The 60,948-nt window shown below is 28.3% G+C and overlaps 2 protein-coding genes across 2 annotated transcripts; one reads left to right on the forward strand and one right to left on the reverse strand.

Annotated features, from left to right (window-relative positions):
- Positions 1-33,386: 33,386 nt before the first annotated feature.
- On the reverse strand, positions 33,387-40,654 carry LOC129965659 (NADH-quinone oxidoreductase subunit I-like). The gene is made up of 6 exons (XM_056079747.1): positions 40,553-40,654; positions 39,807-39,866; positions 38,291-38,380; positions 36,993-37,165; positions 35,102-35,230; positions 33,387-33,610 (listed from the first exon to the last, which is right to left on the reverse strand). The coding sequence occupies exons 1-6, from the start codon at positions 40,593-40,595 to the stop codon at positions 33,479-33,481; spliced, it is 627 nt and encodes a 208-aa protein (XP_055935722.1). The 5' UTR covers positions 40,596-40,654; the 3' UTR covers positions 33,387-33,478.
- A 266-nt stretch (positions 40,655-40,920) lies between these two features.
- On the forward strand, positions 40,921-60,318 carry LOC129965658 (DNA-binding protein SMUBP-2-like). The gene is made up of 9 exons (XM_056079746.1): positions 40,921-41,237; positions 45,233-45,396; positions 46,521-46,716; positions 48,154-48,254; positions 49,088-49,248; positions 49,368-49,568; positions 52,936-54,194; positions 55,081-55,192; positions 59,639-60,318. The coding sequence occupies exons 1-9, from the start codon at positions 41,119-41,121 to the stop codon at positions 60,230-60,232; spliced, it is 2,907 nt and encodes a 968-aa protein (XP_055935721.1). The 5' UTR covers positions 40,921-41,118; the 3' UTR covers positions 60,233-60,318.
- The last annotated feature ends 630 nt before the right edge of the window (positions 60,319-60,948 follow it).

Below are 60,948 nucleotides of genomic sequence, written 5' to 3' on the forward strand. Positions count from 1 at the left end.
ATATGATCTGTTGGTCATCTACAAGAAAAAATTTTCAACTCAAAATAACCAAATTTTACATAAATATATTTGGAGAATGAGAATGTTGACCTCGGAGGGATTTTTAATTTCTAGTATACTTTGTATAGTAATCGTGAAAAAAATTCGAATTCGAGTCTTTGACGAATCTCCACGTTTTAGACCTTCCTGAGATCGAAAAACACATTTTTGGACAATGTTTTTCCGTCTGTCTGTGACAAAGATAACTCAAAAAATGCGTTGAGCTAGAAAGTTGAAATTTGGCATACAGTCTTTAGATCAAATTTGCAGTTTTCGACCAAATTTTGAGTAAAATATGTACAGAAGAAATCCGTCTGACCGGCTGTTCGAACATAAGTTAACACAAAAAGAAAAGAGCTAGATAGATAAGATTCGGTAAACAAGTTTAACATTTGTATCGTAGACACCTATCAAAGTTTGAGCGAAATTCAACAAAGGGTTTTGTCGGTCTGTGCTTTCAGAAACATATAAACACGATAATTCAGTAATATAATGATTTAAGTATATCAAATAACATATAGAAATGAGTGTCAAAAAATGCAGTTGTGTGTCAAATCTTTATTTCGATCGATTGAGAAAAACGTGTCTAACCGCATGACAGGGATTAATCGTCGAAAAATTCGCCGAGAATGACACGATAGATTCAGTTAAAATGCTAAATTCACGTAATTGTAATAAGTAAGTAACAATTGTACATGACAAGGTTATTAGAAAGTATGAGAAAAAGTTTTGGGGCTTCCGCTGCCGCTGGTTTTATTACATATATATGGTTTGCTGACCTAAATTGGTGAAATAAAAATTATTTATTTGTAACGATATTTTTCGGAATGGATGGCGGGTTTTGAAAATTTTATTATAAAGAATTCTTGAATTGAGTTTTATAAACTATGTTAGAGTGACGTGTTTCACTATTTTCTTGGATATATACACTATTTGATTCCGTTTTCAACTACAGTGGTTTATAAAAAATCACATATCTCGGTTTCTATTTATCGTAGAATTAAAAAACACACAGAGAGACAGATTTGAACACCCAAACAAATAGGTTTTAAAATAAAACAATTAAAAAATATGAATTTTGACCTAAAACTACGTTTTAAACATAGACAGATACCTTAATTAAAAAAATATTTTTAGCGTGTTTTATAACTAAAGAAATATTATTTCAAAATAAATTATTTTTACGTTATTCTAAAACTCAAAAAATTAAATTTTCGATGATAATGCTTTCATTTTTTTTTCTGTAATTATGATAAATACTTAAGTTTAATTTGATACGCAAATGTAACAGTGCTTTCATTGAAATTCATATTAATTTCATTTTTCCGTCAAACTATTCAACCATGTTGTTCTTATAATCTTAAAATTAAGGTACGAATTAGCTTCTTTTGGATATTAATTCTAAAATATGATTTCCACTTTCATTTTTATTTTATGGTATAACCAATTTTTAATTTACACATAGAGTAATTTGTAGTAGATTGTTTCCATTAAATTCATATTTATCATTATCGTGAAATAACAAGATGATTTTTTATGATGATGATAAATTATGATTATTAACAATATTGCTTATTTTAAATAAATGCATTCTGTAATAATAATTTAACAATCAGGAAAGTCAGTATTCCGAGAAAGCAAGCTGATCGCCAAATGCGGATAGCACATTATAAAACCCAAGAAAATAACAATTTAAAGAGTAATAAATGATATTATTTTTTCAAACAACCATCTTTAATTTTAACTTTTTAACCAATTATTCAATCGCAGTTGGAATCAATTTTTAATTTGAAAATTGTATCTAGCATTTTATTTCGTACCGTTAGAGAATTCCAACCTAAGCCCTTTTTCTTTTTTTAACTATCAAGAGAGTAAATCACCGAATTACCGTCGAGTTCACTTGAAAATGAAATCGTTGGTAATTCAGTTCGGTTGGTAATGGTTTCCCTTTTAAAGAAAATATTCTTGCTGGAAAGAAACAATTTGGAGAAAAAGAAGAAATCGAATCCCTTTTCGAAAGAACATGTTTTGCAGGTTTGCACCAAATTTCAATTTTTATATTTTTTTTAAGTCAATACACGATAAACATTTTCGAGAGAGAACAAACGTATAAAATTCGAATTGATTTCTTAAGTGTTATTTTTTCTCCAGGCGAACTGCTTTGCTTCATAGCTTTTCACGGTAAATACAATTAGCTTAAATTTGCGTCTTGTGCTCAAAAGAGCCACTCGATTGTAAGCAGACACGGTTCTGCAAACAGGAAATCTTTGAATACTAAGTAGAACTGGGAAAGAAATTGTTTAAATTGCGGAGAAGTACATGAAAATCTACTTCTGGTCGTCTTAAAAGAAATGTCGGAAAGATATGATGGGTAGGTCCGATTTAGTTCACTTTGCTAAGAAATGAATTATATTAATACAATTCAGTGCATTTGGAAATTCCGGAAACATGATTGATTTTAAACAGTTAAAAATAGCTTTTTTTTTCTCCAAATATATTTTCCTGACGAATATAGGCATGGTAAATAGCAAATATTTTAACATGAGAAGTTTTATTAAGAAGTTTCATAAAATTCCTTTTGAAATAAAAAGCATATAGTGTATTCGAAATTATTGTAAGGCATAATGGCATTTTATTTCACTAAAAAAAAAGAAGCGGTGGTAGTAAAACGCAATCAAAATCGTATATTAAGGTAGAATTTGTAGAAATCAACAACACACACAAAGTACAAATAATTATTAAACAATGTAGTGACGCCCATAGTGCAATTAGAGAGCTCATTCCGTGATAAACACTCCAAAGAGAGAATAGATGATTGTGTCAGCGCCTTCTCTTATATAGCCTCCGTGACAGTGTGTAGAATTTTCCAGAAGGATCAGCGTAATAGCGATTCGGAAAGCCTATAGAGCAATAATAGAGATATCGCTATATAGACGTTCCGAAAAGGAATTAAAAAATTTATAAACATCTATGGAACTCGACTTTTAATTAAGATATCGCTATGATTCTTGTATTTTCTAAAGTCTTCATTTTGTCACCAAGTTTTTTAACCGAAGTTGAGGGTCATTGACTCAAGATCCATTAAAAATATCTATAAATTTCTCTTCCTTTCTATACGACTAACTAAACAAGAAAACAATATTACAGATTTGAAACATTTATTAATCGACTGTAATTTACGGTTTAAATGATACGTCACAACAAATTAATTTTAGAATTCACTGTCCACTTTGCAAGACGGAAGCAGATCTGACATTTCGATATAAGATAGTGCGATATAACATGATGCAAATTAGTAGTTAATTATATCATGAGATTTCAACATCAATTATATTGATTCTATTAGACTTCAGAATAAGATGGATATTTATTTGTATTGTATATTTTTAAAAATCAGGAGACACATGAATATGCAGTGACACAAAATAATTTTCGATTTTTAATTCCATCAAAGGGCATAAAGCAACAAAATCCACCTAATTTGTTCTAAAGTGTTTGAAACGCGTCGATACAAGTCGATATAAATAAAAAATATATATAGAAGATATAGTTAAAATTTAATTTTCAACTTAATGTTTAATTAAAATTATTAAGTAATTGAAAAAATGCATTGGTTTAGTTAAAATATATTTATGCTATGTTTAATTATTACACATTTTCAGTTATTTTGTGCTTTGCTACATTTGATTAATCTAACAACTTGAATGTTAAAATATTTCTTCCTGAGAAAGTTGATTCCGACTACTTCGAAACTTCTAAAAGAAAAATGAAAAACCATTATTTAACAAATTAACTCTTATCTAAATAAAAGAAAAAAATCAGATTATGAGCTGCTGGCTGTTTTTAGCAATCAGCTAGCAGCTGATTGCTAAGCTCTGAATTGCTTAGCTCTGAATATATTAATTGCTTAGCTCTGAATATATTAATTTCATTATTTCAATAAAGTCTCTTATGGATAACTCGATAGTCAAGATTCCGTAAGAAAAATGTTTTAAATATCAAAATGTGATATATATATTAAAGTCGATTTATCCTAGTAGTTTTTCACTTGTTCTATTCATTATGTTGATGAACATCTCTACTCAAGTCGCATTACGTTACAATCTCTTGAAAAGTTTTTGCCCGCATCTTTTATATATTTGATCGCATAAAGTCTTTTAACTCCTGTTTTTTTATTTCCTGTTATTTTATTAATAATGCTACGTTGATTCCAACTTTAATAGGATATTGTTACAATTATTAGATATAGACTTTAATTAAGACGGCAGAAATAAAAATTTACTTGCAGTTAGTAATAAAGAAATCCAGCCTCCGATAGATTATTACAGATCAAACTAGTTAACTCACAGATCAAGATTGTCGGCAAAGTTTAGCAGGCTCGCATCGGTCAAAACACAGGCATTATTCTTAATTTCATGAATGAATAACAGCAATCCACACTTCGTTGATTGTAAAGAGGCTTTCGAACACTGTAAAAAGACTCCCGAATTTTCTGTAAAAAAGTAGAAATTTAAGAGATAAAAATATATCGCCATATCTCTCACCAAATCACCAAACTACTCACAAGAATTCAAAATAAGCTCAATATACAAAATTCGTAATAACAGGAACACTTCCGATAGCGTATTAAAAAAAGAATTATAATAAAATTATATAATATACAACATAATTTCTTAGTTACTTATTTTCTTAATATCTCTTTGAGCTTTGCTAGCAGATTCCATAGCAATTTGATGAAGTGAAACAAGATTGTAAATATTCATTACGACATTGCTAATGAATGGCGAAAAAATAAACAGAATCTTTGTTAATGAACCTTAGCTTGCTTGTAGAAACTAAAAAAAATCTTTAGGAGACACATTTACTACACAAAATATGTTCAAAGTATCCATTTTTACTTTCTAGTATACAAATTATAGAGAAAGTGTAGTATTTATCAATTTTTCAATTTGTGTACTAAGCTTTTTAGCCATCTCAGATTAGAACTGCTATCCGTTGATAATTTCAGAAACTACAAAAAATATAATTAATAAACATTTTGATTACATAATGTGATTTTTATAATCAAACTTTATTATCACCTTCATTATAATTATTTTGAAATAACTGTGTGTCGATACTTTACGTTAAAAAGAAAATTGGTCTAAATTCTCGTCAATTTTTTGATGAAATCAAAAATTAATTCTAGGTGTTTTAATTTCTTATCTGAAAAAAATAACGATGCATTTAGTTATTAATTAGTAATTAATTATATTAATTAAAAATAAATCAGATTAATTAGATCTAATTAGGAAAATTAATTACTTTTCTAAAATCAGTCTGAGTCCAAAAAATGTTTTGACATAACATTACTCGATAAAAAAAATTCCTTTAAAGGACTAGAATATTTTCAAATATTTTTTAATTATGCTTTTTTATAAGGTTATTTTAAGTATACTAACAACATTCTTAAGTTATTATTTTGTTAAAAGCATTAAACAGAATATTATAGAATTCATGCATATAGTTATGAAAAAAAAACTTTAATTAAAAAAACGTGTTTATATTAAAATAATTATTTATGATACGATGCTTTAGATAAAAACAACTAACAAATAATTCTTCAAAGATTGCCCGAAAAGGGTTTTAAATAATGCTAAATATTTTCTGAAGAATTTCTAATTTTTTCCTTCTATTTATTAATAACACTTTGATAAATTTTATTTCCAAAAAAATTAATGGAAGAAGATGTCTTTAGAAAATTTAAAGCGACAGTGATTTTTAATTAACAATAGTTGAAGAAAAAAATAACAAAAAATTTATTAATTCCTGAGCTGAAGTAAATGCCATTTATCAAAATAATGTTAGCATATTTTTAAAAACACAGTTTCTCTTTTGATTTTTATGTTTTTATAAGGTCTCTCGATAACTTAAAAATAGATGTTATTTTAACAAAAGGCCATCTTTTCTTTTTTTTCCCCCTCCTTATATTTTTATGTCGTGTCAGAAATAATTTAAGATAATTCATAGGGATGATTAATAAGTTTTTCCCTAAGAAGGCAAATGCCTTAAAGATCGAATATAATACTTTGCAGTGAGTTAAAATATTTCAGGAAAGGAAAAACGAATTATAAAATCCTAGATTTTCTCCCCTTTGCTGCAACAATAATTTTGACCTTGTAATCATTATAATCTCTACCAACAACATAAGCAAATAAATGTATGTTATTATGTATTCAAAAACTACAAAAAATGTAATTAATAAACACTTTGATTGTATAATATGATTTTTATAATCAAATTTGATTATTGTCGTCATCATAATTATTTTGAAATAATAAAGGGCCGATTCTTTACGCTGGATAAAAGGTTGGTCAGATTTTTTGCTGAAATCAAAAATTAATCCAAGGTGTTTTAATTTCTCATCTCAAAACATAACGATGTATCTAGTTACTTCTTTTTAATTTATTTAATTAGTGTGTGTGTGTGTGTGTGTGTGTGTGTGTGTGTGTGTGTGTGTGTGTGTGTGTGTGTGTGTGTGTGTGTGTGTGTGTGTGTGTGTGTGTGTGTGTGTGTGTGTGTGTTGGTAAAATTTTACATAAATATATTTTGGAGTATGAAAATGTGGATCTTGAGCGATCTTTTGTTTGTTAAATTGATTTTTATAATTAAATTTCTTCATCGGAAATTTCATAATAAAAATAAGAGAAATATATTGGCAATTTTTTTCGTATCTTCCTAAAATATTGCAAGACCAAAATTATTTCTAAATTATATTAAGATTAAAAAAATAATTTTTTAATAGTGCAATCCAGTTGTAGCGTAATTTCATTTCCTGAGTGTAGACTTTTTTTCTAAAAACATTCTATGTAATATTTGAAACAATATTTTTCATTGCTATTTTTGTTTATACATTTTAATTAAATTATTTGGACACGTTGCATTCCTAAATTTGTCGTTTCTTTACGTAGTATTAAAAATATTTTAATATTTTTGAAACTTACTAACGTCAAATATAATCATCTTGAACAGAACAGCATCATTTTGATCTGTTTCTTTGTACGACATTTATTTATTTAAGAGGAAAACAATTTCTTGTGTTTCCTACTGTTTATTTAAAATGTGAAATATTTTGGTCCTAACTGGATTTGTTGATTCATTAATGTATATTAATGAATATACAAATAATGTATATTAATAATTAACAAATTAATAATAATGTATATTAATGAATAATAATAATGTATATTAATGAATTAACAAATAAAATTTGAGGCAATCGAATTATAAAATTGTATATGAATTCTCTGATCCATTGAATATTAAAGTTAATATAACATGGCTATGGATTTTACAATTAAATTATCCATCATAGACTTGATTGAAGTTAAACTAAATTGATATATTCAGTAAACTACTGGTTGCTAAAGACATCTAATAACTAATGATCTGATTTTTCTTATTTAGGTAAGAGGTAATTTTTTAAACAACAATTTTTTCATCGTTCTTTTACAAGTTCCGAAGTACTGTTAACTTCCGAGTATCCGGTTCTTGACTTATCAGGCTTCCATATTATCCGGCCTAGTTTTCTTTTATCGTATTTAAATGAGGAAGGCAAGGCATTGCAGAAGCAGTCATCCGTTAAGGACTTCTTCAAAAATTGAAAACTGTAAGTTTTTACTTTTATCTTAGAGTTAAATTTTCATATTTGTGATTTGATTTTATATCTGTGATCATTTCATGTATCATTTATAAGTGAAAAATAAAATCAGTTTGAGTCAATTTTCTTAAGAACTAGTAGGCCTGCGATTTATTTTAATGTTTTGATTATGTTTCTTGCATTTAAGTTAGGCATTACAGAATATATGTTAAAATGCGAACGGTTAATATCCCTTAACTTACTTTTTCTCTAATAAATTCTTGAAACGTGCAGTGCAGTATATAAACTACCAGTACAGAGTTTAGTTTAGTTATATTAACGTCCCGTTGTAAAGCAACACGAGGGCTATTTTGGGACGGACCTCGTCATTTTGAACCACGGTCAGATGACGAGGACGACACCTGAGTTGGCACCCCCTCTCCACACCACGCCACACCAGCGGGAGGACGTTTGGCATGACGGATTTAACGTGCAACAGACCCCGTTACACGACGGTTCTTCGGTGGAATCGGGTCTCGAATCTGAAACCTTATGCTTCACAAGCCGAGACCTTACCACCAGCCCACAGCGGCCCCCACCAATACAGAATCTTCTATTTTAACACGACACGTTACCGGCAACTTTCGAACACGTTACCTTCTATGATTGATTGGACTGTGACCAGTTCACATTCTATATGGCTTGAGATAAATGAAGGGCTTAGTTCTCAATAAGAAGTAAGAAAATATGTATTACGTAATACATATGGTATAAAAACTTTGTCTTCTGGTATTGGCGGGCAAAGAAATCAGTTCATAGATCACCAGCCTATCCGACTTTTTTTGTCATCCTACCAGTCCTTCCGCCACATACTCCAGATACTCCAGAGTGTACTGTAGTCGGAATCAGCTTTCTGAAGCAGAAGTAATTTAACATTCGAACTGTTGGATTAGCCAAATGTAGCAATGCACGGAATTGTTGAAATTAAATAATTGTATAATAATTAAACATGGCATCAGTAAAACGTATTAGTTTTTTACATCTTAATAAACCAGAAAATGCATTTTACCAATTACTTAGTAAGTTTAATCGATTTAATGGATCCTCAGGCAATGACCAACAACCTTGGTGAAGAACTTGATGAGAAAATGAAGGTTTTAGAAAATACCAGACTTATGGTGATATCTGTATTAGAAGTCGAATTTCAGAGATCTTTATAAAATTTTCGATGCCTTTTCGGAAAGGCTATATGACGATATTTTTAAAGAATATATAAGGTAATGAAAGGAATAATAAGCGATATATATAAGGAAACAAAATTCGATGATTCTTCTCGAAAATTCTATGCCCTGTCCCGGAGGCTATATAAGCGGAGGCATTCACACAGTCATCTGTTCCCTCTTTGGAGTGCTCATTTCGGAATGAGCTCTCTAATTGCACTGTGAAAGTCTGTGTTGTTTAATAACTATTTGCAGTTTACATATCTTGTTGATATCTGCAAACTTCATCTCAATGTATCATTTTGATTGTGTCATGCTACCAGTATTTCTTTTTTTTTTTTTTTTTTTTTGTGATGCAATAACAGGCCCTTATTTGCAATGATAATGTTGGTTCCAGATATTTTTACACTCTTTAATAATTTCTCGTTACAATTTGGAATACGCTACATACTATTTATTTCAAAAGGAACTTAATGAAACTTCTTAATTAAACTTCTCAGTTTAAAATATTCGCCACTTATCATATATAAATGGCGAATAAAAGAAAAATATTATACATGTAAAGAAAATATATTTGTAGAAATAAAAGTAATTCTTAACTACTTAAAATCAATCATGTTCCCGGAATTTCCCAATGCAAGGAATAGTATTAATATTATTCATTTCTTAGCAAACTGAACTGAATCGGACCTACCTTTCATATCTTTCCGATATTTCTTTTAAGAATTAGACGACTAGAAGTAGATTTTCATGTACTTCTCCGTAATTTAAACAATTTCTTTCCCAGTGCTACTTAGTGTTCAAAGATTTCCTGTTTGCAGAACCGTGTTTGCTTACAATCGAGTGGCTCTTTTGAGCACAGGACGCAAATTTAAGCTAATTGTATTTACCGTGAAAAGCTCTGAAGCAAAGCAGTTAGCCTGGAAAAAAATAACACTTAAGAAATCAATTCGAATTTTATACGTTTGTTCTCTCTCGAAAATGTTTATCGTGTATTGACTTAAAAAAAGTATAAAAATTGAGATTTGGTGCAAACCTGCAAAACATGTTCTTTCGAAAAGGGATCAGATTTCTTCTTTTTCTCCAAATTGTTTTCTTCCAGCAAAAATCTTTTCTTTAAAAGGAAACCATTACCAACCGAACCGAATTACCAATGATTTCATTTTCAAGTGAACTCGTCGGTAATTCGGTGATTTATTCTCTCGATAGTTGAAAAAGAAAGGACCTAGTTTGGAGTTTTCTAATGGTACGAAATAAAATTCTATGTATAGTTTTTGAATTAAAAATTGGTTCAATTGGTTACGTCTAAATAATTTGTTAAAAAGTTAAAATTAAGATGGTTTACTTTGAAGAAAAATAATATCGTTCATTTCACGTTAAAATGTTATTTTCTTGAGTTTTATAATGTACCATCCGCATTTGGTGACCAGCTTGGTCTTCCGGAATATTGACTTTCTTTCCTGTTAAATTATAAACGTGGAAGGCATTTATTTAAAATAAATAATATTGTTATTAATCATAATTAATCATCCTCATAATAAATCATCTTGGGATTTCATAATACTGAAAGATACGAATTTAATGGAATCAGTCTACTACAAATTGCGTTGATTGCAAATTAAACCATCGGGTGTGGTCTCCCAAAAGCTTTCTCGCATACTCCCTAATAAAGGCGCAATTTCAGAGACTGCCTTGCATAGCATTGGCGTACAATAGTTAAGAAATATTAACCTTTGGCGTGAATTCAACATTTTTAATGAATCTATGGTATCATCCTTGGCGAGTATTTTTGGCGACTTATCCCTGAAATGGGGTTAATAGAATTCGAAAATCGAAATTGTATTTTAGACCCGTTGCACATTTTTCTCAACTGATTACAACAAATGTTTGACATAGAATTACATTTGCAGTTACAAAATCTCATCACCAAATTTTATATATTTAAGTCACTGCGTCTTTAGTTATCACGTTTGCCTGTTTTTAAAAGTACAGACCGGACAGACGGTCAATCCCTTGTTGGATTTGGCTCAAAATTTGAAAAATAATATTATTATAGTTGTTGATTCTGTCTATCGAATATTATTTGTCTATATTTCTTCGTTTTATAATTATCATGTTAACTTATATACGCACAGACGGATAGACAGACTCCCTCTGAGCTGATTTTACTCAACTTTTGATAGAAATCTACAAATTTGTTGTAAAGATCATATACCAAACTTCATCCATCTAGCTCAATGCAAATTTTTTTTTTTTACCTTTGTCACAGACGGACATTTTTCAAAAATGTATTTTTAGCTCTCAGGGAGTTCTAAAACGTGGAGATTCAACAAAAATCTCGATTTTTTTTTTCCGACAATTAATATAACTTTTCTATGCTATGTATACGAGAAAATAAAAATAGATGTTCTATGTTCTATGAAATAAAAGTGAAAATCCTATTTTAGAATTAATATCTAAAGAAAGCAAATATTTACCTTCATTTTAAAATGATAAAAAGAACACGAATAGTTTGATGAAACAATGAAATTAATTTGAATTTCAACAAAAGAACTGCTACATATGTATCAAATTAAACTTAAATATTTATTATAATTAGAGCAGGAAAACTAAGAAAATAAAAGTGATATCCTCGAAAATTTATCGAGTTTTTAAAAAAAAACGTAACAATTATTTTAGTAAGATAATATTTTCTGTAAAACACGAAAAAAAAATTTTTTAATTAAATAATACTTTAATGAATTTTTGTAATTTCGAAAAATGATGTTGATCTTCCTTTTGTTTTCAATTGCAACTGTATGATCTGTCATAAAGATCATACAGTAATTGAATGAAAAACATAGAGACAAACATCCAGCTTTATATATAAACAGTTTGTAATATCTTGATGGATTGCCTGAAGTGTTCTTTTGTTTAAATTTCAAATGCTGTCTTTGGGGAAGAGATTATTAATAGATTAGTAAATTCCAATTCCTATTTGCCCAATTCCTTGAAAAATTTAATTTCATCAATTTGATTGAGGTAGAATTTTTTGAGATTTGAAAAATTTTGGATATAATAAATCGATTTTCATTCACCAGTATTTTTTTATCTGCAAGAATTCTTGTTTATTAAATAAGAAGATAATGAAACACATCATTCTTAGATAGTTAATAAAAGTGCAATTCATGAATTCTTTTATATTAAAACTTCCAAATCCCTCCACCCACCCATTTCCAGAAATATAATGTCAAACAAATATTTTTGTTTTACCAATTGAGATTATATTTGTAATAAAAAATTCTTCAGTAAGCAGCAATTAATAATTTTATTTGGTCCTTTACATGCGAGATATGCAGATATTTTAAAATCAAGATTTGTAAGGAGTGTAAGCATATGACGTTCCACTAGATATAGTAACTTTTCCTTACCGATGTCGTAATTAAGACAATAAATCACAAGAAATAAGTAGTTTATCATTACATTATGGAACATAATTTGCTTTTAGAAATATTTGTTTTTCTAGAAGGAATCATGCATAAATTAACTACATGTCCAATAAATTCAGAAAATATGGTTATTTCATCAAAATGAATGTGAATAAATTTTAATTAAGTTTACAACTTAATAAACCATTTGAGGATTAAATCAGTAGAAATAAAATTTTAAAAATTTAAAGAGATCTGAACTTTTAATACAAAACAACTTAACATCTAAATTTTATTTTTAACTTACATTCTAAATTACAAAAGTCGAGGTTTTTTAAATCTCCAACAGACCGTAAAAGAAGACAAAATAAATTTATTACTAAAAGTCTTGTATAAACATGTTTACTTTTCGATATAATCATTGTGAAGATTCGGGCATTTATCATACCGATGAATAATGTTTTCGATCCCTACTTCAAAAAAATGTTAACACCCATAATATGAGATTGGCCTTAACGATGTTTTGAAGCTCCTCAATAGTCTAGAATTATTATTTTGTCATCCTAGTCAGTTATTCAATTCACGGAAGAGATAACACCCATCGGTTCTAAGTCATGTTCTCAATGAAAGGGAACTGTGTTGCAATAGAATATCTTGTTCAACGAGTTGATCAAGTGGTTCGAAAGAAATAGAGGATGCTAGAATGGAACTGGCCGACCAGTATGTAAAAAATGCGACCATAAAATTTCTTGGTTCATATTTTTTTCAAGATTTTTCCAAACTAATTTGGAGCATCAAAAAAGCCTTGTTAGAGTTTTAATTCCCTCAGGTGAAAAAAAAAGGAAAATCTGTCTTTCTTATACGGATGCAATCCAGACGCCGAAGCGGCGGCACGTACTCTTTTGTCTATGCGTTGTACTTTGTGCTTGTATAGTATTTTTAGAAAATGTCCATGTCCTTATATATGTGAAAATAAAATGCATGAAAAATCAACTCTGCTTCTTCAATTGATGGAATTATCGTGTATTGACCGCACGAACCTTAAAACCCATCTCATATCATTGACGGCAACGCTCTTCGGAAAGGGAATCGGAAACTTGGTCCACCGATATGACAAAACCTTATGTCATATATACTTTAATGATAATGGTTTTGTCGGAATAAAACTATGTTGTTAATAAATTCCTTTTTTACCTACTCTTATCTCGATCCATCTGTGGTTGGAAAAAAAAACCCATCTATTGCATAAGAAGTAACTACGGACCACATTTGTAGCTCTAGGTTCAACGATCTTTTCTGCAGATGAGTAGATACTTTGAACGACTTTTCCATAATTAATGTCACATTTTACAGATGGTGTCTATTCCATTATCCTATAAACATTATCATGCTAAAGAGAAGGATGGCATTAATGGAGAGTGACAAGCAGTTGGAATTCATTGCTCAAATTGGCAAGGTGTGTGTGGGCGTGCGTCGTTTCTTAACTAAGTATAAATCTAAATGATTTTTTTTTAATTCTAACGTATTACCAACATATCCAAAACGCGCTGCATCATACATTTTGCCTTTTTACATGAACTAATCATTATCAATTGTCCATCAACCTTTTCTTCATCTAAAGAAAGTTTGCTTTTTCACATCATGACAAATATGTTTTTTCAGCAATGTAAAGTTTTTATTAAATGAAAATTCCAACTGAGAAAGATTTTCTTCACACGAAGAATGCTTTCTCATAACAAAAATTAAATTCCTTTTGCTCTCTTTTTAAATAAAATCAAAAGCTATATTTAATTCACTTAATTCTTACGTGGTGGCGCAATATTCTCATTGAATCTGCGGTACACCACAACTTCGACTCCGTTGCCCTCTTTATGATACTTTTCAATTCACATTTTTCGGAAAGCAGAAAACAGAGCACTAAAAAATTTGAGCACATATTTGTAGAAAAAGCTTAAATTAAATAGAAAAAGAACTGTTTACACTAAGATAATTATTCATGATACGATGCTTTAGGCAAAATTAAATGAAAAGGATTTTAAAGAATGATAAATATTTTCTTAAGAATTTCGAACAATTTTTCTCTTTCTGTTTACAACATAAAACTGTTACAAATTTTATTTTCTTGAGATTTTAAAGCGAAAAGGAAAAAGTTTCTAAGAAATAATAAAATAGACGCCGATTCTTAATTAATTTTGAAGAATAGCAATAACTAAAAGAATATTAACATTTCAAACATGACTGATTTTACTTGCTGGAAAAAAATGTCGCTTATTAAAATCGTGTTAGAATAATTTTATAAATGCAATTACCCAATCAAATTTTAAGTCGTGAAAGGATCTCGGTCCTTAAAACTAAATTATAGTTTTTTAAAAATGTATTTTGTTTTTTCTCATCCATTCTTTTGCTGCTTGCTATAATAACGTAATTAAAGAATATATCGAAGAAATGGATTACATTGTTATGTTTAAAAAACAAATTTATTTTATTACAAAAGATACACACTTCGGAGCAACTACCGTATTTAGAAATGCTTCTTTTCTTTTCGTCATTCATACAAAGATGTAAATTTGATGTAATGTCTGCTAACTTTCCCTCTAACATCTACACCAGTGCATTCGTCGCTGCACTTCTTTGGAACTTGAGAATCGTTTTCTCCTCAAGCAAATTATTCTTCCGTTACATGTTGCAATATCTAGGAAGTAAGCTAGTTTTTGAGTGAACTACTGAAATGTGATATTTTAACAGTTAATTTGACATCAAGAAGGGTCAATGAATCAGCTCTTTATTATGATGGAGCACCCAGAATTTGGTCTCCTGCGGAAAGTTTTGTATTGTCTATAATCACGAGCTACGAGCATGCGTTGTTCGTATGCGAACTGAATGAAACTGATTCTGATCAGTCGATCATTTGGTATCCTTTGCCTGTTCTGCTGGAGATAGCATAATTCATTTACATTTCGAAAGTTTTCCGGCATCCGGGCATAGAGGTAGCGCGTCTTCTTCGTTTACTGGACGTCTCGGGTTCGAGTCCCGGTTCGGACATGGTTGTTCTTCTGTGTTCTATCTGTGAGATGTGTGAATGTGCCCCCCTGTAAAAAGGGGTTGTGCGAGCGAATGTGATGCGTGAAGTAGTTAAGTCGTACGCTTGGCTCTAGTTGGCGCTATTGATAAAACAATAGACCCTCACTCGGCTTAAATCGCTGACAAATCTGTCGGCGGGTTTGTAAAGTGCCATAAAAAACAACATTTCGCAAGTATTAAAAAATTCGGAACTTTTTAAAGTCAGAAGTACGTATGTATTTTTTTAAAAAAAGTGCATTTAAAATAAAGAAGAAGTGTTAAATTATGTTTTAAAGAATTCCTTCCATCTCGATAGAAGTGTGTGTGTGTGAGTATGGTGCGTTAGCGCTTCAAAAGCAGGCACGTTTGAATTAGAGCTATCAAACTTGGCACATGTATGCTTTGGAGGATGGGAATATGCATTTCAGAACTACATTAAAAAATATTAATTAGAATTTTAATAAAGTAGATATTAGCCGAATAATTGGCCTTTTTACACCGATGATTTCAGAAAGTATAGCATCATTAAAACCGTTTTTAACATCACCTAAATATTCAAAAATAATCGTTTTAATGACACCAATTCTTTTTACTGGGCAAATTTTCTATTTCTAATTAATTTTTATAAAATACTATGTGTATTTTACGACATTACATTTCATTGTTTAGATGGAACTAGAGTCGTTAACACTGTAGCTAGTAATATTTTCTACTAGTTTTCTTTTCTAGTATTGTCGTAATCGAGATATGAAGATTGGCCTTACTTTTCCAAGTTAAGTACATTTCTGTATAAAGCATGCTTTTTAATAAAATCTTAGAAATTTTGTTCTCCTTAAAATGAAAGTTGAATTGCAGAGCATGATAAATAGTGAAAGAATTTGTAAAACACTCTTTTTTAAACATTTCTACACTTTTCTAGAATAAAGTTGAATGTATAAAGATATAAACAGAAAATGGGCGAAATGCACAGATCGGTGTAAGGCTTCTAATATAGTATACATATGAAATAGCTGAAAAATAGTTTACTGAGGAAGCCGTTGAAATCCAACTTTGCAAAATATTTAATTGAAATACATAGCAACCATTGATGCCGGAAAACCAACTGGTTCATCAAAGGCGGCTAATATATTAATGTTTTTTTAATAATTGAAGATGAACTTTCACTATTTAAATGTGTTATTTTTTTAATGAATTTCTATTAATTCAGCCATTTTTAAGAAGTACAGAAAAAATATTGTAATCTTTAAAGAATTCGAACACGAGGTTTAGACAAATCTCCAGATTTTAGATCTCAATAAGTTCTAAAAACATATTTTTGGACATTGTCTATCTATCTATCTGTGACAAAGATAATTTAAAAACATATTTGAGCTAGATGGATGAAAACTGGTATACGATCTTTACATAGAATTCGTAAATTTTTTGTCAAATTTTGAACAAAACTCTTTCACAGGAAATCTGTCTCTATCCGGTTAATCGAATATAAATTAGCACGATAAGTACAAACTGAAGAGAGCTAGATAGATAAGATTCGGTATACACAGATTTAGCATCTATAGCTTTGATGCCTATCAAATTTTGTGCCAAATCCAATAAGGGGTTAACGGTCTGTCGGTCTGTTCTTTCAGAAACATATAAACGCGATAATTTAAAAACGGAGTGATTTAAATATGTTAAATTGGACACGGGATTTTGCGACTGCAAGCGCAGTCTTGTATCAAATTATTGTTTCCATCGGTTGAAAAAAACGTGCCTAATGCATAAATTCGATTTTTAGTTACTGTTAACCATATACCAGGGATTAATCGCCAAGGATGACACGATAGATTCATTAAAAATACTAAATTCACGCCAAAAGCAACTATTGTACCGTGTAAGGCGTTCTCTGGCATAAGTTTATTAGAAAGTGTGGGATAAAGTTTTAGGGAAAGTACTCCCGCTGGTTTTCTTGCATTTCAATAATTCCTTCATTTCAAAATAAATTATTCAATCGCAAATCATTCAATATAAAAATCAAAGAATTTCATTTCGGATTATTAATTAACACTTTTGTAGCCGCAGGAAGAATAAATCGAATTACCGATCGCATCTTCTGGAAGAGAACCATTTTTCCAAGAAGACAGAAAGAAGGGAATTCGGAAAAAAGAAAAAAAATAAATACTAAACAATTTTTTATTTATTTATTTTTTTTTTTTCAGAAAACATGTGTTACAGGTTTTCATCAAATCTGAATTTTTGGGTGTGTTCTGAGTAAATATAAGTAAAATGTTTTCGACATATAACTAACATATAAAATTGGAACTGAATTCTGAAATACCGTTTTTTCCCCCCTTGGCGAACCACTTCGATTTTGAGCTATATAAAAAATAATATATATATATATACAGGGTGTTCATTAATTATTGTCGGGGTTTCCGTACCTCATAACTTTCGAATAAAAAATATTACGCAAAAACCGATTACGTATTCGTAAATTACAACTCAAAGAATTATATATTCGTAAATTACAACTCAAAGAATTATATAGTCGTAAATTACAACTCAAAGAATTATGAATACGTAAATTACAACTCAAAGAATCGCCTTCAGCTGAATACCTACAAAGTGCAAATTGTGCAAGCTTTACACTTTAATATCATTAATAAAATTCTTTGAGTTGTAAACTCAAAGAATCGTCCTGTATATATATATATATATATATATATATATATAATATAAACCCTTTTAATATCTATCACAATTTGATACTAGGAAAAACTTTGTTGAAAGAATCGTAAGCATTTAGTTGTAGGTAAGAAATTTAATTGAAATTAAACGCAACCAATATGTACTACAATATTCCCAGTGGAGTAGCTGGTCACCAAAGTCAGCTTATTAATGTATAAAAAAAACTATATGGTAATATTTGGCAACAGCATCCAAAGTATTCCAAATGCAGTGAAAAGAAATTCCTCGTAGCTGAATTATAACTACAATTGAAAATAAAAAGTATAATCTAAAACAAACAAAAAAAAGTACAAATACAAACGAAACACCATAGTACCACAAAAGTCAAAACTCTAAAATCAGTTCCACCTCATTCGGATGCAAATTTATTTTGAAATCTTACAACAAAGTCTGACGTTGATCAGAGTACATTTATTTTATAAAATATTCATAAACCAATTATTTTTATTACTTGTTAAAAGTTTAGTTAAATAAAAATCGATTGCAAGTTCTAGAATCAAAAATATAGTCAATATCACCATTAATACCACAAACCATCCCGCGATAGAAAAAAATATATAGATGATGCAAGTAAGCTTACAATTCCTGTTATCGAGTCTTAGTATATTATCTGAATAAACCTGCAGATATCCGCGCCTACGCTTAAATATTATGTATTTTTTTTTAATTTCACAATTTCCACCACCAGGTGGCAGCACATTGTTACCTGAATTCATACTAAATGACCTTGTCTCTCAGGTGAGTATGCTCTCTCTTCTTTCTGCACTTAGAATCTTCAAATAACGGTGGAGGATCACGGAATGAGGGGGGGGGGACGGTGGGATAAGAGGAGGCTGCCGCATAACTTTTAACTTTTTTTTCGTCTTCCGCCGCCACAGGGTAATCGTTTTCAAACATCGCATTTAAACTTTATGATTTTGTTTCGCTATTTTGTTACATAAGCGCTTATTTATTTGAAAGTGGAGGAGGAAGTGTACAAGTAAAGGAGAGGGGGAGGATGGGGTTGCTCTTGGATGGAAGAGATTCCATTCGTCGATTAGAGGAGGAAAAATATGGTTCTCTCCTCTTCAGCGAAATAATTATTCGTGTCGTAATGGCGGGAATTTATCGCTTCGTTAGAATTACCGAACAGGGGAGAGAGAAGAAGGGTAGTTAATGCTTGCAGACGATTTTGTTTAATCTGTATTGATATGCTGGAGGGTCTTTAAAATTTTTCTGTATGGTAAAAAAAAGGAAAGAGGGAGAAAAAGAATGTCTGATATGCTATGAAAAGATAATTCCTTAAGTGTAGTTTTTAAAAGTACTTCATATTTCATTATGTAATTTTTACGTCTTTGAAATATAGTTGAAAATTTATTCAGTATTAGAATGGTTTTAAAAAGTGGAATTTAGTTTAAAATATGGCATCTTTATATAACATTTAATTAATTAAATATAACATTAATATCTTTTAATCAATCTCGTGAGCGAAATACACAAGGAGAAACTTTGTAAACATCAAAAGATTCAATTTCGAGATTTTGACGGATCTTTATGTTTCCGACCTTGTCCGAGTCCAAAAAATACATTTTTGGAATTATGATTTTCAATCATTTTGCTTGTTTGTAAACAAGATAACTCATTGATGCGATGAAATTTGGTATTTAGCCTGAATGCCAAATTTCTAAATTTTTATTAAAATTTGGATGAAATGTATCAAAGGTAAGCATGTCTACCCATTTTTACATGAATTCAATAACTGTAAAAATGCACAGAGCCATCTGCATAGAGTATAATATACGAATTTATATACAGAATTGTATATGCGTATGAAATTTTAATGAATCTGTAAAAAGGGCGGTGGAAGAAGTTGATACTTCTGTTCGCGTTTATGGGGACGAAAGAATTCAAAAGCGCAACAATTTATATAGTTAAAATTTGATATGCGGTTTTGTGTTCAAAATTGTGTCAACATCTGGATCCAAGCAGTGGAAAGGAAGGTACCCAATATATTTATACAATCAGTTTTCTTTATTATATTACAATGCATAAAACGTGTCATATTGCTTCACTTCACACAGTAATTGAGAAGAGAGATATTCATGCTTACGGACTGCCGTATCTTAAAGCTTGCCACTTGAGGTGTACCTGCAAAAAATGTCTCTCAAGGCAAACATCAAAATAACGTCCTCTTCCACTCACCTCTTTTTACTTTCTCGTACACGTAGTATAGAGAAAGCATTGTAATGTCAAAAAACTCGAAATTCAGATTTTGACGAATCCGCAAATTTTAGATCTCACTGAGCTCGAACAACGCATTTTTGGGAAATGTCCGTCTGTCTTCCTGTCTGTGACAAAGATAACTCAAAATTGCTTTGAGATATGCAGATGAAATTTGGTATACGGTCTTTTCACTAACTTTAAAGATTTTTGTCAAATTTTGAATAAATTTTATTCAGAGGAAGATTGTCTGTTCGGCTATTCGAATACACGTTAAAACGATAATTATAGAACGAGGAGAGCTAGATCAATCGAATTCGGTAAAAATATTTAACATTTATAGTATAAATACCTGTCAAATTGTGTGCCAAATCCAACAACAGGTTGACTGTCTGTCGGTCTGTACTTTCATAAGTATGAAAATCCGATCATTTAAAAACGCAATGATTTCAATATATCAAATTGGGAATGGGATTTTGTGACTACATTTTGTGATTTGGTTTCAATTAGTTGAGAAAAACGTGTCTAGAACACAAATTCAATTTTCGGATGCTATTAATCGCATGCCTGTGATTAATCGCCAAATAACTCGCCAAGGATGACACGATACATTCAGTAAAATTGCTACATCCACGCCAGAAGTTAAGTCCGTAATTTTTATACGCCAAGTTCATCTGCCCGGCTATTTGAATATAATTTAACACGATAATTACAAAACGAGGAGAGCTAGATATATAAAACATGATACATAAGCATCTATAATGTAAATACCTATACTATACTATATCTATACTATACCTATATTATATAGCATCTATAATGCTGATACCATCTATAATGTATCTATAAATGTTGTACATACTGACTTAATATATTACATACTGACTTAAATATATTAAATTTTGGTATGGGGGGAGGGTATTTTGTGACTACAAGTGCAGTTTTGGGTCAAATCTTAGTTTCAATCGGTTGAGAAAAACGTGATTAAAACATAGATTCGACTTTTGGATACTATTAACGCATGTCAGTTATTTATGACTAAATACCTCGCCAAGGATGACACGATAGATTCATCAAAAATGCTAAATTCACCACTATTGTATGCCATTACCATGTAAGGCGTTCTCTGACAAGACAAGTTTATTAGAGCGCGTGCGAGAACGTTTTGAGGGGATATCTCTCGTACTTGGGGATTGTTGTTGTTTGTTTGTTTGTTTATTAAACTAAAAGTATTAATTGGTACAAACTACAAAAAATTAAACTGGGATATAAGAGGAAATAACATTGAACAAAACAATGTGTTACTGTTTGAATTAAATTTTAATACACAACAAAATGAAAATGCATTCAATTTTCACAGCTAATGAAAACGATTTATATTCATATATTTTGCTGTGAAAAAAAAATGGTTAAGTCGAATAAGATTCTAAAAGGAATGAAATTTACCTAAGTTGATTTATTATTTTGAACATATATGAAATTAATTAAATTATAATAATTACATATGACTTAATTAATTAAATGAATTATGACACTCCACAGAATAAAAAAATAAATGTCACTTATTTTATCTTGAACCTAAATAAAATTATCATCTTATAAAATGCACTTCTAAATGCATCTAGAAAAATGGATATCGTTATAATCATCTAAATCATTCTTCTGTCTGTATTTGTTTTGTAATATGCCATAAGAAACTTCACTTTGTATATAATTCTGAATAACAAATATGATCCTAATAATACTCACAAGAAAAAAATGATAACATATAAGTGAAGATTAAGCTGGCTGGAGTTGGTACATGGTCTTTACGCTATATTTCTAAATTTCTATCAAATTTTGAGTAAAATCTGTTCAGAGGAAATCCGTTTATCCAACTGTTAAATATAAGTTAACACGATAATTACAAAACGAAGAGAGCTAGATGGATAAAATTCGGTACACAGATTTAACATCAATAGTGTAGATACCTGTTAAATTTTGAGCCAAATCTAACTACGGCTTGACTGTCTTATCTGTCGACACTTTCAGAAACATGTAAACGTCATGTCATTCAAAAACGCAATATATCAAATTTAGCGTGAGATTTAATGACTACAAGTGCAATTTTGTGTCAATTTTTTGTTTCAGTGGCTGATAAAATCGTATCTAAAACATAAATTCGATTTTTGAATACTATTAACATATGATAGGGATTAATCGCCAAATATGACAAGATAGATTCAGTGCCGGCTTCCTGGCATAGGGGTAGAGCGTCTTCCTCGTGATCTGGGCGTCCTGGGTTCGAGTCCCGATTTGGGCATGGTTGTTCTTCCGTTGTTCTATCTGTGAGATGTGTGAATGTGTCCTCCTGTAAATAGGGGTTGTGCAAGCGAATGAGTGATGCGTGAGTGGCAAAGTCGTACTCTTGGCCTTGTTGGCGCTACTATAAAAACAAGAGACGCTTCCCCTCCGGCTTAAATCGCTGTCTTTATAACAGCATGTTTGTCCGTGGCAAGTACCATAAGAAACAACAACAGATAGATTCAGTATATGCTAAATTCATGACAAAAGTTAATATTTAGTAACTGTTGTAAGCCAATGCCATGCAAGACGTTCTCTCCATGATAAGCTAATTAGAGAGTATGCGAGAAAGTTCTGGAGAGACCACTCCCATTGGTTATAATTAGTGAAACTAATCTGTTTGAATAATTAATATGTATTAAATTCAATAATTTTGAAAATATAGAGCAATTTGGATATAAAAATATTTTAAGTAAGTTCTATAATATATATGCAATAACATTTATATATTTTACTTATAACAAAAGAACGAGTGCTTACTTATAACAAAAGTGCGAGTATTGTTTTGTAATCTGCCTGGATTCTTTTTTTCATTGTTGTTGTTTTGACCAATTCCGAATACTGGAAAAAATAATTCTGAAATAACGCTTCGTATATGATTTAGAAATGAAAAATCCAAGGCTTATACTTAAACTTTTAATATCAAGGCACATTTTTTTTAAGAATCTTATAAACATAAATGTATGAGTGCAATGTCAGAAATTGAAATTTAAAAAAGTAATATTTCCCATAAATTAAAAAAAATCTAATTTGATTTTAATTTTAAAAATAAAAAAAATCGAAATTGAAGAACAGAACAAATCTATTCCAATAGCATATTTTTTTTTAAACAATCGATATCAATTGCTTTTATCAAAATAAAATCAGCAGTTAGTATAAATTCAACTTTGTTATTGATTTTTGAATTATTTTAACCCTAGAACTATAATCAAGGCAATCACTTATGTAAGATTTTGCAGCAATTGAAACAATTTGTTATTAACAAGAATATATTTCAAGAATTCGGTAAGCTTTTTCTTTATCGTATATAAATCTACGAAAATAATTTAGTAATGGATATCACATCATTGTAAAGATTTTTTTTAAGAATGAAAATAAAGCACTAATAAAAACTTCATGTTAATTAATAAATAAATTAAATAAACTTAAAATATTTTTGAAAGTTCAAAAATAAAATTTTGAAATTAGATTAAAAATGTTTAATTTTCAAAAAACTTTAAAAAAAAACTAACATTAAGCTTCAGTCTTTGAAAATATTTCAAATTTTTAAGAAATATATATGCTTTTAGTGCTTTTCATGAGCTCAATAAATTTATTATTAATTATTTATTATTTACAGTACTTACGTATCTAATAAATAAATTTCATTTTTCTTTATAAAATTTTCTTAGATTTAACCTATTTTTAAAACAGATTTGTACTCAGAAAAGAATTCATCTATAAAGGCAGCTCCGATGTTTAGATAAAAGCAATTTTAAAATTTGACAAAATTTTCTATTGTCGTTGTTCTGTGATTCTAATTTCTAAACAAATAAGTTCATTCTAACCTCAAAAATCGATTAAAATATCAGAATAACAATACATTATTATATCCTCGTCAACTTCCATAGTATCAAAATTTTTATTGCTAAGATGTTTTATAGCTAAATGAACAATTAACAGACATTTTATTTTCTCCCATAAGTAGTATAGAGAAAGTATAATCATCAAATTTAGTACGGGAATTTGTGATTGCAAGTACAGTTTTGTGTCAAATCTTTGTTTCAATCGGTTGAGAAAAACGTGTCTAAAGCATAAATTCGGTTTTTGGATACTTTTGACCGCATGCCAAGGATCAATCGCCAAATAACTTGCCAAGAATAACACGACTGATTCACTAAAAATGCTACATTTACTGTAAAAGTTGATATTTCGTTATTATTATACGCCACCGCCATTAAGGGACTCTCTGGCATGGCAAGTTTATTAGAGACTAGCCGCCTTTGGCGACCAGCCGGTTCGCCAATCTTAATGCTCATTAAAATTTTAATAATAAAATATTTTATGCAATTCCTACTTTAATAGCTTCTTCATCAAAATATTTTGAAACTTCAAATTTTGATTCTCATATAATTCACTCATCTATACTTATAATAAAGCTCAATGTGTGTGTGTGTGTGTGTGTGTGTGTGTGTGTGTGTGTGTGTTGGCGCTCTACAGGCCAGACCGTTTGACATACAGCTACCAAATTTGGTACATGTATACCTTGGAGGTTGGGAATGTGCACCTGGGGTTTCTTTTTTCGAATTTTTAATTAGAATTTAAATTATTAATTAAAAACTAACTTTCCCGCCAAAAAAATCTTCCATTTTCCCCACCGCCAACTTTTCCGCCAAAAAAATCTTCCATTATCCCAAGCGCCAAACCTTCAGTTTTTTTTTCTCCCAACAGTAATGAGGCTAGGGTTAAAATTTTTCGGCGGATTATTTCAATCGGTTCTGTTTATTTTCTTAATGTTTGATGCATTTAAAATTAAACATTGTTAATGAATCGATGTTTCAGATTCATTCTGAAGTACTTTTGAATTAAAATAAAACAGAATAAAGGAAATTAAAAATGTCTAATCCGCATAGCGTTACCCCAACTGGCGTAGAAAAAATCACTTATTTGCTTTACGTAACCGGCGAAAGAAAATTCACGCATGCGCATTCTGTTCTGATTGTTACCATGGCAACGTTATCAATGGATGATTTAAATTATTTTTGGGTTAGTTGCATGCTTTTGTAAGTAAATTGTATTTATGTTAGTTATATATTTTTTTGTATATGCTTATAGTTTTAAGTACATCGTTTTTTAAGTAGTTTTTTTTAAACCTGTTTTCAACCGTTTATTTTAAACGATTCATTTTATTTTCTTAGTGTTTGATGCATTTAAATTTAAACATTGTTAATTAATCGATCTGCTCCCAATGAATCTAAGAAAATTTTGTTGACCAAGTCTTGAGATATTACATAAATTAAAAAAGATATTCTTTAGTGCCCATAAAGTTTAAACGCTGAGTGACTCTATTTTCAGTAATCAGATTATAAAAAAATGCTTTGTTTCAGTAAAAAATATTATTATATTAATTGAAGATAAATTCTTTCCACTTTAATTTAAAGCATAAATTCTACGGGTGCTAACAGAAAATGAGAGAGATACATATTACGTTATGACTGAAGGCCTTTATAATATTATGAATGAATTATATGATAATCAAAATTTGAAGTTTTAAAATATTTTGATGAAGAAGCTATTAAAGTAGAAATTGCATAAAATATTTAATTATTAAAATTTTAACGAACATTAAGATTGGCGAACCGGCTGGTCGCCAAAGGCGGCTAGTAATATTATAAAGGTATTCAGTCATAACGTAATATGTATCTCTCTAATTTTCTGTTAGCTCCCGTAGAATTTATGCTTTAAATTAAAATTTAAAGGATTAATCTGCAATTAAAATAATAATATTTTTTACTGAAACAAAGCATTTTTTTTATTATATGATTACTGATAACAGAGTCACAAAGCGTTTAAACTTTAAGGGCACTAAAGAATATATTTCTTAATTTATGTAATATCTCAAGAATTTGTCAACAAAATTTTCTAAGATTCATCATGAGCAGATCGATTAATAAACAACGTTTAATTTTAAATGCATCAAACACTAAGAATATAAAACGAATCGTTTAAAATAATCGATTGAAAACAGGTTTAAAAAACACTACTTAAAACTATAAGCATATACAAAAAATATATAACTAACATAAATACATTTTAATTACAAAAGCACACAACTAAGCTAAAAATAATTTAAATCAAGTCCGCATCCGTTGATAATAGTTGTCAACAATCAGAATACAATGCGCATGCCAGTTACGGTAACGCAAATGCTAGAATTTTTCTACGCCAGTTAAGGTAACGCTATGCGGATTAGACATTTTTAATTTCCTTTATTCTGTTTTGTTTTAATTCAAAAGTATTTCAGAATGAATCTGAAAGATCTATTAATTAACAATGTTTAATTTTAAATGCATCAAACATTAAGAAAATAAACAGAATCGTTTCAAATAATCGGCCGAAAAATGTTAACCCTAGCCTCATTAGAGTGGGGAAAAAAAACCTGAAGCCTTACTCATTTGGCGGTGGGGAAAATGAAGTAACTAATCTGTAAAAACTAAAAATTGGCTTTTCGATTGATATATCAGGTTCGATGAGCCATTACTTTATTTATTTTCTCCCTTCACACTCTTGATAAAGATATGTTTTCTTTAAGCCTTCTGTAATAAAATGCTGTTTGCATGACTCCTTTATATAAAGACTAAAAAAATTGCCTTTGCTCAATAATATTATCAAGAATATTATCTAGGTTTACGATTCGGTTATCAAATGCCAGAAAAGTAGTTGATATTTCCCATATCTAATTGAAATAGAATCTGTAAAATTATGAGATTACTGATTATTCTGCGATAATAAAATGAGAGAGAAAAAAATCATCTGGGGTCCCTGGAGCTCAATTAGTCTTTAATCCGACCACAATATCATTCATGAGTTGTAGAATATCTTTGAAAAAGTTAATATATATAACTATTAAACATGTAAAATTTTAAAAATTATTAAAACGCACTTATTAGATGATTAAAAATTTCATACTTAGTCTAGTTTTGTTGCCTAAATGAAAAACATAAATTACTAAATACATTATACTTAAAATAAGGACAATTGCCATTTGCTTATGAAATACACAATTACAAATGTCTGTAGCTTTATAATTTACGGAAATCTCCTAAGTAATGCAAGTACTCTTAACTTAATATTATGTGACAAATTTAATTAAAAATGAAATTACTTTATGTTTTAAACTGTAAAAAAAAAAAAAAAAGTAGAAGAGAAAGAAAAATCTAATATTATTAAGCTGTGAAATCAGTTATTATCTTTTCATAGCTAAAGAATATAATATAGTAAAATAAACTTGATTTTCAATAAAATAAAATATTATAATCGTTTATAACAAGAAAAAGACGATTTAAAGATTTCATGAAACGATTAAATAGATTTGATTTCAAATTGAATTATGAAAACTACTTGTACATATCAGTTGTTTTTAAATTAAATAATTTGTTAAAATTATGATAAAACTGTATAAAAACTAGATTTTTATCACTAAAAATATATTTTTTAGAATTTAAAGCTGCTTTAAAATTTATTTTCGTGCGATATTAGTTTCTGAAATTATTCACAAAATACTCCTGAAACATTGCTTACTTTTTAATTAAATTTTCTGTTAAATCACATACAGATACACATTTCCATCCATCAAAGTTTATTTGGGTCAAATCTAGCAGCTCAAAATTAAAAAAATCTGCCCTGTAATACCCAATGGACAGACAGACAACAGACACACACATTTGTTTTTTAGATTTAGTAATAACAATGACTATACTGTGGTGACGCTTTAAAGCCAGATAACAGCTACGAGACATGAGAAATTTCTTTTGTCTAGTGGTCTTGTTACTCGGCTACGAACCCAAAGGTTGCGAGTTCGATCCTCGCCTATCGCCAACAGCAACATTGGTGACCCGATGACGCAAATTACGCAAACCTTTATACAACTGTTGTGGCGCCCTCTACCAGCAATAAATAAAAAAAATGGAGCTGATAAATAGTCAGTCAATAAAAAAAAAAATGCAGCTGATAAATAATCAGCCAATAAATAAATAAAGCTGATAAATAATCAGCCAAAAAAAAATAATGGATAAGACGCTACAGCCAATATATCACCACTAATAACAGCAAAAACAGGACAAAAAATCGTTCGTCTCACCTCCGCCGCACTGAAGGGGGAGTAATGTGGTGACGCTTTAAAGCCAGATAACAGCTACGAGACATGAGAAATTTCTTTTGTCTAGTGGTCTTGTTACTCGGCTACGAACCCAAAGGTTGCGAGTTCGATCCTCGCCTATCGCCAACAGCAACAATACAATACTCATTACAAACGGAGACTCTTTTGTCTAAAAAACACGAGGACATAAAAAGAAATGTTTCAAAATCATTTTTAAATCGTTTTGAAAGCCTTATATGAAATTGTTTTAAAATGTCTCAGAAAATTATGCATTATTACTTTAACAAATCAATAACTACTAAAATAAGAAATTCGTTAAATTATGTAGAAATTCTATTCGTTAGAAAAACATAAAACAAATATGCACTCTTCAATAATTTACTGTGAAAATTAAGACACAATATATTCAAATCCCTGAACTGCTGAAAAACCAGCGAGAGAGTTGTCTCTAAACTTTCTCGTATCTCTCTAATAAAGATTACCCAGAGAATGGTTTGCACGGCATTGACGTTCAATACTTACGAAATGTTAACTTTTGGCATGAATTTAACATTTTTACTGAATCTATCGTGTCATTCTTGGCGAGTTATTAGCATGTGGTTAATAGTATCCAAAAATCGAATTTGCTTTTCGGATGCGTTTTTTTTCTCCAGTCGATTGAAACAAAAATTTGACACAAAATTATAATCACAAAATCACATAAGAAATTTGATGTATTTAAGTTATCACATTTTTGAGTCATCGCGTTTACATATTGCTGAAAGTACAAACCGACAGAGAGTTAATTTCTTGTTGGATTTGGCTCAAAATTTGAAAAGTGTCTACCATATAGATACTAAATTGATGCACCAAATCTTATCTGTCTAGCTTTCTTCGTTTTGTAGTTGTGTTATATTATATTCTTACAGACGGACAGACGGACTTCCTCTGAACGGATTTTACTCGAAATTTAATAGAAATCGGCAAATTTGGTTTTAAGACCGTATCCCAAATTTTCACCTTCCAGCTGAAATCGTTTTTGAGTTATCTTTGCCACCGACAGACGTACGGACATTTCGAACTCAGGGAGGTGTAAAACGTAGAGATTCGTCAAAATCTCAAGTTCGTATTTTTTTACGGTTACTATACTTTCTCTATACTAAGTATGCGAAAAAGTAAAATCTGCAAATATCAATAATAATGACAAAAATGATATGCATTATTCTTTTATCTACAGAAATTAAATATAGATAACTTGGAATGAACTTCTTTTACACTTGACCAAGCAAGTAGAATTATTTCCTTAAGTATTTTACTCTGCTCTTTGAAATTCGGGAGCTCAGTGAAACATAAGAGCCACCTTCTGATCTGACTCCAAATTAGAAAATTCTCCTATGTTTCACTGAACTCCCGAATTTCAAAAAGCAGAGTAAAGAAATCAGAAGGTTGTATGTTCATATCACACCCGAATCACCAGTTTGAAGAGTATGTTAATGCGAAAAGAATATTCTCACACTTCAATATACATATTTTTTTTATTTCATCAGAAATATACTTTTCCAGCTTGTGATAAAAAAAAAAAGTAAAACATTGTATAGTAAAATAAAAATAATAACTCCATAAATTAAATTTCCGATGCTTAGAGACAGTAATTTCCTACGTTTGCCTTTTGTGAGTTCGATTGCATGCATTCACTATAATAAGAATAACGCTTTATCCCTTACTATTTGACACTTTCAGAAGAAGCCCATAATAGCCAATCAGTATAAACATGAAGGCTACAACATTTATCTCCATGTGAAGAAACATGAAGTAACTTATGAAGTTATTCGATATATTAATTTCCCTTTCCTAAAAAGATTTAAGGGTTTTCAAGTACACCTTCCTCAGTGAGACAAAAAAAATTAAGTGCTTTAACAAGTTTCTCCTTTTATAAATTGGATTTTGGTTATTATATCTATTTAACATAAAGGTGTGTGTGTGTGTGTGTGTTTGGGGGGGGAGAGGGAGAATCTTATTTGAATTGGCCTTCAAATTGTAAAAAGGGTTGCGAGTATTCCCTCTTAATTGGAAACATTTTAATTTCTTTGAAATAAATGTTTTAAAAAAATGTGTGTTTTTTTGTGAGTAGTTAACCGATTCCTCAGTTTTACATGCCTTGGTAATGGTACTTTGAGCACTTGCCCCATCCTAATTCATTGCTGTCGACCATTGCCCTTTAATGCATTATTCTACCCCCCCCCCCCTCTATATGTTCTGTGCATACAGAAGATAGAAAGAAAACAAAAAAGATACTAGATTGTTTAAGTACATCAGAAAGTTAAAGGGTGAATACTCCTGCTTCCAAATGAAAGTATATGAACAGTTTATCAAATATTTCTTCTTTTAAACATCTTTTACCATTTTCTCGTTATAAGAGATATGCAATGAATACACAGTAGCGTCAAAACATTCATAGTAGCACGCATCATATTAGTGCATCAAATTTAGTTCTTTAACTTGACTATCAAAGGCGTAACTGACGCTCAGGACATAACATAATTTTCGGCCCCCATTCGTTATCAGCGATTTTGTAAATATAGATGGTGGCCGGTATATGGTATTATTTTTTTTTCTCCTCTTCATACTATTTGATATCAAAAACATGCAAATAATATCGGTTTATTCCGCTAATGTTCCATCAATACCTCCTTGTATCAAAGACATAACGATACTTCAAATTATACAGAGCTATATTAAAGAAAATTGCAATACTGTATTACATACTGTAATGCATTATTGATATGTATATTATATGGTGTATCATTTTAAATACGTTTTATACATTTAGCGTAACCACTGAAGAACAAGTAGGGGGGAGGGTACACCTGACCTAGGCACCAATTTGAGGTGGCACCATAGAAATAAAACATTAGAGCCATTATGCCGACTTTTGAAGTTAAATGCGATAAGAGAGAAATATATATATGCAAGAGGGTGAAAAAAATTCATATTATAATCTAAACGCCATTTATTATCACTACAGAACTGCAAGTGAGTGGTACCATCTGGTAATTAATTTTAAGGGGGGATTTAAGATTCCTAAATATATATAATAAAATTAGTGACTAAAAAGTCAAAAACAATTAAAAATTTAAAAGAATTCTATTTTTTAATTCACTAATAAGTGTGCTTTTTAAAATGTTTTTTATTAAATTTATTTTATATTCTAGGTGAAAGTAATAAGATACTATGGAAAATTGTTTCCAATTAAGATCGGTTCTGATTTCAGTAAACTTTTAGTGTTGTTTTAAACATAAGAAATGAGGATGAGTTGCATGCATTGTTCTAAGCAGGAAATTCAAAAGACAGGCATATATTAATATTGTATAATATATTTATTTCCTCAGTTCATACATTTATTGAACAGGCTCTGTATAATGATTACTTGTACAACTTCATAACAAAGTATCTACTTCTTTCCCTTGATATTTTAGTCCAAAATTTAACATAAATATAGTACTGTGTTAATATCAATTTTCATCACCTTAATAAGTCGTATTATTGAGTTTGTATGTTTTAATTCAAAAAATTAGTAATGCATACTCTTCAGTTGATGACCTTGAGAGACCTCAAATATCTTGCACAGCATTAGTGAATGATAGTTTCATGAAATATAAAGCTTTCACTTTTACTTAGCATTTTTATTAAATCTGTTGCAAGAATATATATTTTAAACATTTGGCTGGCAATTGGTACCAAAATTTGGCATTAAACTATAGATGTAGTTTAATCATAAGATAACATATTGAATTTTATTGACTTAAATCATTGTACTTAATGAGTTATTGTATTTACATGCATGCGAAATTACAGACTGACAGATGTTGAACCATTTCACCGATTGGTTCAAAGCTTGATAAATATCTATATTTTAAGTGCTAGATCTGTGCACCAAATTTTATTTACATAGCTGTTGTGTTTTGTAGTAATTGAGTTATCTTCTATTCAAATAGTGACACAGACAGAAATCTGCAAATTTGGTCATAATTCTATATACCAAGTTTCAGAATGTCTAATTTAACAGATATAATGCAAAAAGAATTTGTTCGGACTCCAGGAATTCTGAAACGTTGAAATATGTTAAAATTTCGAATTCAGTCTTTTTAACGATTATAATACTTCCTCTATACTTTGTATACAAGAAATGCAAAAGAAGGTATTAGTAAGATCTAACTAGCATTTGAATTAAAAATTTTCAGACAATTACAATCTTTTAACTTTGCATAAAAGAAAATATACAATAACATGAATTTCAATATGAATTAAAGGGAAATTTTATAATGCATTGGTAATGCAAGTTTGCTTCATTTGCGAACTTTACTTCATTATGCGTTTCTGTTATTATATATTTATTGACAAAAAAAGACTCTCATTTGACCACAAAATTTTGTTAAATTTATCAAACTTTTATAGTAATTAAAAAAACCATCTATTAACTTTAATTTATTACCTGTAAAGATTTCTCATTTCCTGCAGAACTGTTACAATAGATTTTGTAATTTTTTACTATTGCTAGAAGAGAGGAGCACCTTAGATAGTATATTCTCACTAAAATTCCACTAGATACTGGCAGAAGAACAACGTTTTTATTGTGTGTACAACAAACAAACAGCCATTGTAGACAGCCAGAAATGAATAAGAAATCACACCACTAAGTTGTTTTAAATAAGTCTTAATTCAATCAATAAGAAATATGATTAAAATTTGGCCAAACTAGTTCCAAAAATATATGAGAATTTTTTAAAAAAAAATTTTGGAACGATTTTCAGTGTTTAAATGAGACTTTAATTATATATATAAAAGAAAGTGACATATGAATCATAAGATTAGATCAATTAAATAAAAATTTGCTTACAAACATAATGGTAATATCAATAATAAAATAACTGATAAAATTTTGTGAATAAGAAATAATTTATTTACATAGTTTCATTACTTCTTTTAACATTTGCTATTTAAATGAAAATTTTGCATCAGAAAACTATTTTTAACGATATAAATAATCAGCTTCGATATTAGCGGCTATCTCTGGTTCCCACTTGTCTCCATTCAATAGCAATTTCTCTTTATTATACAACAATTCTTCATGTGTTTCTGTAGAATATTCAAAATTTGGGCCCTAAAAATAAACATATATATAATATTATAAATTTCCAATGGTAAAAAGTAGAAATAACTCATGATGTCATAATTGTGTTAAATGCTTTATTAAAAATTCCAAAAGAAAAGTATCTGTTTGGATTGACTAACTTTGCAACATGAAAGGAAAGAAAGAAAAAAAAAATAGAAATTTTTCGAAAATTTTGAATTATATAAGTGCTCTACATTTCTTAGAAAAATAATATTAAACTGTTTTAAAAGATAGTGAATTTTAACACTAATATTCATTTCAAAAATATAAAGGTTTGGTTTTTTTAAAAATTGAACCTTCTAAAAGAAGCAGTAACTAAGAGGAAATATAAATAGAAAGTTTTACATAAGATTAAAGTAATCAAGACTAGAATGCAACCCAAAAAAACATCTACTACTATGAAAATTAATTTAACTAAATATCAAGGCCTCATAATTCACTCAAAATGTCAAAAAGGGAATTGAGCCTTTAGAAAGATAAAGTTTTTTTAAAAGGAAGATTAAATTTTCTTTATTCATTTTAAAATATGATCTTTTTATATAACAGTGATAATACGCACAAAAATAATGTATTTAATGTTGTTATAGCATAAAGCCAGTAACTAAAACAATGAAAAGGACAGTGGTAAGATATACTTAAATTTTTGTACAATAAAATACTCTAAAATTTAGAAAAAATGTTTCACTTTTTATATAAAAATAAAATAGATATTTTGTAAAAAATCATTTCTTAATTTGCACCTAATACATACATTTGTAGCTCTAGGTTTACCTTGTAAACAGTTTTAAACCATTTTTTTTTCATCAAATATAGCAATTTAAGAAACTGTACCAACCTTTAAATATTACATTAAATTACATACAGTATGAAATCTGTAAACTCATATAATTAAATAATTACTATACTTTCTCTGCACTACTTACATGAAGAAGTAAAAAGGAAAATTATAATATTTTTAAGTTAGAGAATGGATGAACCAGACATTTATGATGTTATAGGATTGGTTCATATATTCAATGAACAGAACATAGCAGGACAATTAAAGTAAAAGATTTTAAGGCCCGACAATTTGGCAATATCATATACATGAAAATATATCTAAATAATTTAACAATAATTAAATATAACTAATATTCCCTGTGAATCAGCTGGCCACCAAGATTACTAGTGTTAAATATATTTAAATTAAAATAAATTAGTTAGGCCATTTAATGAAAATTACACCTAAAATATATCACAAACATCAATTAAAATTAATGAATAAAAATGTTATTAAAAGCTAAAAAAATTATAACATTCTGTAAATGAACATTATACAAGTAATCTAAAGAATACTTATTAAGTAGAATATTCATCATAAAAAGAATCAGTTTTTTGAGAAATACAGGAATTTAAGTTTATATATTTGAATTGCAATATAATCATTTAAATCATGTAAATATAAGCTCGAAGGAAAAGAATAGTTTAAACTGTATTTACTTCAACAATAGCATCAACAGGACAAGCTTCCTGGCAAAATCCACAATAAATACATTTAGTCATATCAATATCATAACGGGTTGTTCGACGACTGCCATCTTCTCTCTCCTCTGCTTCTATTGTAATTGCCTATCATAGAAAAGAAATACATTGATAAATTTATTTATTAAAAAAAATGGGCATTTTTCAAAAATTATTACAAAAAATAAAGAGATTCCATTATTTTTAAACAGGTAATGAAACAACTGAAATTCTTTTATTTAAATAACATTTAGAAAAATGGCAGTAAATAGTTAGAAAATGTAATTCAGTTATTTAATCCCTTAATGCCCAAATTAATTTAGAGCATAAATTTCAATATTTTAAAAATTAGAACTTACAAATTATAGATATTATTTTTTTAAAATAAACTTTTTATGCAATGAAAGGTTTTTAAAATAAAATATGAAAAAGTAAAGATGCCAATTCTTAGCATTGTCACAAATATAAATCCAAGTGGAAAAAATTCAAAATGACAAATATTTCCTATTATTTCATAATCCAGCTAATAGAAAATAGATACTAAGTGAGAATTATTAGGAGTTTAAAAATACATTTTGACTTGCTAAATAAGGCTTTAAAAAAATGGATCTGTTTAGTTTAGCCTTAAAAGTGAAGTTATATTAAATGCAATGCTCAGCATTAACTAATTAATATTCAACTTTTAATTCAAAATATTCTCATAATTTTAAATAGAAATATACAAACAAACATTGCAGTTCCATAACTAATATGCTAACAGATTGATATCTCATTTTAAAGCAAAATGTGTTCATAATTTTACATAAAAACATTTGACTTCCTAATTTTTAACAGTGATCAAATGATGACAACATCCATGCTAGCATACTGTTTCAAATTTTCCATGTCATGCATATGGTGATGTATTCAAAGCCAGATTTAACAGACATCATGACAATACATAATGCAGTACTTTAGTGAAATTAGATTTTGAAACTATAACCCTCTATTTTCAAAGCTCAGATATTTTATTTCTAAAAAGTTCTAATAGATTTTTAAACTGTTAAATATTTTAAATCTATTCAATTTTATTTTCATATTAGCTTACATTGAATTTTAAATTAAAAAACGATTAGCAACTACAAAGCTTTTGACTTTACCTCTGCTTTCATATCTGCCATGATTTTTATAAAAGATACAGCAGAGAAAAATAATAAAATAAAATAGATTCTGGCCTGCGTAATTAAATAAAAAAATATAGCATCTCAAAAAATACATACTTTTTAATATTTTTTGTGCTGCAATACATATAAAAATTTTCAAATTAAAATGCATTTATATAAATGTCAGTTTTTATTAATTATTGAAAATGTTAAAATTGCTAGCCATAATTATATAAGCATTACTAATAACACTTTATGAAAAAGATGCAAACTTTGTTCTATGAAAGAGAAGTTGAATAATTCAATTATTAAAAAGGGCTGGCTTCTAAAAATGCTATCACATTCTTCTCCAAACAAAAATAGAACCAAAAGAGAGAAAAGTAAGGTGTACTGAATAATTACATCAATGCTGAACAATAGATTTATAAAGTTTTAAAATGAGGAGAGATTTGCTTTTCTTATTTATAAATCACATTCTAATTCCAAATTTTATCAAATGTTATCAAAAAGCATAAAAACATCAAGCATAAATAGATAAAAACATAACTGAAAAAATCCAATACTAGCATTTATTTTTATAATATTTCCCTGCTTGTATTTAGCAAATAACATTTACTCCAAAGGCATAGAATATAGAAGATAATTTTATTTAAGAGAATAAATTTACAAATAAATAATGTTAACTAAAGAGTTATAGAATACAAATACAAATTTTAATTGCACAGCACCTGAGCCGGACAAATAGCTTCACACAATTTGCATGCAATACATCTTTCCTCTCCAGATGGATATCTACGAAGAGCGTGTTCCCCTCGAAATCGAGGACTCAGTGGGCCTTTCTCAAATGGGTAATTGATAGTAGCTGGCTCTTTGAAGATGTGAGCCAGAGTAAGACCCAAACCTAGATGAAACAGAATGATAAATTCAAGAGATACTTATTAGTAACAATATTGTAAATGAAACTGATTAGTAATCAATATAATTTCTTTATATATTGTATACTTAATAAAAAGATGAATATTTTAAAGTATACAATAATGAAAATATATAGTATATATTTTTATTCTATATACAATTATTTATATATACATTATTGCATACATTCTGAATGTCAAAATAATTGTTTAACAAATAATATTTGAAATTCAAAAATATGAATGGGATGAAACAGCAAGAATGGTTTAAATTGCCTGTTTCCAAGATTCTTATCAGAAATTCAATTCATAAAATGAATATAGATAGTTTATCTTAATATTTGTGTGCTAGTATATGACTATATGTATGTAAAAGAGCTCAAAGGAGTAATTTGCTTACAGGGAATGATTAGTAACAATATTTCATAGAAAAAGAATTGATGGGTTATTTAATAAAATTTGGATCATATGCAGCAAAAGATTATCAACAATGTAAAGTAAAGGCAATATCACAATACTGATTATAGAATATGGCCACCTTTATCAGAAAATTCAAATCACTAATGTGGCCTTAAGATACAGACCCAGGGCCAATAAGCAGACTTGACAAGTGCTAGTTAAGGAATGAACAGCAACAGCTAATTTATGGTAATGATTAAATATAAAATTTGTAGAAACCATCAATATTTATAAATTACACTCAGAAACATATATACTCTAACAAAATATAAAGAAAGCATACTTAACTATATATAAATGTGTTTAATTTATGCTAGAATGTTTTTCTATAATTCTATTTATAGTGAAGCAACTAACGAATATTTCTTTTTAAGAATTGATTGAACACCTTTGATTCTCATTTTTAATACAACTGAGATTCTAAGATGTTTCAATTTAAAACTGCATATTTTTTATTTAATATTAACCTTATAAAGTTTTTCATAATATTAAAAAAAAAAGGCAGTTAAGAAGTTGCAGATTATAAGTTATGGAAACCATTATCATATTAAAAAACATTATATTTTTCCAATGTTATCCTTATTTTTGTCATCTAACAAAATTATTATTGATTCATTAGTTTTTAAAAAATTCAATCCATCAACCAATTTTACCTCTAATCAATTCTGTCAAGAAGAAGTGGTGAGCAGTACTATCAACTAAACTTTTCATGTCCATTTCAGGTTCTTTATTGGATACAATTTCTATGGAAAAATATCACACTCTTAAAACTGCATTATTTAGTCACCAAAAGTAAATTTCATTTTTAACTTCTTCAAATGAAATTTTAAGACCAATCTAAAAAATATATATATGAACAGTTTCAATAGTTTTCTAACTCTCATAAAAATTATAGCAGTTACATACTTTAAAATTTTTATTTGATTAATAAAAATACAGCAATTCAATAAATAAATTCAATAATATACAGCAGAACCTAAACAAAAGATTATAAGATCTATTTATAAATGTATTTAAGCATACAATAATATAAATTCAATATCGCATCACTTTCTTCCAAGGATACATTAAAATTTGAGTCATTTACTTGTAATATTAAAAGTTGTTTCACTTTATAATGATTACTTGAATTAGTTTTAATAATAAAAATTTAGAATAAACAAACTTTATTTAAGATTATACTTTTTAAAACTGATTTGTAGGCATAAAATACTAACTAAATAATTTCTATGTTTATCATAACTAGAAAGTTATAATTAAGTCATAGTTCCTAGATAAGTAAGTTGCATGATACATTAATATCTTTGGTGAAAATGAATTAGAAAATAATTTTCTTTGTTTTTATAAATATTTAAAATTTCATACATCTTTTAAAGAAAGAAAAAAAAGAAGCATTGATGAGTCAAATACATAATTTAATTTATATTTATTATATGGCATGGGAATAACTAATATATGCTCAGTTTTTTTTTAAATCTTATATTTTATTATAGCTATTAAAAATGAAATACATACATGTGATAAATTCAATTTGTTTGAACCTTCGAAATGATTTTTTTTTTTTTTAATATAGACCTCTCAAAATCTAATAAACATAATTTAAACTTTCGGATACCAAACAAATATACAAATAATATTAGGAAACCTAAAAAGTTATTTGGTAAGCAAAACTAAAAGGAAATTACATTGTAAGTACAAAATAGCTGTGATAGCACTTCGGGCATACTATTTTTACAATTTCAGTTTGCCGTTACACTAAATGGACGCTCAAATAATTTTATGGCTGTTATGACTGTATCCAATTTAAACATTATCTAATGATTTTAAATACATCTTTAATGTTTTAAACAAAGGTACTTTAAGAATATAAAAACTAATATCTAAACCATCAATGATTGGAAACACCTTTCAAATATTACTCTACAGTACAAATGAATCTAATTTTTCATATATAATAAAACAATTATTATTACATGAATTTATGATACAGATAAACTATTTCCACATAAAAGTTTAATCTTTAATTTGGTTTTAAAATTATTTTTAGGGACAAGGAAAAAATTTAAAATATCATTAATATTTACAAGAACATATAATATATATGAATTATTTTCATGAAAAAATTAATTTAGTGTTTAAAAATCGTTTTTTAAGAACATGATTACTTACTATATTGGAGTAATGCAGGTGAATTACTGAAAAATCTCCCATGCTGAAGCATGCGATAAACTGAAAAATAAATAAGACAAATATATCTAGAAATATTTTGCTTTTTTTTTTTCATATTTTAAAAGAATTTTAATAGCATATTATAGTAGTCAAAATTATACAAATATATTCTGAATTTATATAAATATAAAACCAAAACAATTTTTCTAACATGTAGTAATTTTTATATGGTATATCTAAAGATTCTTTAATAAATTTGATTCAATAAACATAAACTTAGTAAATCCACTTAACAAATAGTTAGTCCTTCGTACCAAATCAAATTATAAATGCCATTAAAATGAACCAGAAAATTCTTCATCACAAATATATCTGCTAAATAAACTATCAAATGATCAGTTATATAAATTAAAATATGGTTAATACAGCGATTCAATTACAATTTAAAGGAAGCAAACTTTTATATTTGCATTTGATATATTTCAGTGATCTTGAAAAAATTCTGAAAATTTATAATTCGATTTTCCACAAAATATGTATTAAAATATCATATGCTTTACGAAGAATCACAATATTAGATTAAAAATTTTAAAATTAATTCTTTAAAAATTTAGAGGTCACAAAGATTAATTTGGTTTAAATTCATAAACACAATGATTCAAAAGTATTAAATGTGAACAATAGTCAATAAAAAGAAAATGCGTTAAACTAAAGCTTAAATGTAACAAAAATATTAAATATTATACCATCGAAACCGCTTTTTTTAAAAGTTTTAGCAACGAAAGCCATCTCACTTCGCCGTGTTTTGTTTTGTTTGTCGACAAACCGAAGCAGACGATTCTAGGAGAAAAGTATCGTAATCGAGAAACACGATGAAAATTAAAATTTTGTGTGCAAGCTAACCGGAAATAATTGCAAATTCACAATTGGAATTCCCTCTAAATGTAATAATGCATACTTCTAATACAAACCTATAATTATCTGAAATTTATATTTTTAGAAATCATTGGAATAATAAAATATGTTCAAAGTGCATTGTCAAAAAGTTGGAGCAATTATCCGAAGTTTTCCGATTACATAATCGAAATTTTCCAATTGGGTTTGTTTATATTTTTGCCTACGTAAGTTCAGTCCTAATGTTAAAGTAAAACTAAACTGCTCGTTTCGAATTCTATTTGTAAAATTTGATACTTACTTAAAAACTAAGTATTTTTCAAATGAAAAATTAAGTATACCAATTTTTTAAGACTTAAATTTACCATACCATAAATTAGTACAAAAAATTTTGAATTGCAGCTCAAAGATTAAAATTATGACAGAAATTGCAGGGGAATCCGTGGGTGATGCTACTCCAGATAGTGTCGAGAAATTTGCTACAAAACATCTTGAGCTTCTTGAAATAGAAAGAGAAGCAGAAATCGAAGAAAATAAGTAAGAAAATCTTCATCGGCCTTTTCTCGTAGAAAAGATTCTTTATAATTACAAATTATATAAATTAAGTTATAAAAAATAAAGAACTTGAAATTCATCGTTTCTGTGTACGAGACCAGTACACTGATTCAACAAACTGTTCAGTTTGATTTTATTTATTTATTGTTGCATTGTTATGTATCTTATTTTAAACTCATTCTTGCCCTATCTAAAATGATAGTAAAATTTAAATATTTGATACATGTTTTTTCAAATTCCTGATTTCATTTAGCACAGAACATCTTGGGTATCATTATTGAAGTTATTTTACCACTATTTTTGTTAAAACTGTTAATAAAAATTTTATTATATTCCTTCCTTGTAATATTCTTAAAAAGTGCTATATAAAAAAATAGAAATGAGAACTGGTGAATAAGTATCCATTTAATTAAAATTATGATGAAAAAGGTAAAATTTAGCATTGTTGTATAATTTGACATTAAAACAGTTTGTATTATGGGAGTGTATGTGAAGCTTTAAAAAATCTTCATCAGTTTATTGTCGAAGTTGTATATTTCATATTTATGCTATACCATATAATTTAACCATAAAATTTTATACAGAATTATTAATTGAGTTAATTTGTATTTTATTTCTTTATTTTAAATGGTGGGGAAAAAATGTCATTGTGATACGGATTGTTGAAATAAATAGTAGCATAAGGACAAAGGATATACAAATGTCCTTGGCACTAGATTTAACAGGTCTTATAATAATGAAATATACTTACATTCATTTTGCTGTTTTAGCTTGACAATGAAGTGACAGGGAAGGGGGTGGAAAAAAAATGCTTTACTCAAAGCTCCTATCACTATGATACTACGTCTCTGCAGAAAAACATTGGTATATTTCCAATGTAAATTTGTTTTTGAAAATTGAGATTCTAAAACTTGTTTTATAAATTTCAAAGGGTAATATAAAGGGCTGAAAGAATACTTAGAAGACTATAAATCGCTCTACAATGCATCATCCAAAATGTTAAAAAGTATGTTTTTGTTCCGACAAGGTTTGAAATTGATTTTTTTTCCTAGACTTTTTCTTTCTGAGCCATACCAACAATTACACTGCTTTAGATTCTGAGAGAATCTTGTAAGAATTTACAGAATTATTTTTTTAAAAGTTTAAGAAGAATGTTTTGTTATAGTAAATAAAAGTTTATCTATATATGGAGGGTGGTTTGTTCTCTGGAATATGCTCCAGAACGGGTTTATATGTATATATATATTAATAAAAAAACATATACAAAAGTTCATGGTGTTTTTATTAATGAATATTGATTGCCATGTTTATGTCATGAAGCTTACTACAATCTGAACTTTTGCCTTTTTAAACTGAGACAAATTGCTTTTGTGCTGCATTTCCTCTAAATAATGAAAGTTCTAAGGAAGTGCTATTAAATTTCTAATGAATTTAAATAAAACATGCACAGTTAAATAATTTATAAATATATTTAAATACTGCAAACAGTTAAGAAGTTGCTGTAGCTCTTTAATGCTTGGGTATGAGCTGCTCCTGCTTTTGGCCATATTTCAGGGATTTGTGTTTGTCTTGTTTAATTTTATCACCTTTTTAAGTTTGTACTTAAAATTGTAAAATTCTATATAATTTGAGCAAAAAAATAAATGATTACACGTCTCCTCCCCAAGAATGCAAAAAAAAAAAAAAAAAAAGCTTCAGCATGTTGCTTTGGTATGATAAATGAACAAAATTATATTCAGCAAATATTTTCCTCTAATTGATATCCTATAAGAAAAATAAATCCAACATAATATTGAAATTCTTGTTAAAATTGCCAATTAAATGAATAATGAGAAAAGTGTATCTGCAATAATCTTACTATCTTATGGAATACTTTCTCAAATAAAATTACCCTATATTGTAAAAAGTATAGTTAAAAAGGCCTCCAAAACATATTTTAATCTGTCTATTCTTGTGTTTTCAATAATAATAATTGCTTTTTTTATCTTCCCTTTATATATATATATATATAAATACTACATAGTTTTTACAACAAATATGTAAAAATCTTTTCCATAACTTTTACAATCTGACCCAAAGGTTTTATTTTTAATTACTTGGTAGCAAAAATTATATTTTTACTTGTTTAAGGTCTTATTTTTTCTTGACTCCTTCATATGGTATTAATAAAAATATATTTTTTTTAATCTTAACATTTTTTGTTTATATTTTTAGAATTTAAATAAGTAATCCTTTAATAAGATTTCTTGTTATTTTTAATAACTCGGAATTGAAAATGAAAGTTTTTAACATAATGATATTTACAGGTGCTTATCAAAATAATGGAAACACCTGTGAATAAAAGTGACATTTTTAATGCACTTTGTAAAACATTAAAATATAATAATAGTCATCAGTTTTTTTTTAATAAATAGCAATGTATATATTTAGCTTTATTATTATTTATCTGTAATTCTTGGATTTTTTTCAAAAACATAAAATGTCGGACTTCTCAGATTTTCAAAGAGGCTAAATTGTAGTAGCCTGTCTAGCTGGAGCAAGTATGATCAAAACATCTCAACTTTTAGGTGTTTCTAGAGGTACGGTGTCTAGTCATGACAGCATACACACAGCACAGCAATACAGGCTCGTCAAAGCAAAATAGTGGGCAGGAAGAGAAACTTAGTGAAAGAGACCGATGGGTATTGAAGTGGATTGTAATATCTAAAAAGTGAACAACTGCAGCAAAAGTGACCGCAGAGCTCACTATCCATCTGAATTCTCCAATATCAGCAATTACAGTTAGAAGGCACTTTCATAAATAGAACATTTATGGCAGAACAGCAATTCCCAAGCCAGTTGTCACAGATGTTAATGGTAAACGTCTCTGCAGTGGTGTCACACTCACAAAACCTGGTCAATTGATAAGTGGAAGAAAATAATATGGTCCAATAAATCGTGTTTCACACTTTTCCCTACAACAGGACAGGTACACATTTGGAGGACATCTACACAAGTCTATAATCGTGATTGTCTCCTTCCAACTGTCAAGCATGGAGGTGGGTCTATCACATGGGCAGCCATGTCGTGGTTTTCTGCTGGACCAATCATAACCTTGGAAGGATCATTGGGTAGAAGTATAGAGAAATTTTAGCTGACCAGGCCCATCCTGTGATACAAATTTTGTTTCCTACAAGAGATGGAATTTTCCAGGATGCTAATGCACCTATCCATGCTGTGGGACTTGTCCAATCTTGGTTTGATGAGCACAAGGATGTAGCTAAATATCTGCCTTGACCCGTACAGTCACCCGATCTCAATATAATTGAAACATTATGGTCTGCTTTGGAGCATTCAATACGGAATTGATATCCTCTACCAGCATCTCTCCCAGAACTTTCACTATATCTCCAGGAAGAATTGTACAATATTCCTCTAAACACCTTTCAACACTTGTATGAATTGATTTGTAGGCGAATCCAAGTTACATTCGTGCCAAAGGCGGCCCTACACCATCTAAGGTATTTCCATTAGTTAGATAGCCACTTGCATAAGTTAGAATATAATCTGTAAATTATGCATGATGAAAAACTCATTTGAAATGCTGTACAAAGCAAATATTTGAATTTAGATCTCTCAGTTTTGCACATATTTACTTTATGGGTAATTATGAACTCGGTGAAAAGGTGTTTTTTTTTTCAAAATATTTAATTTAATATTTTCAAAATATTGTTACCATGCTGTAATTCCCATATGTTATTATATTTTAAGTAAATCCTCAATTTATCTTGCACAACTACTTACTAAGTAATCTCATTGAATGCTACTACTTTATTCGTTTGCTAATTCTGGAGGGTAAGAACCTTGAGTTCAAACGCTCAATGACACTCCCCTCAAGTCATTCAAGCTGTAAGGTTTTAAACTAATGGTTAAAAAATTTTAATCATTAGTAATTTTGACCCTGCTCTTATGCATACTTGTCATTATTTTTATTATAGATACCTTCAAGAATGCAGTTCTGTCAAAAATTTACAAAAGAAGGGTGTATGTATTCCCAAACTAAAAATTATCAATACTTCAACAGGGTTGTTTGGAAGATCATTGTTAAATTTTGGACTTTATTGGGGAAATGGTCCTTTGCCCACTCATACAATATCATCAGGTAAATTGTTTTAATTGATTTGAAATTATTATGACTTAGTTGTTATTTTTTAAATTTTCTAATAAATCAATAACAATTTCTTTGATGCTTTAAAAAAAATATGATAAAAAATTTTTATGTAAAAACTCATTTCTCGTACTGTTGTTATTGCGTCTAGTAAGAAATATTTAAAGCATTTTACCTCTTTTTATTTTCGAGAAAACTTCAATCATTAAATTAAAAAGTATTTGAAATATGCTTTTAAAATAGAAATGTTGACTGAAGAAAGAATAAATGGTTTACTCCATTATTTGTAATGCTTATGAGAATTACGTTGGTTACCTTATTTTTATTCAGGATATTTATAACTGGAAAAATAAGGATGAAATTCTTTGATTATAATATTTATATTTGTTGCTTATCTATTCTAAAGTAATCTTTTAATTTCAAAACACAATATTGATTATTATCCTAGTTTTTCTCAAATTTAAACTAATAAAATTAAAGTAGATTTTCTTACTTTTTTATAAGAACATTATATGTTAGTAATTTTTTAGCTATAACCACCATAACTTGGAGGGGGAAAAGCTACATTTTTTTTTTCTAGTTTTTGTGCATCTTATTTTTTTAAAGTATAAATATATAAATAAACTATTTTAATTTTATCCTGTTCTTAAATTTTAAATAAACAATTGATTGCCTGCATTATATCTAAAAAAGAAAACTATTATGTTCAAAAATATGAAAAGGGTAATATATATACAACTCTCTAACATTTAAATTATTTTTTATCATTAAATGGAAATGTTTATTTTTATTCATTTTTTTTATGTGCAGTGCCCATGAATATGTATAAATTGTTTCAATTACTAATGCAAACTGCCATTTATATACAAATATTATTTCAATATATTTTAATCAGTCTATAACAATATAGCCCATGAAATTTTGAGGAATAATTGTGATACAATTATTGTGTGACAGTTGTGTAATTTCTCTGTTACCCAGTGCAAGAATGTTAGAAAAAAAATTTACTATAAGCTATTCATTAATTGAATTACTGTTTTATGAATAAATCATTTTTCTTAATTTTGTTAAATTATCAAATAAATTCCCTTAATTCAAATCACTATAATTAATTGTAGGTGACATAGTTGGAATTGGAAGTTCAAGTAGTGATGGAAATATTGAAATTATCACTTCAGGAGTAGTTTCCCGTGTAACAGATACAACTGTATCTGTAGCATTTGAGAAAAATTCTAATTTCTCCGATTTAGAAAACGATGGACAATATATGATAGTTAAATTGGCTAATGATGTTACTTACAAACGTTTGAAAAGGTATGTAATTCCCTGTGACTAATTATATTTTGTGTCTGGTAAATGTAATGATTTAATGTATTTCAAATTTCAAATTATATTCTATGTATTATTAATAATTACACACATAATAAATAGAATATAATTTGGAATATGATATTAAAATTATATTATTTTCTTTGTTTAATTATGAAATATATTAATTCATTTCATGCTTAAATTTTCTCTTAAATCTATTTCATATATTACTTCATTTCCTTTGTTATATTATATTCTAATTTAAATTAATTCAAATGTATTGTTTTTTCAACCTATGAATCATTGTGGGTCATAATAAATAATTTTGTCCCCAGTTTTCATAACTGCTTGTAACAAAACTTTTTAATAAAGATTTTGTTGTTTCATTTTTAAAGTATATAAAATTAATTTTATCTTTCTAATTCTTTTAAAATTTCTAATTATACTTAATTATTGAATTAAGTTTTTTTTAAATTTTTCATTATTAGTATATATTATTCTTACATCAAATAATTCTTTACTATTGGTGAAATGTTTAGTTTTTGCTTGAATTAAATTCAAGTAAATCTACATCCCATTTTGAAAGTCAGTGATGCTTCCTTTGAACCATGAACCATTATCACAGAAGCAGAACACCGCTCTTCAAACTTCCACACTATACAAGTAGCAAAACCTTTCATGTTGATAGAATTAGCATCACCAGTCCTATACATATGGGGCATCTGCTGTAGAACCTCAAACCATGAATTGCTGTGTTGGTCGGAGGGCCTTAAATTTGAGTGGAATGAATTTACTTCTTCAAGAGGTTTAAAAATGCTAGATAGGTGTCCATTTTTCCCACTTCAGTAGTCATGTAATCATTTTGTTCTAAATTAACCCTTTCACAATATATAATAGCTACATGACTGATATAATTAATTCGCTTAACAATAGTTTTAAGTTTACTTTCGTTTACTTCAATAATTTTTCATCATTTATTCTATTTAGCATGCTGGTTGCATAATCTCATTTTTTGTCATAAATAAATAATTTTTTGTTTTCAATTTAAATTACTTTTGCTCCACCTTGCTGATATGTTAGACATTTTGAACCATATTTCTGAAGCTATGATCTGGATGAATTCATTTCCCATTAGATTAAGATTAATTTGTTGCCAACTACTCTATACAAAACTGAAAACCTGAAATTGCTTCATTTAAATATCTTCCCCTCCAATTATTTTTATTTATGTTTGTAAAAAAGAAAACCAGTGTTGTTCAGAGTAGACAACACACTATTAAATACTTAAATACCAGAATTTTTTAAACAGTGAAAAAAAATTGAAATCTGTTAAGACTATAGCAAAACAATGTACTTTAGAGCAATATAACAAAGAGATTTAAATATATGATTGTTAAAATAATGAATTACGTTTTTTTTTTTAATTTTGTTTCTTTTCAGAATTTTAAAGACTCTGCAAAGTAAAGGCAGGGAGCATCATTTAGTTGATGTATTGTTTGGAGATAAGAAACCTTCTTCATGTGAAGAATCTTCTCTAAAAAGTAAATTTTTGTACTTGTATGTTTGACGTACAACATAAAATCAATTTCATTATAAAGCAGTTACTTTCTGACTTTCATGCTTAAATACACTGAAAACAATTTTATTAATATTTTTTGTTACATATAAATGTCATGAATGAACTTAACAAGCAAAATTTTTGTTATTAATCACAAAATTGATGGCATAATATTTTGATTGAGCAACTGCTGTGTGTTAAGCATAACTTTAATAATTTAAGCATATCTTTTTAAAACATTTGTCATAGATCTTATATTCATGAATCTTATATTATATGAAAAAGAAATATTTTGCTTCATACTTTAAATATTCTTTGATTTCTGTCTATATAATGAAATATTTATTGCAGTGCATTCCTCTTAACAAATGTACTTTTGAAAGTATGAAATAAAAATATATAAAATTTTGTTGTCTTGCTTCCCCCCCCCACTCATGAGTGTATGAGAGAAAGTTAATCAATTCATAGCAAAAGTCTTTAATTTTAATTGTTAACTGCATGTATAAAATTCTTTTTCATAATTTAAGCTTTTTGTAAAATTGGCATATGTAGTAAACTTTAAATTTAAAACCATTAATTAGTATTTAATACATGTTTGAAAGTATTTAGAATGATATACATTTTTTAGATTCCAATATATTTTTCCAAAGCTGTTTCTTTGTTTAATTGAGATTTTTAAATAAAGAAACAAAAATTCCATTCTTATTTATGAATTATAAGTTTATTTTTGATGTTTTATAGAAATATGATCAATTTGCTACATGCACATATTATAAACAATTTCAAAACAATCAATTTTCTTCTTTTCTTTTTCAGGCGTATCATTTTATAATAGTAAACTGAATGAAGAGCAAAAGGAATCAGTGAAATTTGCTCTTTTGCAAAAAGATGTTGCTATTATCCATGGCCCACCTGGTACTGGAAAAACTACTACTGTTGTAGAATGCATTTTACAAGCCATATCACAAAAATTAAAAGTATATATTTTTATATTGAAAAAAGAGTATATAAATTATTTAACATGAAATTGCATTGAATAGGAAAAAAATAATAAGTTTATATAAGTGTTAATATTGTTTTTCCCTCCCATTGATAGATACTTGCCTGTGCACCTTCCAATATTGCTGTTGATAATCTTGTAGAAAAGTTAGCAAAACATAAAATCAAGATGGTTCGTTTGGGGCACCCAGCTCGATTTTTGCCTGGCATTCAGCAGTATTCTTTAGATGCAATTGTATCCTGCTATGATGGCAGTAATGTAGTAGATGAACTTCATAAAGAAATTGATAAAATAAGAGTAAGTATGTTTATGATTACAATCTATGGCAACTCAAATTACAAGAAAAATAACTATTAATGAAATAGAAGTATTATTATAGACAGTTGAGTTATCCTGTATTGATCTTTGTCAATTTAAAAATCAACTGACAAACTTATCAGAATTTAATTTTAAATAATAGAACCTATATTGTGAGTAGCTGGCCTATATTGCAATGTATCATTTAATAAGGCCTTATTGCAAAATACAAATCTCACATTATTATAAATCTTATTTTTCCCTTTCTGCTTTTCGTGCTTTCTACACTTGCTGTAAATAACTTTTAATACTATTTATCTGTTTCTAAAATCTGTTAAGTCTTTTTTTTCCCCCTTTCTCCACTGAGTTATATTTACATTAACATGTGAGAACAAATTTACATCTTTTGATGTAAGATTTACATTTAATGATTATACATATTTTCATAATTATAAATTATTTAATTTGATTTTATTATTATATTTTTTATAAATTTCCTTGGATACATATTATAATATTTGAGTGATCTCAGAATTTATTATTGAAAACCCAGTTAACTTTTTAAAACTAAGTTTGCAAGGTATATAAAATGCTAACAAGTTTGTTTTTTTAAAATTATTTAAAGTATCTATGTAATATATTTTGCTATAATATTTGTCAAATATTGACTCAAAAATGCAATTATATATATATACAGTGGTAGTCAAAGTATTCGTACACCGAATTTTGAAGTGGTCATCACTTCATAGTATTTTATTTATTATACTACGCCATTAAACACAGATACCAGGCCTTGTATCCTTTATTTTTGAGCAATTTCATCAAAAAAAATTTTCTTGTAAAACAATTACAGAAAAAAAATATTAAAAAATAGAAATTAATTATCAAAACTTTTGTGTCAAAAGTATTCATACACTTAAGAAATGTCCCTAAAATTATATAATTTATCACATTTTAATACTTAGAAGGATACCCCTTCGCCTTAATTATTGCTTTCCTTCGACTTGGCATTGAATCTACTAACTTCTTTGTGATATCTGGTGTAATTGATGCCCATTCTTCCAATAGGCGGTTTTCAGCTGATTTTTATTTTTTACTTGTCGATTTCCGATTTTGTCGTCTAAAATACTCAACAAATGTTCAATAGAATTCATGTCTGGTGATTGTGGAGGTGTGTTGAGTCTTTTGGGAGTGTTATATAATATCCAGAGCTTAGCATTATGAACTGCATGCTTAGGGTCGTTGTCTTGTTGAAATATGTAATTAGTTTGAAGACCCATTTGTGAAGTGCTTAGAATTCAAATTACTTTTTAGAATGTCAATGTACTTTTTGTGATTCATAATTCCATCAATGATGTGCAATTTACCCACTCCCTGTGCGCTCATACACCCCCAAACTAGAATGTTACCACCGCCATGCTTTACTGTCGCACTCAAATTTTTTGGTTGTAGCTCTGCATTCTTTTTACACCACACTATTTGTCTGCCATCAGATCCAAACACGTTAAACTTGCTCTCATCCGAGAATATAACCCTGTTCCAGAAATCAGGATTTTTATTAACATGTTGTTTGGCGAAAAACATACGTTTCTTTCTATTAACTTCCGACATAAAAAACTTTTTTCGAGATACTCGACCATGGAATCCTGATTCGTTAAAAGTGTGGCGTATAGTACTTACTGAGATCGAAATTCCCTGTTTGAGGAGTTCTGCTTTAACTGCCGGGGCTCTCAATTTTGGATTTTTCTTAATCAATCTTACGAGTAAACATCTGTGCTTACTGCTGAGTATTTTTGGGCGTCCACTTCGTGGAATATTTTCAACAGTATTGCGTTGGCAATGCCGATCTATAACACTCTGCACTGTAGATCGTGGTCTTCCAATAGCAAGTGATATTTTTCTTAAAGAGTTACAGTTATTATGTAGTTTCATTATCAATTTTCTTAAGCTGTATGATTAACAACAAAAAAATGCAAGTTTTAAAGCTAGTAAACATAAGAATGAAGCAGATAAAGCGGTAAAAGTAAGAATAACATAACATCTCACCAAAAATATTCCCACAAACGATATTTGGTGCACAAATTGTCATAATTTTATTATTTTACAACTTGAAATGTGTATGTACGAATACTTTTGAAGCACAAGGTTTAGTGGTGAGATTCAAATTCTCACTCTATCGAGAAACTCTTTATGACCACATTTAAAAATTTCCTCTTAAAAATTCAAATCATTCATGCAACAACTTGAAAGACATTAAGTTTTTTTGAAAATTTCTATTAATTTTTGTGCAATTTCAATTTTTATTCACTTTTGAAGTTAGTAATTTAAGTGTACGAATGCTTTTGACTGCCACTGTATATATATATATAGCTTTCTTTATATTTTGTTTTTTGTATTGTGATTTTGGATACAATAAAATGTGAAGATTATAAAGAAAATTGATATTTACTGCACTCTGAAAAAAGGATATAGGTAGCTGCTTATATTTTTTACAGTAACCAGAGTTCAGTCATTCAAAAAGCATTAATTAATATTTTCTTTTTAAAACTGTCTTTTTTTTCGGGGGGGGGGGGAACAAATGCCTAAAGAATCCTTAAAAGAATTTGTGGATAAGAAAAAAAGATCAGTTTAGTGACAGAACTTAATTTGAAACTTGGAGTGCTCGTTATTACTTGTACATATTGAAAAACTGTTAAAGTATTGCATAATAAAAAACACAGTATAAAATTTGAAATCTACTATTTTTTTTTTTTTTTTAATTTTCAAAATGTGCAATATATATTTTTGATTTGATACCATTCAATAATGTAAAAAATGACATTATTATCTTCTCTTTTTGCTACCTATCATCATTTGCCACTTGAAATGCCCTAATTTAGTCTTGAAGAAGAAGCAATAAAAAAGTCTTTCATTTCTAATAATCTCATAGCCATAACAAAATTTTAATGTGATTTAATTCTATTAATGTTCCATTTTGAAACAATGTGAGCTACTTAGGAATGAATATTGAATTACAATTAGAAGCCGATAGCCTTTCCCAAATTTACCCACTATATTAGAGAAAAGACATTTGGTTATCAGCATTTAAGTACCAGGCATACAAACACTGTGGATCTTTGATGGTCTTGGATTTCAGCTTGGAACTTTCATGTCGCCATGACCCCAAAATCGCATGTAAAATAATTTAATTGTTAGTACATGCAATTAAATTAATTTCTTTATAATCTCATTTCAGTGTTGTTCCATTTCTAATTTTGTGCTTAAATAAGGTTCTTTTTTACTCCAGATTATTCATTACATTTTGTTGTTCTTTCTTTCAAGTATTATCATTAACTTTAGTAAAAATCTGATATTTAATTACTTTTAGGACAAGATTAGCAAAACAAAAGGTGCTGCAAACAGAAAATCTTTATGGGCTGAAAATCGATGCCTTCTGAAGGAAGTGAAGGAGAGAGAGAAATTCATCGTAAAACAAATTCTCAACAACTGTGACATTGTCTTGTGCACATTAACATCAGGATCAGATGATGGGCCTCTAAAATATGTTGATAAAGACCATTTTGATGTCTGTTTCATTGATGAATGCTCCCAGGCCATAGAAGCTGCCTGTTGGATACCACTCCTTATGGCAAAAAAATGTGTTTTAGCTGGAGATCACAATCAACTACCTCCAACAATTATTTCAAAGAAAGCAGCTGATGAAGGCTTGGAACTAACTTTAATGGAAAGATTGCTGAAACTTCATGGTGATGGAATCAAGAAAATGCTTACTACACAATATAGGATGAATCAAGTTATAATGCAATGGCCATCAGAGAAATTGTATGAGAATAAGTTACAGGCTGATGAATCTGTTCGGTCACATCTTTTGATTGACATTCCTGGCATTGAGAGCAATGATGATACAATGATACCTTTATTGTTAATTGATACAGCTGGTTGTGGCTTACATGAGTTGCAAGCTGATGACGATGAATCAAAAGGCAATGAAGGAGAGGCAGATATAGTGGCTGTACATATTAATAGTTTAATAAAAAGTGGTTTGAATGCTGTTGATATTGCAGTTATAACCCCTTACAATTTACAAGTTGATCTTATTAAGACAAGATTAGCAGATAAATATCCTAAATTAGAAATAAAATCAGTAGATGGTTTTCAAGGAAGAGAAAAAGAAGCTATTGTGTTGTCACTGGTACGATCTAATGATATTGGAGAAGTAGGTTTTCTTGCAGAAGATCGCCGTATTAATGTAGCTATAACTCGAGCAAAAAGGCATTTGGCTGTGATATGTGATAGTAAAACAGTTTCACACCATGAATTTTTGAAATCATTTTTAAATTATTGTGAAGAAAATGGTGAAGTTAGAACTGCTTTTCAGTATGAAAGTGAAATTGGTAACTATCCCTCCATCAAACACACTATTCAAAAATCAAAGTCAGATAATAAGAAAGTAAGTTCTAGTGGATCTAATAAGAAAGGAGAGCAGACGGATATAAAGAAAAAATCTCAACCCAAAGTGCAATCATCAAATGATAAAACTGATACAAGAAAGAAATCTCTTTCAAATGTGCAATCTCCTGAGGATAAAGATGCAGTGAAAAGAGTTCACTCTGAAGAAGAGAAAAGGTATGCTTTTATTTTCAATTTCATTTTAAAATATTCAAGTTTTTAGTGTAAGATTTCTTAAATTGCTTTCAAATCGAATTTGTAAATAATTTTTGCGATCTCGTTTGGTTCAGAAGGTTCTGGCTGCAGCTTCTAAGTTCAGAAATAAATAAAAAGCAATACTTAATCATTGCATGAAGCAAAATTAAACAAAGTGATTAAGCAAATTTTATTAAGAAATTGTTTATTTTATATTGTTTTATTATTATAATGTGTATTATAGATTTCTAAACATTAATAATAATGCTTATAAATCTGTCTAACTATCAGTAAATTATACAAGATAGATCGTTGGCTTAGAGATACAAACCTGGCTCAAAAATAATTTTGGGATAGTATGAATTCACCAAGAAAATGTTTTTAATTACATTTTAATTAAAAATTAATCTTAGTAAAGAATTTCAAGTGATTTTGGAATATATTGCACACAAAACATTTTTATAACCTTTTAAATTGTATGTATTTTATATTTTTAGACAATTTTTTTTCTCTAATTTTTAACACCTTTAAAATATTTGAAAGAACTGGATTGATACTTATGCTCTTTATCATTTGTGTTTATTCACATCATTATTGCTGCATAATAAAGAGTAAGTTTGAAAAATAAAATAAAAAGTAGATTAATTAAGCATAAAACCTTATTATGATGTGAATTTTGGATTAAAGACTCAAGTCTCTTTAAAAGTTATGGATAGTAATACTCTATAAAGTAAAATTCTAAAGAAAAGATTGTTCTCGACCCTAATATATATCGATATAGATATGTAATACTTGTATAGTTCATTAATTATTACAAAATCTGTCTAAATGCCTAGTGTCTAATCTATTTGTTTGTTGTTGATAACAGATTGACTGAAGAAAAGTATCGGCAGGTTCTCCTAGAATTCATCGAGAGTAGTGAGATATCTCTCACATTTCCAACTTCCCTATCTGCATTTGAAAGGAGAGCAGTTCATGAGGTATGAGAATAAGTAGTGTAAAAATGAAATTGCAAATAGATATTATTGAAAAATATCACAGACTGATATAAAGATAGGCTTAATATTTTATTATGCAGCAAAATTCCATACCCATAAGTGTTTACATATTTTATGTTATATATTTGTATACAAATTTTTTTCATCCAGTTTTGTAATTACACTAATCACATTGATCTATAAGGTATTCACTCTAATTTCAGCCAATTTCTAGACAGGCACATGCTTCCATTTACAAAAATTTACTAAATGATATAAAGAATTATATTTTATGTTGTTTATGTCGATAAATGTGTGACTGAAAAATCACACAACTTAAGAATTTTTACTATTCTTAATGGTCGTATTTAGTAAAATATTTTTAAGCAAAAAAAAAAAAAAAAAACCTCGCACTTCTATAACTAAATTGAGTGGATTGAGAAACTTTGAATATTATTATTTTAAACCATTTCAATGACCATCTTGTGAAAAATCTGCCAGCCAATGGGCAGCTGATGATTGGCTCACATATATAATGATTCATCATAGGCTCAAATCATTGTAATAATAAAAAAGTTGTTTATATGACATAAAACATCAATTATACATTGTTTTCCCCCCCTTTCTAAGATTCATAGAAGAATTCAAAAGTTCCAATAAAAGAAAAAAAATTCCTTATAATACTCGTACAGTGGACACCACTTAATATGATCACTATTAATGTTATCATTCACTTATTATCAAGAATCCCTGACAACAAACCAATATATTTAAATACACAAGAAATCATTTGTTTTGTATGATCTTTACATCTTTTAATGATATTATTTTTGAAATAGATAATTAGCTCACCCTTCATTCTCAACCAGCTTTAATGATTGACATTCATAAAATTTCTTGCTTCTTAAGAAACATCGGGGAATTATCTTTCCTGTGGAATGGGGTTCACATTTTTTTCATCTGGACTAGATCAGTCTAGATTAGTTTAAACGAACAATCTAGCTTAAACTTTGTTTAACACCCATAAACCATTGTCATCTATGCATGAATTATAATGGCAAAATGGATTTAAAAAAAAAAAAACTGAATTTAGTTTTAAAGACAAAATTGAAATTCTTGAGAGGCACAAAATTAATTTTACCTAGAATGACTCAATGCAATGCTGTAGTTCAGTTAAAACTTTCACAGGCTCTTCTTTTTAAAATATTGAAAATCTTGAATTTTCTGTGAACAGAATCAAATAATAAACTTTGATGATTCGATAGGGACAAATTTATTTTAAAAACCTCCAATCAATGCCAAAATGAGTCAAGCGATTATTTTGAAATCCCAGATATCGCATTATCCAACAGATGTTTTTAAAAAATTATTAATACATAAGTGAACCATTAAGGAATAATTGCCCATAAACAACAATTATATGGTATTTTAAATTATTTCTGTAATATAGATAGATAGGAGGCTATTGTTTCTCTTGATCTGATAAAAAATATAGTTGATTTTACCCAATTCTGTTTTTGCTGTCAATTAATTAATGTTATCAAAATTCTTAAACCCTGAAATGATCACATTAAGTAGCAACTACTGTATCATGACTTCAGAATTATTCGTAGCAATCAATTAATTAATAGAAAACAAAATGTAAGTAGCTAATATTAGTGATGACAAAGGAGAAATTGAATTTATTCCATCTCCCTTTTTACTTCGAAATATGTTGCATTTGTCAAAACACTAATAAAAGAACATTAAATTAATTTAATTCAATTCCTGATGTTGTAATTTATAGATATATCATATCAGACAATTATTTAAGATTTTTAAAATTGTATAGCTATCTGCATGCTCATATATCATTAAAATATGAAAAGTATAATAAAGTAATATAAAAGCATGACTTTTTTTCATTTTTGTAATAACTATTTAATTTTAAAATGTAATTTATTTTCAATGCTATGCAATAATATTTTAGTAATATCGTTAATATTTTAATATTATTGTCTTTGAATGAATTTGTTATAAATCAAAATCTGTATTAAAATAATTCTACATCTTTTTATTTAAATACAAAATAATAATCCCTTAAAATGTGTAAATGAATGCTTTATAGCATAACTAGCCGCCTTTGGCGACCAGCCGGTTCGCCAATCTTAATGTTCGTTAAAATTTTAATAATTAAATATTTTATGCAATTTCTACTTAAATAGCTTCTTCATCAAAATATTTTAAAACTTCAAATTTTGATTATCATATAATTCATTCATAATATTATAAAGGCCTTCAGTCATAACGTAATATGTATCTCTATCATTTTCTGTTAGCACCCGTAGAATTTATGCTTTAAATTAAAGTGGAAAGAATTTATCTTCAATTAATATAATAATATTTTTTTACTGAAACAAAGCATTTTTTTATAATCTGATTACTGAAAATAGAGTCACTCAGCGTTTAAACTTTATGGGCACTAAAGAATGTCTTTTTAAATTTATGTAATATCTCAAGAGTTGGTCAGCAAAATTTTCTTAGATTCATTATGAGCAGATCGATTAATTAACAATGTTTAAATTTAAATGCATCAAACACTAAGAAAATAAAACGAATCTTTTAAAATAAACGGTTGAAAACGGTAGAATTTATGCTTTAAATTAAAGTGGAAAGAATTTATCTTCAATTAATATAATAATATTTTTTACTGAAACAAAGCATTTTTTTATAATCTGATTACTGAAAATAGAGTCACTCAGCGTTTAAACTTTATGGGCACTAAAGAATATCTTTTTTAATTTATGTAATATCTCAAGAGTTGGTCAGCAAAATTTTCTTAGATTCATTATGAGCAGATCGATTCATTAACAATGTTTAAATTTAAATGCATCAAACACTAAGAAAATAAAACGAATCGTTTAAAATAAACGGTTGAAAACAGGTTTTAAAAAAACTACTTAAAAAACGATGTACTTAAAACTATAAGCATATACAAAAAATATATAACTAACATAAATACAATTTACTTACAAAAGCATGCAACTAACCCAAAAATAATTTAAATCATCCATTGATAACGTTGTCATGGCAACAATCAGAACAGAATGCGCCTGCGTAAATTTTCTTCGCCGGTTACGTAACGCAAATACGTGATTTTTTCTACGCCAGTTGGGGTAACGCTATGCGGATTAGAAATTTTTAATTTCCTTTATTCTGTTTTATTTTAATTCAAAAGTACTTCAGAATGAATCTGAAAGATTGATTCATTAACAATGTTTAATTTTAAATGCATCAAACATTAAGAAAATAAACAGAAACGATTGAAATAATCCGCCGAAAAATTTTAACCCCAGCCTCATTACTGTTGGGAGAAAAAAAAAACTGAAGCCTTTCTCGTTTGGCGCTGGTGATAATGGAAGATTTTTTTGGCGGAAAAGTTGGCGGTGGGGAAAATGGAAGATTTTTTTGGCGGGAAAGTTAGTTTTTAATTAATAATTAAAATTCTAATTAAAAATTCGAAAAAAGAAACCCCAGGTGCACATTCCCAACCTCCAAGGTATACATGTACCAAATTTGGTAGCTGTATGTCAAACGGTCTGGCCTGTAGAGCGCCAACACACACACACACATTGAGCTTTATTATAAGTATAGATAAAGGAGATTTTTACTGTTTGCTTTAATTTTTAACTACTAATATTAGGATAAAATTGAATTGAAAAAAAAATTATTCAAAGTTTTTTCTATAAAATATTTGTAAAGCTGCGACATCATGGATCCATAATTGTGCATAACTAAGATATGTTGCGATTTGGTGTCTACCCTCCCCCCCCACCACCAAGATGCACAATATATATGAAATTAGGGCACAGATATGTGGTATAGATAAAGGCATAGAATTAGTATAGTAACTATACTGATTCTGTGTCAGTTGAGCACTAATAATTAATTTAATACTGAAGCAAATAATAGATTTTGCCAAGAATTTGACTTCACAAATAGTAGTATCATTACAGTTTTTTCCCTTGCTTTGCAGTTCAATAACTAAACACGTGTATCACATTTACATTACACAGAATCTTTATTATTGATGAATTAACAGTGAAATTTTATATATTTTTGCCCATTATTTACTACAATATATATTAGCCAATTGATATTTTATTATAATGTAAAAGCTTCATTTATGTACACAATCGAATTTATGAATTTAAAATATTTTAATCTTTATTTATAAGCACATCATTTTGATTGCATTAATTGTACACTAAATTTTTAATTAAAAAAATGCTTTTGTGATGGTATATTTAATTTTATTTTTATTTTGTATAAAAATTTAAATGCTTGTGAACTGCTTTGTACAACAAGTTATTGCTTATTTGAAAAATATTTCTTTAATGTTTATTAATTAATTATTAATCTTTAATGTTATTATTTAATTTTGTTTAAAATATTGCTTTCTAATTTCAGGTGGCTGAAAAATTAAATCTCTTACATATAAGCACTGGTGAAGGTGAAAATCGTTGCATTGAAGTGAAGAAAATATCAAACGATCAGCCTGATATATCTAATATTGATGATACACAACAACCTTCTGATATGTTCAGGACTACTGATGGAAAAATTGCTGGTACCAGTGAATCATCTATTAAAATTAAATCAAAATCCAAAACACAGAAAAACTCTACACCCAAGCTCAAAACTTTAAAACTCAAAGAAACTTCTGAAGAGGACAACTTTGATGCCTTAATTGAACAAGTTGTTAAAGCTGATAAAACCTGCAGTTTTTCAAATTGCAAGAAATGTGTGGCTGTAATGTCTCAAATCTGCCAGTTCTGCAAAGGCCGTTTCTGTTACAGCCATTTTATACCTGAAGCTCATGGTTGTGGTGATGCTGCAAAAGCGCATGCTCGAAGTCAGATAAGAAAAGATGGGGTGCTTTACTCTGGAAGTGGACGGCCAGAGAAGAAGCAAGATGCAATCAAACATAATTATCTTCAAAACAAGCTAGATAAAAAACTGAAAGAACTCTCAAATCAAAGAAAGATGCATAAGAAAAGTTAAAAATTTATTTTACTATTTTTATAAAATAATTGTGTTTGTTGAATATGTAGTTTTAAGAAAACCAATTAAAATATTTTGTACATTAATTTGGCTCTTAATATCATTGCTCAATAACTTGTGCTGTTAAACTTCAATTGTCTTTCATGGCACTGCCATTTTTGCACAGTTTAAATTTATTTGCCATGTTTCATCTATGCAAAGATGAAGTTTTGCAATCTGATTTTTTTCACTCACTTCTCGATTGGTTTTCAAAATTTATATATGCTTTAATGTTTTTGATGATAATACTCTATTTCATTAAACATAATTATTGATTAATGTAATTAAATTTTGATCCTTTTAAACAGCATCATCTCATCTGGAATTTGTGAAAATATTGATTTTAAGATTCCATAATATTTATAATAATGAATTAAAGATTAAAAAGTATATGTTCAATTCTTATTGTTCCATGTTCATTTCTTATTGGAATAATATTAATGCTATTCTTAAAAAACTATTAATTTTTTTTTTACCAGATTATTTACTTTTTACTGTACTATTAATGTGTTCGTAAAAACTATTGAATTTTTAAACAGATTATTTACTTTCACATATACTATTTTAAGAGCCTTCAGCATATATATATATATCGGTTTTATAATGTTTTACTACAAACTGCATACTGTTTCATAATATAGTTAAAGGGAATTAAAAAACTAATAATTTAGTATAAA

This window comes from Argiope bruennichi, chromosome 4 (genome assembly GCF_947563725.1).
Source record: "Argiope bruennichi chromosome 4, qqArgBrue1.1, whole genome shotgun sequence".
Taxonomy (NCBI): domain Eukaryota; kingdom Metazoa; phylum Arthropoda; class Arachnida; order Araneae; family Araneidae; genus Argiope; species Argiope bruennichi.

Coding starts and splice junctions, on each gene's coding strand:
- LOC129965659 (XM_056079747.1), bottom strand. CDS start 40,595: ATGGCTTTCGTTGCTAAAACTTTTAAAAAAAGCGGTTTCGATG. Junction 37,166..38,290: donor CTTGACAGAATTGATTAGAG/GTAAAATTGGTT, acceptor TGTTTCATCTAG/GTTTGGGTCTTACTCTGGCT. Junction 33,611..35,101: donor CTGTTGATGCTATTGTTGAA/GTAAATACAGTT, acceptor GTTTATTTTTAG/GGCCCAAATTTTGAATATTC.
- LOC129965658 (XM_056079746.1), top strand. CDS start 41,119: ATGACAGAAATTGCAGGGGAATCCGTGGGTGATGCTACTCCAGATAGT. Junction 48,255..49,087: donor TGAAGAATCTTCTCTAAAAA/GTAAATTTTTGT, acceptor TTTCTTTTTCAG/GCGTATCATTTTATAATAGT. Junction 55,193..59,638: donor AAAGGAGAGCAGTTCATGAG/GTATGAGAATAA, acceptor TTCTAATTTCAG/GTGGCTGAAAAATTAAATCT.